This window comes from Varanus komodoensis, unplaced genomic scaffold (genome assembly GCF_004798865.1).
Source record: "Varanus komodoensis strain SLA01 unplaced genomic scaffold, ASM479886v1 scaffold5, whole genome shotgun sequence".
Lineage (NCBI taxonomy): Eukaryota > Metazoa > Chordata > Lepidosauria > Squamata > Varanidae > Varanus > Varanus komodoensis.
The window spans coordinates 20269835-20341923 of record NW_025336087.1 but is presented as its reverse complement, the minus strand read 5'-3'; the positions used below and the strand labels follow the sequence as shown (position 1 = coordinate 20341923).

Sequence of the window (72089 nt, the reverse complement as noted above, 5' to 3'; positions counted from 1 at the left end):
CAAGGAAGAGGAGCTTCCCAGGGCTGGATCCCCAACTGTGGAGCATTCCCTGCAGTGAGCCCATCCTGGAGCCAACATTGTCATCTCGGCAGTACCAGATCATACATTCCCTCTAGTCTCAAGCATTTGAGCACATCTGATTTTTTTAACATTATAGTTTGTGCTGAAGCGTTTGGTGTTTTGGTATGTTCTGGTATTTTTAATGGAAAATGCTTTTAGCCATTTTATACTTTGCATGCTTATATGCTGTTCTTCTAAGTCATCTTGAATCTCTTTAAGGCAACTAAGAAACTAATAATAACAACATTTATCTTTTCTACATAGTATTTTTAAATTCAGAAATCCTCCTCTCATGATTCAGTATTTAATCAGAAAGGCAACTCACTCTCCTTTCCCCAGATCACTAAATCCAGAGGGGGATTTAACATATGACACACTCCATGTATATCACATTTTGAACAGAGAATGGTGTGAAGATTCCCAGCACAGTTCTATATACAACAATGCCTGTAAACCCAATATTTGCCGCTCTCAAGAGGGGATGCAATAGTTCAATTGTAGAGCAGCTGTTTTGTAAGCAAATACTCCATATTCCACTCTTGCCATCTCCAAATAAAAGGATTTCAGCTACTAGGCCATTAAGAAAAGAGGGATTTGGTAAGTAAAAATATCCCTACTCCTCTGTGACTAGGAGCACTTGCTAAAATTCTCTGTTAGGGATGTTGGAGAAATCCAAATGGAACCACATGAGTTTGGATTTCTATGAATCTGACCAACATTCGGCAGTAGACTGGCTTTGAGCCGCAGATATAGGGAAAAGGCACAAATAATATGAACTATTTTAGACACATTCAGGCTGGAGTTAAACAAAAGTTCCAGTAATCTGGCTCCCAGAATGAATAGTTCTGTGACTGAATTTGAGACAGCTGATAAAGCATTATGGAGACGTGCTTCCAGTGGACAATTCAGGTGGTGCTCTTAGAACAAAAGGAACTGAAAGGGAACCTGGTAGTGTATTAATCTAACAGTCTGCCTGGAAATGAAGATGCTTCAGGACTGGAAGATAATTTCTGCCAGAGCTTAAAAATGGTCCATTTTAGGTGGCCGCATGACCTCCCTGCCTGAGTAAAGTCACCAATTAGGAAGGCATCTGCATTTATCATTGGGTTGGATTGTTCATGGTTGTCGCTGATCTTTTAGTTGTTTAATGGGGTGGTCATATTTTCAGGGAAATCATTTGAACTGTTATAAACTCCATACGCTCTGTATGTCACCTTGAGTGGAAGAGATGGAGCTTGCTTCTGAAGAAGCATCTGTAGGATGTGGTGCTGGCATCTCAGTTTCTAACTGGGTGGTGACTCCTGTGAAACCGGAGCTGTCCCACTGCCACCGTCCTTTGCACGGGCTATCTGTCTCTCGCTCTGTCATTTTTCTTCTTTCCCCCCTGCAGCTGGTAATAGTTTATGGAGCATGTTCCTGTGTTAATATCTTGTTAAGGCTGTTTCAGCTGCTGGGTCTTTAAGAGGTCAGTGTCAGGACTATTTTATTCTGAACCCTTGATGTGCAGGGTAAAACTGGGGACAGGTAGGACTTCACGGCAGGGAGTCTAGTGCTCCGGGCAGCCCCTCCCATAACGCAGTGCTGCTGGCAGCATAAGCAATAAAAAATAATATGTTTCTGGTCAAAAGTAATTAGGCCAACGTAAAGAAGCATTTATATTAATGGACTAGACATAACATCACCAGTATTGCTTGATATTTCTCAATTCAGTTTGGTAAGGCTGCAGGTGTTTAAGAGCTGTTGAATGTTATTGTCTGTACATTTTTGGCAGGTAGGGGGAAAAAGGGCCTGCAGCTTTTAAACCACAAGTAAAAATAGAAGCATGAATTCAAAAATATAAAAGTTTAATACTGGTGCACTTTGTGGTATTGAATCATTCGTGTCTGGGAGCTGGCATGCTGGAAAAAGCCAGCATCTGAGCGAGGAGAAAAACATGCATACGCTATCATGAAATGAAAAACATATTTTGTGGGGACAAATGAGTCTGAAATAGGTCTTAAATTTCAGTCATGGCCAATAAAGTCAGGAAAAGTGGCTATGAACACATTTCTCCGTCTTCTCTTATTTTGCTTAATTTCAACATGTAAGCTGAGTGGTCAGTTCTCGCACTCAGTTGGTTGTGAGGTTAATCATAGGCCAAGAGTGTTTATGTTTCTGTAATGTCGGCTTAACTTTCTGGCTGCCATCACATTTTTAAAAGGTCTGCTTTTATGCTAAATAACTTAACAAAATATCAACACTAATTAGACATTAATAGGGCATTCATATAATGAGAACCAAATGTTGCATTTGTCATGTCCAATATAAGCCTGTGTAGGAACCCAACCATTATCCAAAGTGAAGGAATAAAGTCATTGAAATCTTTTCTACCAAATGTGTTGTGAATTATGAAATAAATCAAGATTGCAGTGCCAGAACAATGTATGGCAAGTAGTGAAATGTGAGTTCTTGATTGTTTTTCTAATCTTTATTTATTTATATACCACCTGGGGTATTTTCTTTGATCCTTCAATCAAATATAAAAGAAAATACAAATGACTTGGATTCTTTAGAAGCTTCAGTTTAAGTTTCCATGTTCAACTTTACGGAAGTTGAGGGTGGGGGTATAAAGAGCTAGGTCACATGGCTTGATGTGATAGAAATCAGTTCTTTCAAGCATGTGTGGATCATCTGTTGTACTGGAACAAGCTCCTGAGTCCTGCCCAATAACTGCTAAGCACTGCCAGAATGAAGTACCTTGAGACATCTGTGGCATCAGTTCATTAGGTGCTTATCTATGATCCCGCAACAGATCCTGCGTCCTAAACTCCAGGGCTCAATCTTGAAATCTCATGTTCTGAAATAAAGACCTAGGACACTGAATTTCCTGGCATGGCATCTGCTTGGTCCCTGAGCCCTCTTTCTGAGCGCAACAGAAGAGTGCATGCAGATACTTGTGACTGGCAGGCAGCCTAAAGCCTGTGTACTCACCAGGCTTGGTATCCTTGCAGAGATCCTGAAGATCTTCCTCACTACCTGTAAGAGCAGTACCTTTTGCCCACTGCACTTCAGACAGCCATGTATTTCTGGGAACCTGACTTGGAGGAAGTCTCAGGTGTGAGCTGTAGAGCATCAGGGCCCCAGCCCCAGGAATGGCTATTTACACCGTCAAGCTAGTCCTACGGTAGCTACTTATGAATCACCAAAGAAGAGGACATAGATATGCAGAGCATATGCCCATGCTAATTTATATGCATAGATGCAAGTTTAGAAACAATGACTGTAATTTGAGCAGAAATGCTTTGCACCGTGGGGTGGAGGTTTGTGACCAGCAATCTATGCACCACCACCACCTGATAGACAGATGCTTAAAATTGCCAGGCAGATTCTTGCTTGATGCTCTCCTTTCTTAGGGCTTCTCAACATTAATCCTGATCTGGGCTCAGCAAATAGAGGACTGTCCTCTGTAAATTATGACACATGGTTATTTGAGTGGATTAAGAACATCAGAGAAATCTGCAACTGATTCAAAACAGTTTGGATTTCTAAAGGATCTGACCCATAAATTCCACAGCTGGCTGGCTTTCCCCAAGATTCTGCGGTCTTGTAAACTATTTTTAACATATGTAATTTTATGCAAATTTAGTTATAGGAAGATATGTAAAATAGATCAGAATGTGCATTTGCATCACAGGCTAAAACATACTCTTATTAGATTAATTTGTGTTTAGAATGTGTGATTTATTAATTCATAGGGCTGCTGGTAACAGAAGCTTATACTGGCTGGCCTAACAACAGTCCTAAGGACCTTGTATTCCAGTCCGAAAGGACTCAGACCAGAACTTCCTTTGCGCTGCTTCACAATCTCTAAAATAATAGCAGGACATCCTTTAGCATACCATCCATGTACCAATAGCAGAGAAGTGCACCTGGAAAATCTTCCTCCATGGTGATACCCACAACCACCCTACCTCACCCTTTGAGGGTCACTGGGGCCTTAGGGTCTTCAGAGGGCCAAAATTTTCCCATACGGGATTGTATTTCACAGCCAAGAACTAAGCCGTTTGTTATTACATATTCCAAAATAAACATCATATGCCCTGTTTTAAACAGGATCTCATTCTTAGTAATACATAGCTATACACAGAAATGGAAGAAGCTGCCTTATGCCAGGCCATGAACCATCTAGGACCAGTAGCTGGCACTGGCTCTTTAAGGCTCAGGCAGGAGTCTTTCCAGCCCCACTTTGAGATCCTGAAGTTGGAATCTGGGACACTCTGCATGCAGACGTAAGAACACTGGACTTCCCGTGAAGTCATCACTTTTCCTCTGTGTGTTAGCGGGGGGAGAGGGAAGTACCATGCTGTAGGTTATACCTCTTTCTACCTGCATTTTCAGGGAGGTGCTCCTACAAATAAAGCTGTTCATCTCCAGAATGCCATCCAACTCAGAATTCAAAGCTGCCAAGCCATGTGAGCACCAATTGTTATGCTCCTCACACCATGAGGTGGGCTTGAGACGTGCCCTGTCCCAAGCAATGGCCCCACTTCCTGTTCAAAACAGGAAGGGCTGTCTTTGCTTCCCCCATAACTTAGCTAAACTTGGGGGTAGGTGAGTAGGAAGAATCTGGGTTGCTTTCCTTACCAGAGACACTGTCTGTGCATATGTACATATATGGTAGAGTAGATATCCCTTTCAGCTTTGTCACCCTGGAGGATTGATGGATTTGAGTTGAACTTCATCTCTCTAGGGCACTTAAGGCAGCTTGCAATCCTCGCAATCCTGGTGATAAATTGGAGTGGGCAAGACTCAGACTGGAAGGCAGAGTGCCTTCAGCATCTGACAGGGTGTTGAAGCCCCACCTGCTGAACTTGTATGCAGACCAACTTACAGCAGGATGCCCTCCACCACTGAGAAAACATGGATGGAGCTCCTCCAAGGGGGTCATACCAAAAGAAAATTTTCAGAGTGAAGGTAAGTTGCTTCTGTTTAACTGACTGAATGTTGATATCTGTTAAAATACAAGGAGATGTTGTTTTTTCTCTGTTTAGCCTAATCTGAGCTGTACATCTGTGGTGAATTTAGTCAAAGCACTTAGTGAATTGGGGGAAAAATAACATATGGATTGTAGGCAGCAATCATTCCTGTCTTCAACCCAAAATCTGCTTCCCAAAATAACTGTTTTCGGCTGCTTCATGGTAAGGTTGGTCCTGGCCGTTTTAGCAATCCAGTAGGGCCCCCATTTCTGTGGGGGCTAGGTTCAAAGCCCCATAATGAATGCCAAGACTGTGGATAGTCATGAACACTAGGCAGTCAGCTACCCACATTCATGGAGATTAGGGACACAGGACCCCCGCCAAACTGGAAAAACTGCAAATATCTCTAGCCTCCTCCCCTAAACCTCAACTCTTAATACTGATGTACGAGTACTGGTAGTTGCATTACAATTACCTCTTTCAGATTGAATAAGCTTCAGCTTAAAACAAGAGCTGACATGCCAGAATATGAATATGATGTGCTACATACAGTTCTATGAAGATAGGTTATAGCTAATGCATGTTAACTAACGCATCATAAGGAGCTTTAAATTGCTCAGGGAAGCAAATTCCACTGAAGAAGGTGGGAAGGAAAACATTTTGGATCTACACCAAAGCTATTCTTCCTTTAAAGACTTTTGGGTTTCAGTTCAGAGGGGGAGAGAGAGAGAGAGAGAGAGAGAGAGAGAGAGAGAGAGAGGGAGGGAGGGAGGGAGGGAGGGAGGGAGGGAGGAGGCCTCTTCACATTTTACAGTTTGAACAAGTCAAAAAAGTAATGAAATGCTATCCTTCCATGTATGAGAGCACCATATTGGTCCTGGTCTTTGGTGCCAGACTGCCACAGTGCTGAATGGGCAGTACCAGGAAATGATGAAAGACAGTTACTCCGTGACATCAAAGATCACCCAGGCAGAACCAGCTGACTTTAAAGACACTCCTTAAAAGTCATGGGGATCTCACAAAGAATATGGAATCCCAACAGTTCTAGGTGGTAGACACTTTCGCTCATGTACACTTTGTACACATTCTGCATCAATCCAAATCAGGCCTGCATCACCTCAGGGAACATAAAAACAGCACACTTGACGTCCCACACAATGCATTGCATGCATGCACTTGATACTTGCTTGTTCTTTCAGCCTTGTTTTTAAAGTGGTACGATTTTGAGTTTATCGTATTTTAAGAACTGTCATGGGGAAATAGACCTCAGAAGTTCACTACTAGACTTGCTCTGACATCCAGCAAACTGTTTTTCATTGCATTTTAATGGAAGCTGTTAACACAATTAGAACAATTGTACCTCCTATTTTTAAAGGAACTTTGCTTTTTTGCTACAGCAAAAGAGATTCATGCTCAGAAAGACTGACTACAAGAAATCTATTTTTTTAACAAGCTTACTAGAAGTACAGTGACCATTGCATGTTCCTATTCTATGATACTGTACTTTCCTTCAGTTAAGGAAGCTAACTAGAAAATAAAGAGGCCTTTCCAGCTAAATAGTAAGAGCTCTCTCTGTCCTGCAGTGACACCTACTGTCAAAGATGGGGATATCGCATCAATGGCACTGCACATTTTAAACAATATTTTAAATGTTTCTACAATGTCAAAATTGCAATTTCTAAAAGCTGAGAGCCCATAATTCTATTGGTGATGCAGTCAGAGGAAATTAGAAAGATAGAGAGTTTTATAATCTTGGAGAAAAGGGCATTTCCATACATTAAAGCCTATGAAGAAGCTATTGAGAAGTAGTTCTAGCCACCTTACGGAAAGGAAGATAAAAGCCATCAGCAGAGTTATATGTTTCATGGCAATTCACGTGTTTGCTTCCCTTTCCAAGCAAGCGAATAGCATCTTAAGATGAAATTCTACACATGTTTAGACAGAAAAAGCCTAACAATTCTCAGCAGTCCCCAATCAGCCATGCTGGAGGTTGTAAGACTTACTTCCACCTAAACATGCATGGAATTCCACCCTTACACTTGGAAAGTTCTGTCTTTTCTACCATTTCAAATATGAACAAGCAAGCAATGAGAAAGGGCTTGCTATGGCCTCTGAGGGGGAGACAGTAGCAAATAGCAAAAGGTAGGGGACAGATATGCTGAGGGAGGGGAGGATGCACAGACCTGCCCCTCAAAAGAAATTGAAATGGGCACTAGCTAGGGAATGCAGCAGTGTGGCTTGGCATGCCATATTTCACCAGATTTCACCAGAAAGGCTGCATTCATATAAGAACTGAATCAAATCAATGCAAAGGTAGCAGGCTTCTGTGTGTGGAAACTTCTAAGATGGGGCATTGGTTTTGGTGATCATTTGGGAGAGCACACAGACACGGCAAAAGCGTCCACCCATTGTGCAGGGTCAGGGAACAGCAGCACATCTTTCTCTTGCCGAGACAATCCATGAGGCACCGTTCCCCACACTGCAGTGCTTGCCTTCACCATACAAATGAAGAGGGAGTATTACCGAGTTAGTAACTCAGGAATTTGGGAACATGTTCCCACCTTCCTCCGCAGAGAGGTCATGTTGGTTTGTTGACCCACCATGGTGTTATATACCTTGTCACATCCTTTACCATCTGGGCACACTTCAGATACATTGGACTGCAATTCCCATGTTGAATGGTGATGATTTCAGCCCAACACATCTGGAGAGCACCAGACTAGGGATTGCTGCCTCGTCATATCTGGCTAGCATGTTAAAGCATCATTTTGTTCTGCTTCTGATCTTCAACCGGTTGAGATCACACAAGGGAGAAGCAAATCGTGCAAAGCAGCAGCAGAGAGGTAAAACAAAGTGACTTTGAACAGTAAAGGAATAGACTTTGGAGAGGTTTTCTGAACCTGCACAAATGTTTATAGGCAAAAGTTCAGTTTATTTCCATTTATAGCAGCCAGAAAGCCAGAAGACACCTGTCAGTATGGAATCTTGAAATGAAATGATACACTTTTCAGGAGGGTGATTTTGTTCCTCAGATGTGACATGAAGTTATTTAAAAAATATGCTTCTGATTGCCAATTCTCCTGGTGCAGGAGGTGACTGCTACCAGGTTCTCCTGTGTAAAACAGGCATAGTTCATAAAGGCACTCTGTTCATTCAAACAAGCTGTAACCTTTGATGTCACAGAAGCTGCAGAGGGGCAGATGGAGCCACAGAGGGTCAGGAGGACTTGGCTTTGCCCCCACCTTTTTCTATTCATCAGAGATTCATCCAGGCCATGGGAACTTTATTTCAAATTTTCATTTTCAATGCATGGGCCTCAGAGCACCAAATGGCATGGGAAATTTAATAAAAACAGTATTCCTTTGCAGCAGCTATGGAAAGACTTAAGGAAAGGCTGTAGAAATTCTGCATGAAACTAATTCACTCTAATTTCTCTTCCAGAATTATTCAGTATAAAAATCTTTTTCATGTTCAAACTGATGTAATGCTGTTAAACCAAAAGAAACTTTTACAGCTACTGCAAAAGAAATCTGTGCAAATATTTTGTTCTAGCTTCCTCGTTTTCTCTTTTTTTAATGCCTAGGGGTTTTCCTGCATTTCTCTTCTAAAGCTCCTCATTAACTGGTATTGCGTGATGCACCAAAGCACATGAGACAGAGCTTGGCTTCTATAACCTTTACTATATTTTATGACATTAAAATACTCCTGAGCAATTTTTGTGAAGTTCACCTTGTGAAAATTCATGATGTCCTAAAAAAATTAGACACTTCTCTGTCAACACAGAGATTCTGTCAGCGTTTCATCATATTCCTTCTTATCACCAACCTTCACTGCAGAAGAATTCCTTGATAGTGCGTTTGCCAATGTCTCCTCCAAACCAGCACAATTCAAGCCCTCTGTCAAAATCCTTCTGATTGCGTACTTTTTACCTTTTAAAACAAAATGAAAGCTGTGTTAAGAACAGGTTTTACCCAACAAAAAGGCATATTTTCTCGAACTTACTGCTTATTGCTTATTACTGGTATTAGATCTTTCTCATTTAAGAGAAACTGACTTCTGGGTTTTATAAAAAAAAGCAACATGCGGTTGCAGGGACCTTGTCCACTTTTTATTTGTGGCAGTTCAGATGTTTGGAATACCTCACACTTTTGTGGCTACGCTTGCCACCAAAGATATTTTGCACCTAAGGACACAAACAAACTGCAAATGTCCCAGATTCTTATTAGCTGCAGATAGTGAAGCACAGTGGTGTTAAATCTGAATAGATATCATGCTAACCACCTGGGATTTGCCAGTTCTTAGGCTTACAGTTGATTGGGGTGGGAATTTGATATAAATGTAACCTTAGGATAAGTTAATATAAGATGGGTGGGTTGATATGGTTTTCATATTGATCTTGCCATTTCCGCATAATTAGGTTATCAAGTGAAAAAAAAAATGTCTCTTGGGTGGGGCAAAAGCTGTACCTGAATTAATCTGTCTTTGACACTAACTTCATTAGTTGTGCTTGGTTTCTGTCTGGTGCAAATTTTATTTCATAAGGGAGGGTACACCATTGCCCCTTTCCCTTTTACAAGTGTTTAATGCCACCTGATCAGTAATTTGTCTTGGCCAGAGAAAGGATTCTGTCCTACTTTCAGTTGCATTTGCACTTCTCAAGTAACTCACAGATTTCTATCTTTTTACCAGTAATCTCGGAAGGCACATTCTGCTAAAGAAAATGTGATTTCAGACATCACCATTGCTAATGCTACCTTTGCAAGATATGTGGACATTTGAAAAGAAATGAATTTGGGTCTTATGTAACAGTACTTTCATTTTAAAAATTTGGGAAAGAAGGAGGGAAAGTTGGCATATTTTGTCAGGTTGTCTGTAAAGTTACTGTACCATTAGCTCTCATATTAGCTTTTAAATCTAGGAGGTATATTAATTAGTTTTTTTCCCTTTTGGTTGCTCACTGCTGCGTATGCTACTCCTAAGCTCCAGTTAGGAATATCTCTAAGCAAGTAACATGGAACCAAAACTGTCTTAAACATACCTGCTAAGCATAATGTAGAGTTCCCCATTATTTTGCTTTAGCTAATGCTATAATTCGAAAGTTTTCCAGTAATGGTAACAACAGTATTGAACAAAACCACAGAAAGTAGGCATGTCTTTGAGATTAAGTACTAGAAGAATTAACTGGTAGCTGTGAATAACAACAAGGAAAGATGGCATGCAAGGAGTGGTAACAATAATCTACACCCACAATGCTGGCCAACTCTTGTATTTAGCCAGTGTCAGATGGGTGAAGCCAGCAATACAAGTCATACTGACCTACTCCCCAATCAAAACTCCAGTGTTTTCACTAAAGTTAAAACATTTTAAAATGGCTACAATTTTTATAGAAATGTCAAACCAATTTCTGATTTCAAAAAAGCTATCCAGGTTTTTAAAAAAACAGCAGCAAAGATCAGGAACATTTATCAGACAGGTTCATGATTCTGATAAATATTTAAGTGTGCAAGGCAGAACCATTGAGGACAGTAAATACTTTATAGCTGGCACTTTGTCAAAACTCTAAGTGGCTCTGCCTTAGAATTTTACATCATCATTGAATTTACAGTCATTTGATAAGTGGCACAAGGTAAGAATTACTTCTTTCTGAATCTAAACCAAGCCATAAATCTAACACAAGGGTTCCTCTCATTGTCCGTTATCATCCGATGACAATGCCTTTTACCTTCATTGTCTTGACAGAAATATGATATGTAAAACTGTAATGTCACATCACTCACAGTGATTTAACACTATCCAGCCCAAACCATTTTAATCAATCAAAATTGTCTCTTTTTAGTGTAATGATTTTGTGGTGGATTCTCTGTGTTTAATGTGATATATATGTCATATCAGTGACTTGATTTACTGTTTTATTCCAGAGTTTAACAGCTCAGAAGGCCGTTCTTGCCTCCTTCAGAAACCTTCAGAATTATAAAATGTATCACTTGAAGTATTTAATTTATTTTTACTAATTATAGCAAACTGTAATTGAAAGGGGAGACCCGATAGTAGGTTGCAAATAATAGGGAGAAAATAGCACAGATTAATGTCATTGAAGGAAGAAGGGATCCACCAGAAAGTTCTAACGGTACAGATGACAATAAGCTTAGTCTAAGCCCTCAGTCCTAGGTATATTCACTTGGAAGCAGGCTCCACTGAAATCAATAAGACATCTTTCAAAGTAAATGTGCACAGGATGAGCTTCAGATCTATTTCCCCAAGGCATGCACTGGAAACTAGATTGTGCTAGATTGTTACAAACACAGCAGGTTACACTAACTACAAACAACCTTGTATTTTGGGATGAAGTGAATCCCCTGATGTGGTCAGTTTGGGGTTCCCTTTGAAAGATGCAAGTGATGAAAGGCATTAGAATATCTGCAAAAGGGTATCTTCTGCTCCACATTCATCTACTGAGCTGCTGGTGTTTTACCCGCATTAAACAGATAACTTATTGGTTAAGGAAAACGTGAACATTGGTGTAAGTACTTATACATTTGCCATTCCATTTGCTTGTAAGTTAAATTTAAGGTGCTACCTCTGAGTTTTAAAATGCAAAACCTAACATTGATGTGGAGACTGTATAATCAAGCAGTGTAAAACATACTGTTTAATCATGCATACGATGGCAGGCATAATACTATTTTGAAATCTCTAATAATTACAGCAGCAGGAAAACCTCAAATCAAATCTGATGTATTGACTACCCATTAAAGCCTGCTATCATCCAGCCATAGATGAGGAAGGATCTATTGCTTTGAGGAAGAGGGTTACTGCCTTCTAATATGCTTTGCAAGCTTCTTAAAGGCATTGGTTTGGTGTGATCCAGCAAGGCTCTTCTTATGTTTGTGCTGCAACCTTTCCACAGATAAACTTATTCAAGTTACTTAAGTGATGTAAAAGCTGCCAGCTGGATTGCTTCAGTACAGTTGTCTGCCTCTCATCTTAAGTGGTTTGGCCATACTTAGTGATTATATCATTGGCATAGACGATTAATGTGAGATAATAAATTCATAAGTCTATTGAAGCATAAACTGGCCATCAAGTACCATGGAACTGAACAGCCAGCTAACTTGTATTTACAATTAGACCAGATCTAGAAGAGCTAGAATGAGAAAAATGTGGAACACTTGTCTAATGAATTGGGTGTAGCGGTTTAGATAGCTGATATCTGTTGAGGTCAAGATAAGAATCACAAAGACATCACCACCACCTTCAGTGGGATTGATCAGTCAGCATTTGCTAGCAAAATTGCTGAGCTTCAAACAAAATTGCACCTAACAGAAAAACAAATTGTCCATGTAAGGTAGTTGAGCTCACACAAATCAAGAAGCACAAAGAGGTTTTCATCTACTTAGTCAAGATCAGCTTGATAACCATGACAGTTTTATTGGGTTTCAATGCATCCTTCCTTGATAACATTGAACTGCTGGAGACAGTATAGAAAACTGTTTGCTTTACAAAGGATTACAAGTGTCCAAACTGGTTGCTGTGTTTATGTTTCTTACTCTTTACTGGTCTGCTGAAATAGAACCAGAAAGTCAAATTTTATGAGGCAAATTTCTTTCTTTTTCCTATTGAGCCTGTTAAAAGATTCCACGAGACTGGAAAAGAATGCTGGAGGTCTTCTGAGTCATCAAATGTTACTGGGTCAACTATGGACACATTTCAAATGGAAGATAAAAATTAAATGGCTCTTTGGCAGCATGTAGCTATTATAGCCACAGAGAGGTTAAATACCTCTCAATCATCTCTTGTCAAAAATATTTTCTCCCCTTTAGCACAAGCCATTGCTTTCTATTTCTAAAAAAAGCCATTGCTTTTTTATTGTATAATTTTGTTCTTGTTGTGAGCCACCCCAAGGCTTTGGTGCGATGGGGGTGGCATAAAAATGTTTTAAATAAATAAATATTTGCTATGAAGCAGTGCTAGCTGTGTTTTGTCCAATGAAAGCAACCATTATGAAACTATTTATATTACTCTGTTGCAGTTTCAAGTGCAAATGAACTGAAGAAAGTGTTTTGAAGTTAAAAATTCCATGTTGATTTCCTGGAAATTGTTAAGTTTGATTGGGATTTCTTCTCTTGGCAATGACAAGTCCTGAACTAACTAGCTGATTGAAATACGGTAACTTGTCACAGACAAAACTTATAAAACTAAAATAAAACCAAAGTATAAATGAATGGCTTGTTTAAGATGCTGAAAGGCACCGTAGCTGAAAAGAAAGGCACTGCAATTGTGGAAGTCATAATCAAGAAATGATTGCCAAATCTACGGAGATCTCAGCCTCTGTGAAAATGGATCCTCAGGGGCCTTTCAGGTACATTGGATGAAGGCTACAAATTAACTGTGTTGAACTAACTTTTAAAGATTGTCCTATAAGGCTGATTCAATAGCTAAGCCATAACTTTCTTCTAAAGTAGTCTTTCTGAAGGCAACACCCTATCTTGCCCATGCACCAGAGGGATGCACCACTAACAGAATGGGAAACTACCATTTCTTGAAGCAACTGAACGTGAGTGGAAATGCTCATTTCTGGAAAGGGACAGGTCAGCAGCACTCATAGAGAGAGCTCCATTGATTGGTTCCAAACGTACGAATGAGCATTTCTGATCATTTTCAGGCTTCTGCTGCTGCTGCTACATTGCTTTCCTATCTCACCCATTTTCTTCTTGCAAGAACATCTAGGTGGCTTACATAGTTCTGCACTTCATGTTTATATTCATAGTGACAAACCTGTGACATAGATGAGGGTGAGACTGAGTGACCAGCTGGCCCCAAGTCACTTGGGTGTCAGGGCCAAGTGAGGATGAGAACCTGGACCTCTCAGCTAGGGTTGTGATGATCCTCTCCAGAATCCAGCCATCTTCGGTCCATTGGACATTTTCTTGTGCTTGGCCCACACTCAGAAAGCAAACTGAACCAAAATGAAGTCCACAAACCTTTGCAAAAGTCAGGTTGGGCAACTAGCAACTTTCTTTCATGGGTTCAATTCCTCACGAGCACCTACACAAAGATTCAGCATGCTTACCAGGAAGTCAGACCAAGAGAAAGAGAGCCAGAGTCTGGGGAATCCCGTCCAGGGAATCTGAAGGATTTCCACTCCCACTCTCCAAAAGAGTTTTTCTTGAACATCCCTTCCCTCAGGTCCACAAGCCAACCCTCTGACCACCACAGCAGCTCTGGATCCCAGTGTGTTAGCCATGGATCCCACCAGCGTAATGGAATGAGAGGGAGGGTAAAATTAGCATCTACTGGTCACTGCCTCAATGGCCCCAATTCTGCACTTGGTTATACATACTATTGAAATCAATGGTTATTAAGTTTACTTAGGGCTTACAGCTTTTCTACATGAGGCATTTATTGTAAGTTCACAGTCCTGCACTCACAGAAATCTTTATACTCCAGGATCTCTACTGAGATTTCCAGCCATTTCCATGGCTTTTCAGACCAAGAATTTTTTTCCACTATGTTTTTGGATGCCACCATTATTTGCTACAGAAGCCAGATGCATTTTTGCAATTCCACTCTATACCACAGCTCCACCTTGTGTTGTGTAAAGGAACATATAGAAAGACAGTGAGGAAAACCTCCAGGAAAAATGTGGGGGTACCCTCTGGTGAAGGATGCTGTAATCCTCCTATAAGCAAAGAGGAAGAAGAAGGAGACTGAGTACAGTACCAGATTAAATGCCTCATGTAGTGAAGCCCTTGTATATTGCATTGTGGAGTAACATCAGTCAGCTAGCTGGGAGGGAAGTGAAACACCTGGAAGTCTGGAAAACCATGTCCTACATCCAAAGGATGACTGGGTCTCCTAAAGGAGAATCCAAAGCAGCTATGAGTCTATGCAATGAAAATAAATAGTGTACTGAAATATTGCACTCATCGCACATATTCCAACACTGACCTTAACATAATTAAGAATTGATGCTTTGAGCCTAATAGGGCTGTGCAATCACATTTAAACTTAATAACTTCTTAGAAAGAGGAAACTTGTACCAAAAGGTCAAAACACACTTTAATTGCATGACAGTCTATTTACTTTTTATTCCCAAAGTGAAAAAGTCTAATTTCTAAAAGACCAAACCAATAATTACATATTATGAAACGATTTTAATCAATACCTAATTTCTAGATATAGATTAGTATTTAGACATTTAAAAACATACCCTATAGCAACAATAATATATTTATCAGACTAGCCTTCTCTCCTTACTGACTCTTGTAAGCATTAGCAATATTGATCAGAAGCATGTGACCAAAAGGTCAAAATATTGGAATGATTATAATATAGAACTACAGTCACTTAGTTATTTCAACAATGGAGTTATTTCTACAAATGAATTCCTCCTTCAGGGTTGTTTGTCTTCATGAAGCACTACAAGAGGTAATATAAAAGAAACAGTTTATTAAAAAGAACTTGGTGTGTTCTGAAATGTTAAATTGGCACAGGCCACTACCAACCTCATGACTGGGCCATGGGCTATTATGGACGCCCTTTGTAATAACACAAAAGTCATTTTAAAAAGCCCACATACAGCATGTTAAGTGAGGCTTAAGGGAAATGGCTAGTATGTTGATAGACAGCAAATGGCTCTGCAGCACCTATAAAAGAGTTACTTCAGACCATCAAGTTAGACCACCTACAGAAGATGCTGACAAAAGGCCTTCCGTATTGTTTCAGGTACATGTTTCAGATCCACTCACATGAACTAAAACTAACAGTGTAAGATATTCCTATAGAAGTTCATTTCTGTATTTTTCGTACAAAGACATATCCCCCATGGGAAATCCATATTCCATGAACTCTTATAAGAATTGGAGCATAATTTATTTAATCATTAATATTTTGCCTATCCACTTCCTAAAGTAGCACTCAAAGCTGGGCAATATCCAATTTGCCACTAGTGCTAGTGGAAATTATTTTGCACTAATGTACTGTAAGTGGCGCAGTGGTTTGTGCTGCTGTACTGGTTGATCGAAAGGTCACCGGTTCAAATCGGCACAACGGGGTGAGTTCCCGTTGCTCCGTCCCAGCTCCGGCCAACCTTGCAGTTCAAAAGCATGCAAATGCAAGTAGATAAAAAGGTACCACTTTGGTGGGAAGGAAAACAGCGTTCCGTGCACTTCGGTGTTTAGTCATGCCGGCCACATGACCATGGAGACTATCTGGACAAACGCTGGCTCCCTCGGCTAGGAAACGGAGATGAGCACCGCCCCCTAGAGTCAGGCATGACTGGACTTAACATCAAGGGGAAACCTTTATCTTTACTGTAAGTGAGATCTAGTGCAATGCCAATAATATTTGTTGGTGTAACACATTCTTTAGAGAAAATTATTGGGCCGGCAATGCTATATTAGCATTGCACTAAAGCCAACTTGTACTAGTGTAATGTAATTTGCATGATCAAGTGTGCCAAACTGGATGCTGCCCAATAAAACCAACAATTAAAACTATTGAATGCCAATTAAACTGGCCTCTGCTTTGCTTTGCATACAGCATGCTAACTCTCTGTTGAGGCAATTTGTAACCCAGTGGACCAGAATCTATCTTGGAAATAAGCAGTGGAGTGGGAGTGTAGAGGCACCAAAAGAGACTTGAGAAAACAGACTTGTATTTAAGAATCTCATTTAAGAGAAATGGGATGCTAAAGCCCATGATTTAATATTTGTCTTAATGTTTCTTCTGAAAGGTCTGTGGAGGGGAGGTGGTCCCTGTTTCACAGCAATATGATCTGTAAAAAGTAACCAGTTCTTACTTTTTCTTTTAAAGATGGGGTTTATGAATGCGAAATAGATATCTGTATAAACCCTCAAAATTTATGTTGAGGCAAATAATAAGACTCATGTTGATAAAAATATTCCTTAAGGAGGTTTCATGCCTAAAGCTTAGAGGCTGCCCAATTCAAATGACTATTCTAAAGCACAGTAGTGACTCTATACCTGCCAATATTCTTTATTTGTTCTAATTTTATTGACTAGAAGCCTGTAGCCAAAGGAATCAGCTGGTTACCTAAGATTAGTATGTGAATGATTGTTCACCTCTTTGCATCTTGGCCTCATCGATCCAATATGGTGTCCAGGTCACAATTCTTTCAGGATAGCAAAAAAGCAGCTAGCAGAATTCCCTGGAACCTCAGCTGAACACCAGTGGTGGAAAATGAGTGTGGTTGACTGCAGGTGTGGTTGACTGCAGCCATTGGTTATGCTGGCTAGGAAGGAATTCATTTATTTATATAATATATTCTTATATTGCCCCAAACTAAAGCTTGACTTGTAGTCCCACAAGCTCTGGAAGGCCACACATTCCTCTTCTCGAAGTCTAGCCACTCTTTGTCTCTTTGACTCTCTTTCTTGCCCACCCACTTCCTTCTTTCCAACAAAGCAATCAAGTTCTTCCCTAACTCTGTATGTGCCATTCAACCTATTCTCACGTTCTCCCTGGTTGCTCCTTTCTTCAGCTCCATGTCTCCTCCACCTGTTGTTTCCCCAGAGTCCTGCTTATCAAGCTGCTTCCTACTCTGTTGAAATTACTTCTGTTTTAGCTACCCGCTCTCTCTCTCCTCCCATCCACAGCATTCAGCATTCACCTTACTAGCACTTGTCTTAAGTGCTAGTAAGGCTTTTCCTCCAGCCTCATTCTTCTCCTATCTTTCCTTCAGATTCTTCTGTTAGAGACCACTGGATACTGCCTATCCATTCTTCAGTGTCCTTGACTCTGCACACCATGTCTCTTAGTTTTTCTGTCTCTTGGAACCTCTTCCCAATCCTTAGCCTATGATTTTGTCCATGTAGGGGAGAGGGCAAATTCAGGATTGTGGTTCTTCACAATATGTATTCCCTCTGGTTTAAAGGTGTACATACTATTGCAAGTTCAGCCCAAGCTCCTTGGGATTTGCACTACCAGCCATGGGAGAGCTGGGTGCCCAGAGGACAGCCCTCAGTGTCGGTGACCTGACAGAGGCAGTTTTTTATGTGAAGCTGGCCTCTATTTGGTGGGCTGTCTGGTCCAAAGTCAAAGCACCATCAGGCCATCTGGCTACAGTCTTATCCACTATGATGAGATTATATCTCTATATAAATCATTATGGTTATTTTCCACCCATACATGCAAATTGTACCTGGACTGGGATCCTCTTTCATCCATCTAGTACTGCATTTTCACTTTTTAAAAGACATGTAAGTGACCACCAAGTGACCACCATATCTCTCTGCCCTTTTTGCTTTCCTGCAAACTGACCTTGCAAAAGTGGTGAAGGCCACTGTTAAAGTCAGAAGAGGTCTTTTAGGTTTTCGCTTCATTCGATTAGTCATGCCTGAGCAAGCTGGATTTTGTGGGATTTGTAGTTTTCTGTGCCTCCCTATTCATGCCCCTGCATTCTTAAAGCCAATCCATGATGTGTTCATAGTGAGCTTAATATTATCAGATTGCAGGTGGCTGCTGAAGTTCTTGTGGTAGTAATGTGTATGGGGGGGGGGGCATGGGAGGTGCTGCTGGTTTAAAATAAAAATAAAAAACAGGCTGTAACAAGCCAAAAGTTAGCTACTTTATTCATCATGTTATAAAAGAGTCTCAAGAACTTTCACTCAATACCAAGGGGATTTGCAGAATGTAGTAAAACCATATTGACATTAACTGTAAAGGTTAATGAAACATTTTTACAACAGCAACAAAGTTCAAACCAAGTACTTCCCTACTTTACGCAAACTTATACATAAATACCTGTCATACTATAAAACATGGTTGTCAAGTAAAACTCATAGGGAATATCAAACGGGTTTTATTGCAGAAGGGTGACAAGATTTTAAGGATTTCAGCTTTCCAACTACGTGGCTTGCAAAGGTAACTGGGATTATAAGACAAAGCACACAAGCTAATTCACTGACAATACACTGCTCAAAACAACTTAATAACCTAGTATTGGGTGGGTGGGGGTGTTTTTAGAGGGATGCTGCTTGCAGAGTAATGTTCTGCACTCAGTATACTGGGAAGTAAACATAGACAAGATGAAGAGGGTAGGAACACACCAACAAAAACATGTGTTAGCAGCTTTGTGTTTGCCCATAAAATGATTCAGAACCCACAAGCATCCCATTCAAATGCATGACCACCACCACCCCTTGTTTTCTGCATGTGTTCAAAGGAACACAAGAAGGGTCCAGTTGCAGTACCCACACATCCTCTTTTGCAAGGGGCCATCCTTTATTTGAAGGGCTTCCAGAGGACTGTCCTCTGTTTGGAAGGCATCCTCTGTTTGAAAGGTCCAGTCCAAGTCTGATTGAAAAATAAAGAATGACCAGAAGGACTGGCAGGGCTCCAACAGCACCTGGACAGAAGACTGAGGGAGGCACATGAGTCTCCTGGTCTTTCTATCACAATGTGGGAAGATATACATTACTGTGTTTCTGTCTAAATCAGCATTGTTAGTTCTAAATATGCATCTATATGTACATGTAGGCCAGATATAGGCACATGAATGCCCTCTTCCTGCCCTGTTTGTGGTGATCCACAAATAGACACCCTAGGTCCAAATCCCTCTTGGGCCTGCTAGCCCACCCTATCCCCAGAGGCAAAACTCACCTCAGGTGAGGATAGCAGGTATGGAGCCGGCTCCTTGAATATGGCTGAGCCAGTGTTCACTGCCATACCACATGGAAGAATTTGAGCAGGACTGCTCACATATTTGATTGTCCCTTGTCAGCCTGGGTAAAATGCAGAGTGGAACGTTCATCTGGTGCTTTGGTGAGACACCAGGCTTCAGAGCATTTGCGCTTCCCAGTCAGGGAGCCTTTTGCACAGCAAAGCCAAGCTGGTCAAGCCCTTTTCGCTCTTTCACTGCAGGAGTGAATGGAATTCAGTTGGTTCTGCTGAAGAAGGAGATGGACTGAGAGATGTCAATCCACGGGAGAATCACCCCACCCATGTGCTATGGAGGAGTAAAGGGGTCTCAACTGTCTCATAGTGGAGCTTCACAGTGAGCAGCAATGCTGGGAATGTCCAGTTTGCAATTGCACATCACCAGGGTGATTTGCCTTCCTGTTTCTCCTCTCCTGCCTCCATTAGGGGTAACGTTTGTGGAGGGAAGGAAATTGCAGTGGCAAGGACGTTGGGCCTGCAAAGATGGTGCAAATCTCTATGAACCAGATGTAGAGCCCTCAAGCCAGATTAGGCCTACAAGCCAAATGTTCTGTACCCCTGTTCTACCTAGTACTTCCTGACAGTTAGGACCCCAAGGGTATGGAATGGGCTTCCACGGGAGGTGGTTGAATCCCCATTGGTGAGGGTGTTCAAGGATAGGCTGGGCATGCACATGGTAGGCATGTCATGAGTGGAGCTGGCTGGAGCCAGGGATCAGGCTGGATGGCCCAAGAGGCCCCTTCTGACCCACTCTGTTTCTATGTTTCTAAACACGTTCCTTGTATTTGGAAAACTAGCATGGCAGAGAGAAGAGCCTTCTTTCTGATAGCCAGTTTTTGTTGTGGAATTATTTTTATGAATGGAATAGCCCACAGTGATGCAAGTCTTCCTGGCAATCTTGAAGTGGCGCAACTCAGACCCAGGCTTTGCTCTGTAGTGAAAACTAAACATTTGATGTGATGCAAGCCAACCCTTAGCTGTGTGTCACATGAGCCTCCCATCTCATCTAAATACATTTACCATGTTTTGGTGCTGACACCAGCAGTGTGGCAGCCCAAGAAGAACACTGGCATGCCAGTGCGACACACGTCTGGGGTGATGCGTGTGGTGAGGTCGTTTAAACTGGATGTGATTGCATTCCTTGTGGCACACTTCATGTTTAAGCCAGACCTGAGAGTTCCTTCCAACATTAAACCATTTTGTTTCTATACCTCCTTTATGTTATTCTATGTAGTATGAGCTGAAAGAGGGTTGGGGGAATGATGTAGCAACAGCCTCATCCTTAAGTCACTATGTTTTATTTACAAGAAAAGCCTTCTATTTATCTATGAACCAGTCTCCTTGAATGTGACCATTTTCAAAAGATTGACCTAATCCTGATTGTCTGAGTCTGAATAAATCATGACATGATCCTGGGAACTTGACAAGAACATCAATGATTTTATGTCTAGCATCATACACTGGCTGCATGTTGAGGGAATGAAAAGATTTTTTTAATTATTTCTTTACCTTGCCTCATTAGTCATTATGTGGCGGTTGCATGCATTATACCACATGCATCCAGTCTGCAGCTCCCAAGACAGAGAGAAATCCAGCAATGTCATAAAATCCATCCATTCCTTGCTGTGCTACTGATTAGCTTGTAGAAAACTAGTATGATGATAAGCTCTGCTGAAAAGTGCACCTATCATTCTGCATATTAATATTATATGTCTGTAGAACACTTTGAAAAACAATTAATAAAGGGGTAACCTTCATCTGTCACAGCCTCAATACCAGCTTGCAAATCACTGTGCAGAAGGAAATAATGGTTCCTTTGCCAGATTGGCGTCCACAGATGCTTTCCCATTAGCTGCCAGAAGAAGCAATCCTATGCTACAATGTCATGCCAATAAATCAGATAGGTTTGGAGAGTTCCTTTCTGGAACAGAACTGCTGTCTAATCAAAAGTTAACAAGCCCCAGTTTTACATCATGGCTGAAAAACAGGCAGAAACGCAAGTTCATTAAGGAGAAAAAGAAAGGAGCTGGAATCCCCATGAGAAGCCTACCCAGATTCTTATTAGCGATGGCACTTTTGCAAGTGCCGACCCTCGAAACAGTCAGAGTTATCCTGGAGTTACAGTTAATGGGTAGTACCCCATGATGACTGTGCACCAGGAGGATCTACCACGAGCAAAATGGGGAGCTAGCCGTCATTAAAACCACCTGAAATGAGCAAAAGCACTTCTTTGCAGAATGAGGCAGATGAGTGGAGCTTGTGGGAGGGAGCACCACTGGCCTCTCGTAATACAGAAATGAGTATTTCTGCTTGTTTCTGGGTCCTTCACGAGGATCCATTGAGCAGGTGGTGGGGCTCACTGATGCGACAGGAGAAGTGGGAGTGTGGCAGCCCTTCTAGGTACTGCCCAATGCCTAAATATATGTTCATATTTTTTGTATGATACTTCAGAGGAAACATGTTTTCTTAAGAAGTCATCTAATGTCATCTACTAAAAGGCTCTTTTCCCTGCCCCCTTTTCTTCTTTTCAAATTTGTGTTCAAGAAAAATAATCAAGTAAAGAGAATTCATCCACAGAGTGAAGGATGCATATATTCCTTAATGATCAGCATTGGACATCTGGTTATCCCTTATTTATTTATTTATTTATTTATTTATTTATTTATTTATTTATTTATTTAGTGGTTTAAAGAGACATGATCGAGACTTAACCTACGATTCACAAGGAATAAGCAAGAGGGAGGGAAGATCGATGCAATTAAGACAGTTCAAATGCCTCTTTTAAAGAAGCTGATGGTGATATTTTGTCTCCTCTTCAGTTCACAGGTAGTTGGTTGGAAATGCCTCTGGAGGGGAGGAGGGGTCTGGTCCCTGCTTGGTGAAGTGGCCTCAGGTGGGAAGGGGAGGGTGATAGTTCTGCTTCCAGCAGGAATCAGTATTTCCAGGTGCGTCTGCTGTGGTCACTTCTCTTCCTCCTCCTCCTCCTCCTCCTCCTGTCTGCCACCCTTTGACCTTCTTTGTTCAGTCATTTATCTCTGTCCAGCAGCATCTCCTTGTATATATGCATGGCATTTCAATTTCCTCCACAGATCAGCAGATGACTGGGCTGCTTTTAGGCTCTGAGCACTACAAATGAGAAGGCATCACACAGAAATCCAGTCTTTTTCTCCTTAATTGTTTTCTACTATAAGAACAAAGACAGAACCAGCCATGGGAAAACACAAGCAGAAGACAATTTGGTCTGGACCACTCCTAAAATGGAGTGAATCAGGCAGGCCGATGATACCATTAAAGCTTCATCTGGAAGCATGAAAAAGGAACAGAAGAGAATAATAGATGGGCTTAGGTACAGGGTTAGGGTCAGTTTAACTTTCTCCCACATTTGATTTTTCTAGCTTATTTATTATATTTATATTCTGACATTATTACTACAAGACAGCTTCTGCCTCCTCTCAATAGTATCCTCACAACAACCTTGTGAGGTAGGAAGTCACCCAGTGAGCTTCATGGCCAACTGGGGACTATAGCCCATTTCTCCCACATTGCAGTCCATTATGCTACACTGGCTTTATCCCACTGATGAGGACTTTTGTAAATGTTGATACAGTCATATCAAAAAATAAATGAAACTAAATTCTCACCTGTCTATATGACAGGTTTTAATAGGCGCAGGTAATCCATGTTATATCTGCTTGCCTTGTGGTTGTTAAAGGTAAGGAGACTTTCAGAGGAAAAGACTCTAATTCAGCACTAAAAAGAGAGTTGCATCCAGACTTTCAAGAGCTATGAACTAAAGCCCTCTGGGTCTTTTGTCCATATGTCTGAATGGACAAGCCTGTTGATTTCATATTGTCCCGCTGTTCCCTTTCAATTTGTTTTAATCTGAAGTTCCTTCAGTTCTGTTTATGTGGAACTCTGGAAAGCTGAGTGAGCTCTTTTTTTTTTAAGTGTTCGCAGCACAATTCTCACTCACATCCAGAAGGACAGCATGGAGTTAAATACTTTAAGTGAAGACCATTTTTATTCCCTTTAACTGGACAGACAAGCAATATATATTTCAATACCTGGGCAAAAATGAAAAATGGGAGACTCCGCTGCTTGGCTCTGTTACGTGACTGAAAGATGATAGTTTAGGACAGCCACACGGCCGATTTCGGCTGGCTCAATGCACATTGAGCTGGTTCACATGGCACAACAATGAAGCACCAGTGATGCGTGAATTCAGGGGTGGCTTATTTTTCAGCACAGGCCACCCTGAGACAAAAGGGTCTACTGTTGGGGTTCAGAGTGGCTTGTTTTCAGGATGGCTTGTTGTGATTTCTGAACCCAGCTCAGCAACTTCATCATGGGCTGTTGGGAACAGCTAGAGAGCTACCCAGCAGGACCAGTGAAACCCCCGGCACACCTCCCTCATCCCTTCCCAAGGCCTCCTGCCCTATGTCTCTAAAAATCAGGAAGACATTGGAGAGTGTCCCAAATGTGGCTGCAACTTTTTCAATAATGCATTTTGGGCTTGCACAAGTGTGCCATGCTCAAAAGTCCACAGCTGTGAAATCTGTGCAACTTCCTTGTCTGCTTTGTTGCACTGTCACAACATTTGCATGCCTTTTCCAACACTCCTCATCTGACTGCCTTGAAACTTGCATATCTCTGTGGATCCCTCTCACTCCTTGCTCTGTCCTGAAATGGGCATATCTCAACTGGCCCTGCTCATGGCTCTGTAACCCAGATGTCTACCTGACCATTAACAATGGTGACCAAAGCAGACAAGCCACAGAGACAGAGGGTGGGAGAGGAGCCAAAAGCAGCTATCAGCTGTAGAAGAGGAGAAGCAGCTTCCTGAAGGGTATAATCAGTAGGATGTAAAGTGCTCTTTTTTAAGTGTTCTCTAGCAAGGTAAGTTCTGACGTGGAGTATGAAATTGACAAGAGGGGAGATCTCAATATGCCTGACTAAATAGCTGACAGACAGTCTTGCAGAAGACCGCAAAAGAAAGAAGGTGCAAATGCACGACTGGGATCATAAGCAACACAACATGTACCCCACTTAGTGATTGTGTGTGTGTGCAGGAAGAAGGGGATGGTAATTTCCTTGCCAGCTGAAAACCCCAGCTGATCAATTGCAAGAAAAGGTGCTGACATGGGGACCAAGGAAATGAGGAGTTCTTTGGCAAAGGTGCCAAGCATGCAGGCCAGGAGCCAGTGGAAGGACAACCTGAGGGGAAATCTAGCCACAGAAAGTCATAATGTATTAGGTCATCTGCTGGGTTAATGACAATACAATCAACCCATGATGGCTTATTCTCAGGGTGACTTAGTAAGAGATGAAAACCGATCCCTTTCCAATTCCAAATCCTGAAAAGTACTTGTTTTTAAGGGGGAAATGCCAGGGATCTTCACACAGAGAATTCTTACCATTCTGTAAAACTATTGCAGAATACAGGGGAAGAATGCAAAAGATTCACAACAAAGCAATATTAAACTGATATAAATTTGTAGTATAATAGGGCCTTAAAACCAACCATTTTGCCCTGGTATCTTTCAAATTACTTTCCAGACAGCTGTTAAATTGCACTTTAAATGACAGGAAGCTTGTTTTATAATTACAGTATACAAATGGTCTTGTATTCTGACTTGTTTTATGAAAGACCCCTTCAAATACTTTCTCTAGTTGTACTCGGAATTCTTAGATTGTTTTCCTTTAACCATCCAGAAGGAATGTGGCCGTGTCTTGTGGCTTCAGTCTGTGTATCCAAAGATATTTCCAGTATCTTCACAGCAGGTGTTTCTCATTCATCTGTGGCTAAAGTACTTTCTTCCTGCTCCCCTATAAGATTATCTCCTACAAGTGGGGACAGACCTTGAATCTCTCTTCCTCAGACTGAAGTCTGTGAGAGGATTCGTTTTGGAATGTTGTTGACTTCTTACTTCCCAATCTCTGTTCTGAAAACAGAAAGAAGTGGGGCAAGGAAGGATTCCCCCCATTGCCAAGGATTGTTGAGCCATAATCTCAACAACTGATTGAAACTCATTGAGTGGCTCGTGCGTGCGCGCGCGCACACACACACACAGAATATCAAAATCTAGAAGCCTGAGTATTTTGCAGAGAATGAGAGCTAACCCCTACTGGTATCAACCTATATTTTTTCCAAAGAAATATCTCTCCTAAAACTTTAGGATAGAAAGGTGTGTTTCTAATCTGGTGGATCCCACACAGGTCAATTCTGAATGATAAGGCAATGCCTGATAGTGCCAACAGATTAGCCCCCATTCAGATTAGCAGGAGAATGGATAACATTTCTAAAACAACAAACCACCTTAAGCTAGTTCCTTCCTGCAGTACAAGACCCATATCCACCAGCTCTCACGAGAGGTCCAGCTCCATCTTGAGTCTTCCAGTCCTTAGACAGGGCTGGCTCTATCATTAGGCAGAGTGAGCCAGTCACCTCAGGCAGCAGATACCAGAAAGCAAGCAATGCCGGCAAGTGGTTACAAGAGAGATTGGTTCCCCTCAGCTAGCCTTCTTCTCTCAGGTACAGTGGAAGATGCTGTCCATTTGCTTGTATTGAAGGACCAGTGAGTTGCCAGTCAAGTCAGCCTCTGCATTTGAGATGGGGGGAAGCACACCATTGTTGCCCTTCACCATGGTGGCTTTTGGGTTGATGAGCCTCTTTGATTGGATCAGGAGACAAGTGTTGAGTTCTTTTCCCAGTAATGCAAGTCTGAAAATATGGCAATTATCGTAGGTACTGTGTATAGCCACAATTACCTAAACAACAGCTCCCCACTGCTTCACAATTAGAAGAGCAGCCTTCAGTCTGTTCACATTCAGGACCCTTCTTTATCCCCAAGCTGAAACAACAAGGGCCCAGTTCGTTCGTTCTCTCTCTCTCTCATTCTCTCTCTCTCTCATTCTCTCATTCTCTCTCTCTCTCTCTCTCTCTCTTATTTTTTCCTTTCCTCTTTAAGTATGTATTTATACATCTGCACTTTTCTTTGGACAAATCTGCACTGCAGACCACAGTAACAGCAATACCTTCTCTCTAAGGAAACATGGAAATTATATGGCAAATGGTGAATGGGGGCAGGGGTGGGGGCAGGGGGAGGGTTCTTAAAGATTTCTAACAGAATTTTCTCTCTCTTTTACTTTAATGTATTTATACCCTGACTTACTGCTCACAGTTGAATTAAGAGACTTCTTACTCCCTGTTCCATCGTTTTGACTTCTCTGAAATTAAACTTGGTAGTGCCACTAGACTGATGAAGCTTAATTCAGGCTGCGACCCTCTAAAGCAGTCATCCCCCTTTTTTCACTTGCCTACCCCTTGGTAGCCCATTTCCATAAATTGCACCCTTCGTATTGGCAAAATGTTTGTAATTATTATACTTGCTGTTATCTCAAATCTATATGTTGTAACTGTGAATAAATAGCCCAGTGATAGGATTAAAAGGCAATGGAATAATAGGGTGAACGGACAGATCATATATATTTACATTCAAAACTCAAAAGAGTTCTCCACCATTATTCATTGTTTTTCCGTGTACCTCTTAATGTCCTGATTCATATCCCGGGGGGTACACATAACCCAGGTTGGGAATCACTGCTGTAGAGGAAGACCAAAGGATCAGATCAGGAAATCAGGAAGGGATCACAACAACAACTACTTTGGTGCCCTCTTATTCAGTAGCAACTTCACAGAACAGCTTGCACAATCCAGCTTTTGTGCAAATGCATTTTTGTGCAATCTTGTGCATTTGTGGCTTTGATAACTCTGCCCAACATTTTCAATCAAAACCCGCCTGAGGTGATTTCGCTATCATGAAAGTGAATGGTGCATACAAACGTTGTATGCCAGAGAACTTGAAATAGCATAGAAAAATATTTTCAGATGGCCTGTAAAGTAAGAAAAAGAGAAGAAACCTTGTTAAATACTGCGAGGCTTATAAAGACTCACATGCTTTCACTGAAATGATTATAAAGAAACCATTAGGAAGGTGTTGTGTAGGAACATATTAACACTTCTTGAGTCTAAACAGTCCATGCCGTAAAATCGCTCTTCGGACAGTTAATTAAAATCCACCCTTTTCAAAACTCAGAGGAATTTTAGTACTTCTCAGTCTCTTGGGAAATATTAAGTAGGAAAAAATGGAGGAAAATCACAGAACGCCACAATACTTAACATTCAGAAAATGAGCCATTCTGAAATAGTTTGCATGGACGATGGATAAATATTCCAAGGTACTTGAAACCCTTTGGGGGAAAAGTAACAGGGCTTAGCCATGGTGTGAAATTGCTATTGGAGTGGTGAATACCAATTATTTGTGATTTACTGTAATTTACTTGCAAACCCAAGGGCTTACCCTAAAGCAGTTGATATATGTATTAAATGAAGCATCAAGGGGTGGAGATGTGCAATACACTGGAAGATAGCACCATCAGAGAGTCAAACAATTTTCTCATTTATCCAGCTGTTATATGAAATCTAGCATTAACTATTTATTACTAAATGACTAGGGTGGAAAAATAAGTTGGAGAGTGGATGTGTATAGAATTTTTCTTTTATCCAAGAGACTTTACTTTGGCAAGTGTAGTACCAAATGTAAATTATCTCAAAGAACTGAAGGGAAAATGATGCTATATCCTGACCAAAGCAGGAAAGGAAAAAATTACCCAACTGCTGTCTGTCTAGGACCAAACTAGGTATGACAAAAGAGATCTCTGAACAAAATCTCACTTTTCTTTTCAAAATGTTCAAAGTAGTTGTTGGGTGGGAGTTGGATTGGGACTGCTTCTCTGGAATGCTCCAGCTTTTTCCTCTGCATTATTTTCCCAACTGAAATCACTTTCCAACTACTATTTACCTTGTGAGGCAGAGTTTCAGGTGGGTTATTTCAACTCAAAAGCTATACAAGAGGAAAGCGTTATTCCAAGTGATCCCAGAATTGTGGCTCCAATCTAAATCAGCCTCTCCAAAACCGCTATCCACATTTTAAAAATTCACAAGAGAGCCTGTGCACAGTTCTCCCATGACACATCTAGTTTAGCCCTGGATGAGTAAGAAAATTATTTGCTTGTTGAAGGCTGCAAACCTGGGCAAATTTACTAGGAAAACATGCACTTCTGTGTAAATAACAGTATACCTGACAATAGCCACAGTCCAACACGGCGAAGCATGCCTGAGCTCACGGATTTAAATGGATTTCAATGTACTTATTTATTTAAAACATATCTACACCATGCCTATGGCTGGTTAGCTCTCTGAATAGTTTGTAACATTTAAAATATAAAACAAAACTGAACATCACAATAGGATAAAACCAAAACCAAATTACAATGATCCATTAAAAACAAAATATATAACCAATAACTGTAACGAACAGAATATAAAACCAGTAACAATAAGCAATAACTAAAATAATTAATCTACAGTGTCCCCAAAATAAAATATAATATAAATTTCAACAATTAAAGTACTGAGAAAATGGCAGGTTTAGCCTGGCACTGAAAGATGTAGAGTATCAGTGCCAAGTGCACCCCCCGAGCATGGATGATGGCCTTAAGGTCCAGGCAGACTTGTCTGGGAGGAGACATTCCATCAGATATCCAGGTCCTAAGCCATTCAGGGCTTTCTATGTCAGTGGAAGCACCTCAAAGACTGGTGTAACATGCTCATGCCTCACAGTTCGCATTTGAAGGTGAGCTGCCCTATTTTGAACCAGTTGCAAATTCCAGACCTACTCAAAGAGTCAGTAGTAATGCCTTTATTAAAGAAATCCTCACTTAGCCCAGGAGAACTGTCTAAGTATAGGCCAGTCTCAAAGGCCCACTCTTGGTAAGGAGACCAGAAGGTAGTACTGGGGAATTACTGTTTGATTCAACAGACATTGGCCTATGGTCTTTCACAGGGATCCATCTTGTCCTACATGCTATTTAATATTTCCACTGGAGTAAGCTGCCAGCAATACGTTGATGACACCCAGTTCTATCGCTCTTTCCCACTTAAAACCAAAGAAGCAGTCAAAAACACTGAATGTTGCCTGGGTTCAGTAATGGGCTGGATGAAGCTGAGGCTAAACCTAGATCAAATGAATGCATGTCAGCAGAAAGCCTGACACAGAGACCAGGATTTGTCCTGTCCTGGAAAGGGTTGTGCTTCCTCTAAAGGAGCAGGTCTGAGAGGTTTTTGAGTCTACACCATCCCTGGATCTTCAAGTGTCAGCAGTGACAAGGAGTAGGTTTGTGCAATCACACTTGGTGCATCAGCTGCAGCTGTTCCTGAATCGGTCTGACTAGGCTACACTTACCCATGATTGTTTGCACCATGCCAGGAAGCTTCAGTTGGTGCAAAATTCAGCAGCTAGGCTGCGAACTGCGGAACAGTGCTGGGACCTTATCACCTGCCCTGAAATACCTGCACAGCAAGTTGCCATGTGCTTATCAGGCTCAATTCAAGATGTTGGATTTAACCTTTAAAACCTTAAATCAGTGAGGGTGCCAATTGTCTTATTATAAATCTGTCTCATCATAAACCTGCTGCGGTTACCTACAGGAGGGGCCTGCTTGAGAGATGCTTTAACCACAGAGGTGTATTTGTTCAGCATGCACGGAAGGGCTTTCTCCTGTGTTGTTCCCAGACTGTTCTGTCAAGAACTATGCTTGGCCCCCACCCACTTGGCTTTTGGAAAGGGAATGAAGTCACATCTTTTTAATTTATCCTTTTAGGTGATGTAGTTGTTTGCTTAGTGTGTTTAAAGTCTCATCCGATGAGGCTGCCCATAAATCTCTGAATCTGAACGATTGCAGGCATCCTACAAGGGGTGGAATAAGCATGGAAGCAAAGGTTACCTGTGTGCTTCTCCCAACCAGAAAACACATATATATCTATTTAGTACAGCTATGTACAGTATACTGTAGGAGCTTTGTTTTCTTTCACGTCCGGCCATCCTAGGCAGACATAAGCACCATGGTCCTCCTGAGCAGCGAGGCATATAAATGAAGGGTAGAGTGTGGGTTGCATAGGTTAGTCACAAAATAGCAGAGGCTTTGCACACTAATACAGGCACTAATAAAGAATCCAACAATTAACAACACAATCCATTTGTTTGGGTACATATTTTCATATGTGGAGGGACTGTAAATATATAATTTTGGAAAGAGGTTTTTAAAAAGTGCAGTAAAATATTAAGTCTAAATATAGATATATTCTCTGAAACAACATTACTTTCCATATTTGATAAGAAACAATGGAGCAGAAATAATACAGAATTAATAACAAATTTAACGACTGCAGCGAGATTAATAAAAGCTAAGAATTGGAAAGTAAAATATGATTATCAATTTGTGATTGGTATACAGAAGTTTGGAATATAGCTATTAACAACAAATTAACATGTGATATTAAAAGTGAGAAAAGGGCATAAAAAGAAAAACATGTTTAATGATATTTTTCATTAAACATATTGGGGTGTATTTACTGAATATGCTTTTTTAAAAAGGGAAAGGATTCAAGCTGTCAAAAGAATCATTACAGTTTGGGAAGCAGGGGGAATGTGTTGAAATTTTTGACTGAGTTTTTCTTAATTGAGACATGTATCCTTGCTCCTGGTTGTAGTGGGGCACCATATTGTAAAACCTATTTTAATTGTATGTTTAATTTTATATGTTTGTTTTGAATGCAGTGTCGTTTTGGTTGCATTTTAGATTTAAAAATAATTAAATTAAAATAAATCCCTGTCTGTCTGTCTGGGCAGTTTTTATGAAAATGGCACACATCATAGAATTGTCCTCAAACTAGAAACCTGCAATGTTTTAGACAGATAGGTGCAGCAATTTATGTGGGAGGTGCATTTTCAAGTTTGGAATTGGTGAGAGAGTCATTTTCCCTTCCATCCATTTGTCTTTTTGCAGTTTTATAAAAATGGCACATATATCCCCAAACAAGAAACCTGCAATGTTTCTGAATGACGAGTATGGTGGTTAGGGAGTTACGAGGCTTAAAAACCAGCTGAAGGTGTTTTCCCATAGTGAGGCTCAGAGGTATTAGAAAAATGGCCATCCCACAGTGCCATCCTTGCCCTACCCCATATACCTCATATATACTGGCCATCTGCCTTCCTTTCCCAAAGCACTGTGATTGGAGAACGCCTGGTAAACATGCCCTAGGATTAAAAGATGAGCCTGTCAGTCAGTTATCCCTATTTGCTCGCTCTCCTCCTCACCAGCATTTTAAAGAAACAACATCAGAAGATGCTGTTCTTCGAGACATAGTATCTGCATCTCAGAGGCACTGCAAGGTTTTGGTTCTGTTTGCTATGGAGGAAATGCTCCAAGGCTCTCCTCGGGGAAACACCAGCGGTGTTAATATGGTGCCTAAAATGGTTTGCACTTTGTCCAAATTTGATGCGCATCTATGCATAGAGCGACAGCCACATGTCGAACAGAGAAGACATAAGAGAGAAATAAAAACAGTTGAGTTCAGAGGACTTCTGTGCCATTGACACAAGAACAGGTACTGTGACTGTTTGCACAGGACAAAAAAGTTGCCCATGAGAACTGAAGCCACCATCGGCACGGAGTGTTACAACTTCCGTTATCAGGATGGTGCCACACATTTTTGCCACTTTGGATCAGCTGCACAGGCTGCTAATATATTAATAAAATACGAGGTGATATTCATTTACTTACTGCATTTATATGCCACCATTTTGCCCATGCACTCAAAGCAGTACAGTTTAAAATACAAAGGGAAAAAGCAGAATTTTCTTAAGGCACTGGTAATAACTTCAGAAGCTGCTACTAACCTCCTGGGCTGCATTTATGACCATTAAGGACCTAAAAGTTCATGACTGCACAGGATAACCTCCCACATGCATGCAGACATGTGCGTACACACCCCTTAAAGATCAAGGGGGAGGCATATAATTAGGTAGTTCAAATTGTGATGGCTTACTGAGAAGGGCCCTCTCTGCTGTGGTAGGAAATCTCTGGAATTTCAGAGGTATTCTCATCATTGCTTTTATTTATGAACCTAAGAGCCAAACTGGATAAGAACAAGGATCCACAGATTCCAGCACTGATGCCCAACTAGATGCCCGTGGAAAACCCACAACTGGGTCCCATGCATCACCCTCCTACTCATGTTTTCTAGCAATTGGTACAGAGGCATAATCCCTCTGATCTAGAGATGATATTTAGCCATCCAAACATATGACCATTCATAGCCTTATCCTCCATGAATTCATAGCCTTATCCTCCGTCCAAACTGGCAGCAATCTTGCACCATTTACGTGAAGACACCTGATCAAGGCAGTACTTTCCCCAGCTTGTTGTCTGCAACTTTCAATATGTGGGTTTAAGGGCATGATCCAGTAGTCCATGCCCTTGCAGCATATAAGGATTCTAGACCAGAGGCTTATATGCATCCTATGCATAGAATAACACACAGCAGGGGGGATCTCTCACACCATTGCACCTTGCACCATGAATTTTATCTGGGCTGCCATTTTCAACCATCCAAATAAAGCACCAGAGAGTGGGAAGGAAGGAGGATGGAGCACTGAGAGGAATTAGTGTAAGGTCTCAGCCCCGTCTTGAAGTGAAAAGGCCACAGGAATGTACCCTGAGTTTTGAGCTGGTACTCCTTTAAAAAATAAAATTATTAGTGTCAGGTTTTTTTACTTGCTGTAAGTTGCCTTACAGGTACTTGATGCCACAAAGAATCAGACATATCTACCATAGCACACTAATCTTTGTTGGCAGGGCTTCCAGTGCTCCAGGTCATGTTTGCACATGTAGCTAGGACATCCAGTCACATAACAATTTCAGAATGATGCAATTCCTGGAATGCTAGCATATTGCAGCTACAACATGGACAAGTCTCCAGATGAAAACCTGTACCATCACTAACAGCTGATCAGCCTTGTGTCCTCCAGATGTTTTGGACAACAGCTCTCAGGATTGCTGACTATTCGTTGTGTGGCTGCAGCTTTTGCAAACTGAAATTGGATATACGGATTCCCCAGTTATGTAGACCCAGGGATATCCAGGCTGACATTCATAAAAGATGCATCAGAAAAATGTGGACCTCAAAAACACCATTTTTAAAATAGGATGCTTTCAGTTTTACTTCCAAAATGGGCATTAAAAATTGTACTTAACTGTCATTTTGCAAAACCTTTAAACTGGCACTTTTAGATATGATGAACTGCACCTCCCATCATCCCCACCCATGGAATGATAGGAGTTCCAGTCCAACACATCTGAAGGGCAGCAAGTTGGAGAAGACAGCTTCGACAAAGGGTTGTGTAATCTTTCAAATAATTTTGATTCTTACCTATGTAAAAGAAGAGAAAGTTACATTTATAGATTGTTAGCTCAGTTTTAGTTTTTTGGGTCAAAACTTTCAATAATGTTAAAACATTTTTGAATAATGAAATGGATGAATAGAGATGAGTAGGATGCAAATTCACAGTCATGACTTTCTCAAGGGGGTCAGTGCTTTATCAGCAAGTGATTACAGCAAATAATCTCTGATTAGCTCTTCCTTTCTTTTTCCACACAAAGCCATGGTCACTAGATTCAGAAAAACAAGAGAGCAGGAAAAATTGTGCATTGTGTTTAGCTCAATACAATCTATGATATTTGAATACCTACTGAAATCTAAAATAGCACAATTGGACAAAGGGATTTAGGAGAACATGAGTTGTTTTCGTAGCATTTATTGATGTGTTTCTTCCATTTTAGTGTGTTAAACAGTACTTTGAATCTGACTGGCTTAATAGACAACTTATCTGAATTTAACCACTGGGTGGTGCTCAATACCAGTTAATAAAGTAGTTCAAATGAGGTATTTTTCATAAAGTAGGCAGCTCCAGGAAGAAAACAGTGATCTTAGGAAGAGTGAGCAGGGAAAGCAAGAACTAAACTTTGTATTCGCCTGATTCCCCACCCTGCTGCCAAAGCCCACCACATCACAGAAGAAGCTGTTTGGAAGCTGCTGGAAGACAACTGCAGTAAAGAGGAGTGACAATTTGATACATCTCTGCAATAAATATTAAGAGGTAAAAACATCTTGCTAGCAAACTAGAACATCCACTAGAATGTTATATCTTGCCGATAATGGCTGTTATACATGCTTTCCTTGTGGAGGATTACCACACCCTTTATACGAGGTTCTTTTTTCTGAGGTTTTCCCATCTGAGTTTCAATATGTTCCATTACCCAATGGCAGCCCAGATGCTTTGCATGACTAACGACACGATCCTGATCCATCTATGCGTACTTGGAGTTTACTTAGACTTGCTTTCAGGTAAGAGTGCAGAGCATTAGTGAAGAAACCATGGCCTTCCCTCATGGCCCACCCCATTAATTAGGCTATGAAGAGGGGAAAATCTTCCTTTGACTCCAGTAGAAGGCTTTCCCTCTGTCTAATTACAGCTAGAGAGGAAGGGAAGTGACTGGTTCCTTCCAGAACCTTGGGTACCAAGAGGCAGGTATCTCCTGGCAGCAATGTAGCAGGTCAGCAAGAGATCTACAAAACAGCCCTCTACCTTGCTTACCCTCAAGCCATCTGTGATTTGGAAGCAATCCCAAGGAATCCTACAAAAGCCTCAAAAGCCACACCCTCTGTTCTTTCCCCCACCCCTTGACAAGCAAAACCATCAGCAAAACCATTATTACCTTTATGAAGGTGGAGGTAGAACTACTACTAGAGGAGCAAAGTAACCAAGTTCACCTGCCTGCCCAAATTCCTGAGCTTGGAATTACAGGCAGGTGCAAGTTCAGAAATTGGGTCCTGGATACCTGAAGGAGCACCTTCTTCCCTCTGTGCCCTCCTGCCCTTTGAGATCTGAGGCAGAGGCCTGCTCCAGGAGCCCTCCTTGAATGCCTTGTCTATGGAATACTCTCCTCAGAGAGGTTCACCTGGCACCGACACTTTATTCTTTTTGGCATCAGGCAAAAACCTTTTAATTTTCTCACTATTTTAATGTTTAGTTGATTTTAACTGGGTTTTTTTTTTTTTTTTGTGACTGCTGGATGCAGTGTTTATTTTAATTGTTCCTTATTGTAAGCCATCCCAAGACGTTAGTGGTGGACAGGGTAGGAACATTTTAAATAAATAAATAAATAAATTCCTGGAGGATCACCAAAGGCAAGGGGGCTTTGCTTGCTAGGGAGGAGCAGAATTGTGGGGGGTGACGAGCAGCAGGCACAGGGGGTAACCCTGTTTTAGCCATGTTCAGAAACATATGGCTGTAACCCAGCTTTGAATGGGCTGCCCCTTTTTGAAATAGGTTAGGCCTACCACCCACAGCCTGCGAGGGGAAGCAGCACTGTGGAGAAAGGGCTGGAGATAATTTCTGATGCATCAGAGTGCTTTTGGCTGTGGCTCTGTCACTTTCTCTTCTGGCTCTGCCCTTTCATAGATGATTTCTGGCCACCAGCCTTCACAGCGCAATAAGTTTGGGAACTTCATCATCATTAGTAATATAGGGTTCTTCAAAACAGTGTGCCATTTATGTTTTTTAGATTTGCCGTGGAGACATAACAGCTGGACACTGCATATAGCCATAAGAAACTCTGCAGAGCAAAAGTCCTCATTCCCTCAATTACGGACAAGCACAACACCCAGTACAACTTCAGTGTTATTCATTCAGATTCTGTAGGCCTGCTCCTGATGATCTGACACTATTTTTTGCCCTTTGCCCACCACGATTAAATGGAGAAAGTGCTGCAGATAGCAGCTATTCAAACTGCTTGACCACAATATGTCATAAGGTCCTGAGAAGTACAAACACAGACATTTTTTCACACTGAATATCTATCAGCCCATCCTACTAAAGTCTTCCTGGACTGTTTGTGTTTGCTTAGCAAACAGCAAGGGCAGTGTTGGAATGCTCAGGCAGTCTCCAAGTCGAAAGAAAGAAAGAAAGAAAGAAAGAAAGAAAGAAAGAAAGAAAGAAAGAGCGAGCGAGCGAGCGAGCGAGCGAGCGAGCGAGCTATGATGTTTTTGCTAATACAGCAAATGTTAAGATTACATCAGCTCTATATAGTAGCAGAAAACTCAGCAGTAGCAGGGAATCTTCAGTAGAAAATGGCATGACTAAGATTTTTGACTCTTATGTAAACTCAGATACTAGAAGTGGTGTGTGAGAACAGTATCTGTATTATTTTGCTATGCCAACATCTCACAGTGTTTAATGTCACATATTATTGAAAACAGCAAAATGGGATGTGTGCTGTTGTACTGTTCACAGACATAGACACAAACACATGCACACACACACACACACACACCTACAGTGACAAACACAACAGTGTGAGCCAGTGTCATGTAGTGGTTAAGAGCGCATCTGGGTTCTAGTTCCTGCCCAACCATGGAGCCATCTGGGTGACTTTGGGCCAGTCACTGACTCTCAGCCCAACCTACTTTACAGGGTGGTTGCTGTGGGGATAAGAGTGAGAGTAGGAGGAAGAGAAATATGTCAGCCACTCACTCTGAATTCTTCAATGAAGAAAAAAGCTGGGATATAAATCTAATAAATAACAACAGAAATATCAATAACTAAAGCCTTAAAGCAAACTGCTTCAGTTTCCACTTTCTGCAGTTGCTCTGATGGCATTCAGACGGTACCACACTGATGGCTGGTGCCTGTTGGGACTAGTTTTGTGGAAGGCAGCTGAAGGTAGCTGGAGCAAAGGCATTGCAGTGGACACAGCCAACTACATCAGCTACTGTGCCTGAAATTCAATCCTATGGTACACCACTCCCTGCCTATATTGCCTGCCTCTTCTGCATTGGAGACTAGATGGCTGGAGCAGTGCTGGAATGCGACCTAAAGGATTGTGTCCTTCTAGCATTTATGTACTTCCTCTCATGCTCAGCCCAGTCTGAGAGAAAGGCTGTGAACACATGTGGAACAAAGGATGCTCACCTGGCAGCCTTCATCCACATCAGGTGCAGCAGCAGCAGAAACAAAGGCTGGTGCAGAAAAGGGATGCTGCTTGAGCAACATGTGGGGCTCGATTCCTGGTGGCACTCCATGAATGATGGACACACTAACCAGGAACTCAGACTAAAGGCCAAGACAAAGCAGCCTGGAGTCTGGAGAGTCAAGCCCAAGGAAACGGATGGATTCCTACCACCAAAATTGATCACTCAAAACACCCTGTGCCACCCTTTACAAAGGACTCTGTGGCAGTTGTTCACCAGGACCCTGAAAACTGCAATCTGGAGTTCAGGCAACACATCAAGCCATGGATGGCATGGTGAACCCACAGAACAAACTTTTGTTTCTTAAAATTGTTTCTAAAGACCAAACTGACCATGGTGCAATACCACTGGGTTCAGACCACACAACAGACTACAATTGTTTTAAACATCACCCTGAAAACAGTGTCTGAACTCAACCAGTGTAAGCCCACCTCTGTGCACATCTTTCTCTGTACCACAGCAATAACTCACTGCTGAGGAAGAGGATACCAAGGAAACATATCATTAAAGACAGAAAGGATTGTGTGAATAGAGATCCATAGCTTTTGCATTTGTAGCAGCACTCCTTTGACTGAGGCATGCAGCGGGTTCCATAGTGTAGCGGTTATCACATCTGCTTTACACGCAGAAGGTCCTGGGTTCGAGCCCCAGTGGAACCAAACATTCTGTTTTAGGTTGGAAGGGCAACAAGGATGGCGGATGGTTTGCAGGGAAGACCATATGAAAAGACACTGAGGGAGCTGGGTCTTTTTAGCCTTGAGAGGAGGGCACTCAGAGGGGCCCTGTTGGAGACATACAGGTTTGTGAGGGGGTGTCACGCAGAGGTGAGTCGTGACTTTTTTTCCATTGAGGTGAAGGGCAGGATGCATTCCAGTGGAGCAAAGCTCAGGGAATCCAGATTAAAGGTGGATGCCAGGAAGTACTTCCTGACAGTTAGGACCCCTAGGGGATGGAATGGACTTCCATGTGAGGGTGTTGAAGCCCCACTGGCAAGCTGGGTGGAGCCAGGGGTCAGACTAGATGGCTCGGGAGACCCTTTCTGACTTGCTCTGTTTCTCCGTTTTTATGTTTCTATGTTAACTTAACCCCTTATATAGCAAACACTTGGAAAGAGCATTCAGGGGTATTTTAAAGCAGTAACTGAGAAAACCAGAAATTGTGAAGAAAAAATAAGGTCAAAACCATACTCCAAGTCAGTTTTTTTAAAAAAGGAAAATCCTGCTCAAAAGCTTGTCTTCTAAAGGAAAACTCGTACTAGCCGTCTCCAACCTGATGACCCGCAGATGTGTTGGACGATGACTCCCCTCGAGCCTAGCCAGCGTGGCCAACTAAAGCTGTTCCATTTCAAGCACTATCTGATGTATTTTGTTCCATCATCTGCTTACTGAAGGAACCGGAGCTTTAAAAAACATACTTTTATTCCACTTGCACTAATATGCATGAGTACAACACTATTCTGTATTGGCACAAGTCTCCACAAAGTGGAAACCTCTCCTTCAAGTCTGTAGAATCTATGCCACTCAGAAAAAGCCAGTTCCCTGCAGAATCTGCAGATCAGATTCATGGAGATCGAAATTCATTTGAAGCTGTTGTCAATTTCTTCAACCTTTCTATGGCCAAAACATCTGGGGGTGGGGGCCAGACTGGGGAAGATTTATTAGGATTCCCTCCCAAATTTTCCTTTTGGGCATAACAGCAGATGGTGCTATAACCAAGTAATGAACTCTTCATGCATCTTCATTGAGTAACATGATATTCCTTATCAATTTTATTTGGATGATGAGTTAAAGCGTAAAAAGGGTCATCCACAGTATTTTTATATATTATCTTCTAATGCAATTATTATTCCTCGAAAGAGTATACAGTCAAATGGTGTATGGTGCGAGTTGAAAGAAAAGCATCAATTTCAGGTGTTTACCACCAGGTGGCAGGGCAACTTTACAATTGTTCAATGAGGTGGGCTAAAGATACCTAAAGGATCCAAAAGGTGACATCAAGATATGACCTGTTTTGGATAAGTGATCAACAGACAGGTTTTAAACAACTGGCATTAATTTGATAACTTATTTTAGCCTCTTCTCACTGAAGCAGTGGATTCAGGGATGCTGAACCTCTTTCAGTCGAACAGCCAAATTCTGTTTCAGAGAAGCTGACCCAGAGAAGGGGTTCCATTAGTGGCTGTGGCTGAAGGCAAAGGAGCAGGGGCAAGCTTCAATGCCCAGCTCTCCCTTCCCTCTCATTATCGTTAAACTGGCCTTCAACTAGGCAGCCCTTCACAGAAAGGACTTTCCTCTGCAAAGGAGAAAGCTGGCTGCCCTACAAGACCACCTACCTATAGATGAATACTACTCCCATGATCCTCATTAACTCCCAGGTGAGTGAAGAAGAGGCTTCAGGCAAAGAAATAGCTTCAGTGACAGAGCCAAACAGGGGGATTTCTGCCTCCAAAACTTAGCAAGGACAGCAACTGAACAGGCAATGCTTACCAGGATATTCCTCGGTCTATCCAACACACTTTGTTGCTTTATACTAAGGAGAATGGGGGGAAAGAAAGCAGGTGAGTGCAGAGGGAGGTGATTACATAGGGAGGGTTGGCACCAAGCACCTGTTCCTTCCACACTGCACTGGGTTTAAGAAGTTCAAGATGCAGGCATTCCAGCAGTAGCCCTAGATTTCTACTGGTCTGCTCCCTCTAAAACTGGTGTGGATGTAGAACTCCCACAGGATATAAACAAGGCAAGCACAGGGGCCCATAAACCTGGAATCTCTGACAAATGCCGATCTTTTTCTTTTGGCATTTCTGCATGGAATTCCCAACTGAAATGCCACAGAACATTTCTGTCATTCATAAAATAGGTTGGAAGAATAACCTTTGACCTAAACCAAATCCAAGACCCAAGGGTACTAAATCCCGAATTTGGCAACCATGGCTTCTTCTTCCTGGAATGTTCATATAGTGGGCACTATTCAGATGGTAGTCTTTAATTGGAACTTTAATTTTCTGGAAGCTGAGTAAGCCATCAGTACATTGATGGTTTAAGATAGACCCAAGAAATTGATTCAAACTGGAGTAAGCAAGATAAAAATTCTGACTACCCAGATAACTTTGTCTGAGCAAAGATCCTGTGCTGAGTGCCTATATATACCAGCTGATGGGAAACTTGGGATCTACAGGACTGTATGATACTGGAATTTCAATTTCGTATTTTGGAATGATCCCACACACTGAGTTGGCTCTTTTTACAGCAGGCACATACTGATTTGATATTTTCACTGAACTATGCACCACACCCAAGATCCTTTTCCTGGTCAGCCACTGCAAGCTCAGATCTCAAACTTGCAAGGGAAGTGTGAGAATTTTGTTTGGAAGGTTTTGAAGTTTCAGGACATCTTTCCATTCCATCCCTGTGAACTTGTTCATGCCCAGACACAAAGGCATCAAAGCACACTTTTATGTGGATTCTGCTAATGTTTTTAAACTGTGGTGATTTATGCACATTTTGACGGTGTGTGTGTGGGGGGGGAGTCTTTAAATCTGTGGTGTCACAATGTTGTGTGTGCACATGTGTATGTATGGTGATCTTGCACACAAATCCACTTGTCTGCTTTGTAGCCTCACAGATCCATATTTCTCTTTTGTAAGTATCCTTGTCCATTTCATCCTGGTACACACTGCGTGGTGCAGCCCACCAGAGCCATACTGGGAACTTTCAAAGATCGTGTCAATTTTCACACCTCTGCACTTCCAAAACACAGATGGATCTAAATACAGTTTTGAGCTATTGCATATATCCTGCTTTTTTTCCTTTAATGATCCCAGTGGAAATCCTACCACTGCCCAATGTCAGTAGGCAATTGAAAACAAACACCACAGAACTGCTCTTGAGCTGCCAACCCCAACCAGGTGCCCCCGGGGTATTTCAAACTTTAACATGGTCCAATGGCCAGGAACGCTGAAAACTGTAGCTCATGATATGCTTTCACATTACACCCAAGTAACATTTCTTCGGACAACAGTTTCTTGTCTGTCTGCCACCTCGTTCTCCTTGGTAACGAGCATATGCTAATTTACATATTTTATAAACACTGCATTTATACCCTGCTTTTTTTCCTCTTGTGAGGAGCCCAAGGTGGCTTAGGTTGCTCCATTGTATCCTAACAACAACAGCGAGTGAGGTCAAATTAATAAAGCAGCCTCAGTCAGAATACCCTGGACCCCTCTGGTCACTCAGCCTCAAAAGGAATATTGTACAGCTGAAAACCTACAGGAAAGGGCAACCAAAATAATCAAGAAGCTGGACTAATTCATTGATAGGGAAAAGGTCTGGGGCTTTTTTGACTGGGAAAAATGCTACTGGGCAGACATGATGGGGTATGTAAAATTGTGTATGATCTAGAAAAGGTGGGTAGGGATATGTTTCCCTCTCTCTCTTGCACGTTGCTAGAATCATGAAGCTGTACTGTGAAATATTCAGGACACACATAAAAGCAAAATACTTCATTTGGAGCATAATTAAAAGAGGGCATTTACTATCACAAGGCTATCCACCACTTGTGCCACAAGGTGGCACAGAAACACAAAAAGTACTACATTGGAGTACCAGAATTTCCACCAGGTGTCAACTATGAGAAAATAGGAATTACCTTTCTTAACCAAATCTATGCACCTATAGCTAAATCTTATTTTATTTATTTTATTATTTTATTATAGCATTTTTATGCTGCCCCCGTTGCAGAAATCTTACACACATTTATTCAAAAATAGTCCCACTGACATCAAAGAAGTTACTTGCTGGTATACATGCACAGAATTTCAGTTGTGCAGTACGGTTCTCTGCAAGTTTAGACAAAGGCTGAGCTCACATAGGGATTCGTGAGCAAATCTCACTGAGCTCAGCAGGGCTTCTTTTGAGAGAACACCAAGGAAAAAATAGTGGAATCAGGGTCAAAGCACTATTTGAGGGAGTCCAGTACAAAGTTACAACTTGGGCCCTTCCCACACACACACACACCTACAATCTCATCCCATGTACACAAATATTTGTAGTTTTTATCATTAATTTTAGCTCTGAATTATTAGTCATTTTCTTTGTCAAATTAGGCCATATCAGTTAATTTTTCCCTAAATGTACCCAATTTGCATCTTCCAGAACTAAATGCAGACATGAATGCAATCTTTTATTGAAACCTGTACATGTCCAAACAAACAAAACAAAATAAGGATCGGAAACCAAAAAAAAAAAAAAAACCCCGAATATGCAAGAAAAATACAACATTGGGGGAAATCTGTACAAAAACACCTTTATGAATGACAGAAAATGCATTCATGTGAAAATGCTCATAACTGGTATGTACATTTGAAAAAAATCATAAAACACAAGAAAACACACACAAATAATGTTTTTAAAAGCTTGCAATCTCACATAGACACAAGTCAGAATAAGTTTCAAAGTGGAATTTGGAGATCTCTGACAAGATAAGTGTGCAGATGTCCATGACCCTAGATGGAGCATCTTCCACCGTCCCTAGTATCAGCGTCCCCAGTATTACAATGATTTGTCCTTCTGACCAGCTCTCTTTCTCTCCTGCTGCACATAAGGGATTCTGAGACTGGTAAATCATGGTAGATTTAGTCCACATTAATCTTGTTTATGAGTGATATTATGTCTATTGAATCAGAACTGAATTAACATGTGTAGATTTTCCCCTTTTTTAAAAATCTGCCCGACATTCTTTCTTTAAAATAAAAAGTACATGAGGCAGACTGAGACTTCTCTTTGAAAGTGTAGCAGTTAACATGTGGATTGACACAGGGCTGAAAATGCTCCTGGGAGGAACAATAAGGGATGCTGAATGCTAGAAAGCCTCCCCATGTAGTGTGGAAGGCAGCCTTGTCTTTTTCTTCAAGATGTCCTTGTGAGGGATGGTATTTCATTATGTAGCATCCCTCCCACAGACACTTGAGGACCCATTTCAGCCCACATGGCAGCTGCTTGCTTTCTAGCAGCTCTAAACTGCTAGGGGGGAAATCAAAAAAGAAAATTGAAAAAAATTGAAAGATAGCCCTTCAACCAACTAATAGCATTCAGAAGAACAGTGGATTACAGAGCAAGCCACTTTCCCATATGCAGATCAACTAAATTCACCCCAGACCCCATCACCGCCGCTACAATTCCACAAGCATCCAACTGTTCAGAATACAGTTGCCTATAAATGGCCTCTGAGAATCCTCCACCCTGTCAGTGGGCAAAGTAATTGGGAGAACCATTTCACCAAATTTCTCCCACGAGAAGAGCAATTATCTGTTTCTCAGAGGTGCTCACCATTAGCGGTGGTTATAATACAGATTCTTTTTTTAATGGGTTTCGTTTTTCGCACCATCAGCACAACAGCCCCAGATGCATTGACAGTCTGACTACCAAGCCCCATGGCGGAGAAAGTTCTGCAAAGCAGCCTTCTATTTCTTGGGGGCAGGGGTGCGGGAAAAGGCAAAACCTCAGAACTTTTGTCAAGATTGTCTTTGGAGAAATTTGGCCTGGGTCTAGTTGTGATTCTTCAGGGTTTGGCAGCTTTCTCCAAATCTCCCAAATACGTTTCTGGGGGCTAGTACTAGATATTTCTTGCCCATATTTCTAATGCCTCTCCTTCCCTGGAAGCTGTGTGGGGATTGTGAATGGGGGGAACTGTGTTGTGTCCACCTGTAGGGAAGGGGTGGGCCTACTGCTGTATCAAAAACTTTCATCCAATTTCTTAAAGGTTTTCATCCCCTCATGGAAGAGGGTGCCATTTTTCAGCCTCATTCTCAGAATGTCTTCAGAATTTCTTTGGAGGTGTCTTGGGCCTGTCTTGTCATTGCAAACTGGCCCAGGGTACTGTTTGTGTTTTATTCCTTCTTCTACACATCTCACTGTAACTCTGCAGTCTCCTTGGTAGGTCACATTTCCTGATCTTGAAAAGCCCAATGTGGAAAGGCATTATCTCATATTGTGCTCCTTGGGCTTCAAGTGAAATGCAGGAAGTGGCAGGCTAATGGAGAAATTATTGTACTTTGAAGACGATCAGGATCCATGTGCCTGGGCCTCCTCAAAGGGTAAGCACAAGCTCCCCAAGGCCCAAGCATGAGAATTCCTCTGAATTTTTCTTCTTCTTTGGACTTTTAAAAAGACAGTTTCTCTTCTATCAAAATGGAGGACAATGGTCAAAAAATCTAAAGGAATCCATATATGCCCTCCCACCCCTTGAGATCAGCTACAGATGCCCTTCTCCGGGAACCCTCTGTGAATATTAGGAGGGTGAGTACCCGGAGGAGGGCTTTCTCTGCGGTGGCGCCCCATCTATGGAATGCGCTCCCCAGAGAAGTCCACCTGGTGCCGTCGTTATTTGTTTTTCGGCACCAGGCTAAAACCTTTTTATTTAAAACTCATTTTAATTGTTAATTTATTTGTATTTATAGGATTTTAAATCTTTTAAGCTGAGATGCACTGGGTTTTAATATTTTTACTGTTTAATTGTTATATTTATGTATTTTGTTTTTGTTGTGAGCCGCCCCGAGGCCTTGTTGTGATGGGGGCGTCATAAAAATGTTTTAAATAAATAAATAAATAAAATGTGGATGAAATTTTCAGCAGTTCAGAACGTGTTTGTTCCACACAAACACAAATTTTCATAGCATTCTAAAATTTGTTTGCCAATTTAGGGTACAATCCTTTGCATTTTATTTATTTATTTATTTGGACAACTTAGTATGCCGTCCCATACGCATCACAGAAAAAGGCCGACCACTTCTAGCATGCCCCAGCCAATGTAAGAGTTGTAGCCAGGGCTGAAATAACCAGGCTGGCTAACTTTATGAGCTCACAAGCTCAACCATCTCGAGCAGGTAAAGGTGGTGCAGCATCCTTACCTCCCTCTCCAAAGAGCTTCAGCAGGATGGCCAGACACAGCTAGCTAGCAAAAATGCAGAATGGGAGGTGTGGTGAAGCAGAGCTTCCTCCTGCAAGCTCCGAGGCTTACAGGCATCCAGACTGGACTGCCCCGTTAGCCTCTTTTTCTTCACTGACATGGTTTTTCAGCAAGGAATAGACCCTGGTAAAGTGAACCTTCCCCTATCTTTTCATGCTTGGCCCCTCTATGGAAAAATAAAACAATAGTTTTTTGTTAATATCAGTTCTTAAGCTCAGAATAAACTTAGTTTTTATAAACTCATGAAGTGCTGAGTTCATCCAGCTCAGAGAAAGACAATGGAAAACAAATAATTTGAGGACAAAAAACAAACAATTTGAGGACAAAATAGTCAGTGAAGGGCAGTACATTTTGGAGGACATGCATTCATTGGGTCACCGTAAGTTGGAGACAACTGAACAGCACATAAGAACAGTGATTACCCAGAAAACCTCAATAATTAGAAAGAATTCTTTGTGCCTGTTGACTAAAAAAGCTTGTTTGCACAATATTGTTTGATGCCAATATAGAACTGTGTACTAATGCAAGAGAAGCAATGTTCTCTTACTCCTTTAATGTTTTTAGGCTGCCATTCTATACACCTGCATTGGATTAGATAACACCTGAGATCCCTTCCAACTCTTATGATGCTAACTCACTTTTGGCTGGGTATATGCAGGATTGCACTGTAAAGAAACAAACTGCAGTGAGCTGCTTCTTGTCCTTATGAAGCACACATTTTTAATATGTTTATTATATCCACTAAGATTTTTCAAACAGTGTAGGACAGATCAAAGAGCAGAGGGTGAGCAGAGTGAGGCCTGCCACCAAAGCCTTCCAGCAAGAGCCTACATTCTTCCTCCTTACAGCCCAAACCATCACCATCAACAACTAACAACTGAAGTGTCTTTCACCCTCTTGGCTGCCTGACAGCAGAAGACTGTTGCTTGGCAGGTTGTGTCTGCTGCTACACACACCCCTCTTCCCTCCTGCCTACATGCATGCTCCAACCCTCCCCCATTTTTCCAGACAAGGCAGCAAGGCTGAAGGTGCTGCTTCAGTCCGCCCAGTTTCCCTTGGACTAGTTTTCCTGAGCTAATCAAGCTGAAACTGGAGGAATGAGGCAGAACATTCCTCTGGGATGCTCTGCCCTGATTCAAAGCCACTGCAGTGGCCGGGGGGGGGGGGGGGCAGGCACAGTTCATGCATGCACTGCCTGCTTGTCGTGCACTAATGATGACAACCAAGTTCCAAGACAATGCAGGCCAGGGAAAGAAAGAGCTGCAGTGCCAAGAGATCAGAGAGCACAGCAGAGCAGCAGTGCACAGCCTTGCTTTCCTCACCAGGTTTTGCTGTTGTTGAGTTGGGGTGGCAAATCAGAAGGGCTGAGTACCTCCATAGGCATGGTGGAAAAGCCTAATAAAAAATGGAGGGGGAAACATGATGTGGGACAGGAAACCCAACCCCCACACTATTTTTAAACCAAACCTTAAGTTTCCTTCTGTGAGAATACATTGTTGCAGCATCAGACAAATCTGGGCTTGAACAAGTCTGTCTAGTTGTATGGATTTCTCCCTTCTCAACACACACACACCTTTGCAGCCATAATCTTCATTCTTGTATTGGCCTCACTTTACCTTGCATGTGCAGTGGCTTGCTTCTAAGGCAGAAAAATACAGCTTGAAGGAGTACTTTTGGGTTGTTGCATGGACCAAACCAGACCCCTCTGCTTTCTACTGATGACATTTAAATTACTCGCCTCTCGAAGCTTCGGCCGACCATTGGCTCTTCCTACTATGACACCTGGCTCCCTCTGCTAATGACTCTGCCTACCCTCACTGCTATTGTGACCTCTCCTGGTTCCAACTACCATTGGCTCTCTCTATTGTGATACCTGGCTCCACCTCCACTGGCTTCTCCTGAGCTGCCCAGCTGTCATCAGCCCCAAGAAGAGAAATCATAAGAGGAGTGGGCATCTTTAATAGCCCTAGTCTGAAAATGAAAGCGGCTTCTTGGACCTGGAAGAACATTCTCCCATATAGCAGACCTGCTAACCTTTGCAGGTGGGGTTGGAAGTGCATGTACCAGCAGCATTCTTCTATCCCTTGGCAGAATTATCGCCACCTGGGCCAGGCTTCCTCTCTGCACCTACTTGGCTTGTCCTCTGCAAACTGCTGTGCAACTGGGAAACTCCCAGCCTCTGGTAGATTGGCATAATTGCAGAGACTATAGAAATCTCTTCGCTACTTCCCCATTAACTTTACTGCTTGTTCACGGAAGCATTATTTCACACACACACATAGTACCGCTTGCATTTTGTGTTATCCTGGAGCAGCCTTTAAAAGACACTTGCCCTGCCTGCCTCCTTTAAACTCTTCATTCCAGCACTGCACCGTAGGCGATGCATTGAGGCTTCTGTGATCAGCTGTTTGGTTCTGGGAGCCCGTCTTGCTTTCTCAATGCAACAGGCAGCGCGTCTTTTCCGCAGCCGATTGCCAGCTGCCAGCCCAAACCCCGTGAAACGTCTTCCTCGAGGTCAGGGTAGTCTTCAACCCAGACGAGGGGTGGAAAGAAGAGCTTGCATTGCTCTGCCTCTATTACACCTACTGTACGGGGGAGGGGGGGGAGAAAGAGGAGGATGCACCACTGCCACGCATGCGCACGGGGCTTGTTTTTCACAAAGCTGCTCTTAAATGAGCTGGCAGCAGCCGACTGCTCGTCTTTGTAAGGAGACCACAGAGCTGGAAAGCAGCTGTGAGCAGCATCTGGCGTTGCTACTTTTTAAGCAATCCCGATGAAGTGCTCGTGGAGAAGCCGCTGATCCCTGCCTGCAACCTTTTTTTTTTTTGCAGGACACAGGAATTGATCAGTGTCAAGTGAAGATCACATTTTTATATGAGATCTTGACTTTTCTTCCCCTCTTTTTTCTTACAGTATATTTTTATAGACTTTGTTATTAAGAAAAAAAATTCAACATGGTGCTGGGTAAAGTGAAGAGTTTGACAATAAGCTTTGACTGTCTTAATGACAGCAATGTCCCCGTCTATTCTAGCGGGGATACAGTCTCAGGAAGGGTGAATTTAGAAGTGACTGGGGAAATTAGAGTCAAATCGCTTAAAATCCATGCAAGAGGACATGCAAAAGTACGCTGGACTGAATCGAGAAATGCTGGATCCAACACTGCCTACACACAGAACTACACTGAAGAAGTAGAATATTTCAACCACAAGGATATCCTAATTGGGCACGAAAGAGGTAAGTCTGGAATTTAATGAAGAATTCTAACATGATGCAGTGTCAAAGGGCAGATTTTCTCTCCCAATGACTGCAAACTGCTGTGCGAGCCTAAGCATGGTTGCTCAGAAGTCAGTTCCACTGAGTGCAATGGAACTTACTCCCCATAAGTTACTTCAGCATTGCAAGCTTAGCATGTATGACCATTTAAATCTATTGAGCATATATGGAAGGGAAGGGACTGAACCAGCAACGAATCTTGGTGCGTCTGCATGTCTTCCAGGCAAGACCTTTTCTCTGCCTGAATGGGCTCTTTTAAACAAGACCCGTTCATAGGCACGTCCCGTTTAAAAGGTGTTGGGTGTTTTAAGGCTATTACTCTTATGGGAATATTTTATTGCATCTGCCTACCAAAACCAAAATACCCCCCTAAAATACTAAAGAACTGGCTTACAGGGTTCGAGCTAATCAGTAATGTCTTCAGGATGAAGAAAGACAGAGAAAGGGTTCCCTGCGGTTTATTTTGACACTTGCTTTCAGCACCCCACGTGTAGGTCCGCATCTCTTTTACTAAAGCTGGGAAAAGTTGGCAAATGAGCCCTCTTATTCTAGAATGTTTCTTGTTAGCGAGGCGAATGTAAAGCTGTGCTCTGGATGACTCGGGTGGGGGGGACCCCACTTAGATGAATCCATTTTCGAATTAAAGCGTCCGTGCTAAGTTGGGGAGTTCTGCAGTCAATGAAATCGCCTATGTCAAGGCAAGGAATACTGAGAATGGAGAGTAATTTTAGTTAGGAAAACTGGGATAAACCTTGTCAGGGGCCAAATGGGGCTTCAGATTGTTAATCTATTGTTTGAAATGGTACCAATGTGGAAGTATAGGAGAGTCTAAGGTTGTTTTTCTGAAGTTTCCACCCTTTGTTAGAAGCGGTTCAATCCTGTTTGGGACCAGTACTGAAGAGAAGGGAGGGGGTGCTCCTTCTCCTCACAGCAGATTGGTTACACGCGTCAGGTGGTGGCGATGACTTAATTCCTAGCACAAGAAAATGTTAAAGCTGGTTATGTAATTTTGGCTTGCTCTTTTAAGCAGAGATAAATGTATATGCAGTAGACCTACTGCAGATACAGGAAAAAAAATTGTAGGAGTGATCACCCTCTTGATTTTTATTTTTAATCCACAAATTAGTTGCGCAGTATATTCTATCGCTTCCCAAGTATCTATATTTATTGCAAAAGGGGAAAAAGTGTAAAGATGGTCGTCGGAAAGGTGGAAGACCAGAAAACTTGCATTATGAAGCTGCTTGAGATTATGAAGCAGCTGATTTTTTATTTTTATTTTTTTTACGTGTAAACTCATCCTCCTATTTTTAGGCTTAAAGCTGTTCCCGAGAAACTGAAACGAGCAAACGGGGGGAAAGGAAGCCACCCCATCGAGCGTTTGAGAAAGTGGTAGGACGCAAGCAAAAGAATCCAATCAGTGCCTTTTCAGAAGGCAAAACGGGGCTTGCACCTGTTCCTGTTGCACCCAGTCCCCTTCCTGTGTGCCTGTATTTGGCAGGAACAAAAGACAAGGGATGACTTGCCGCTTTGACTAAGCCCCTGCTATGAGACCTTGGCGAAGCTCACTTCTGTGAACTGGCTGGACTCATTCATCCAGCTTCCGTGCCACTACAGTCAGCGACTGGCTCGCTTGACTGTAACATTTCGCTCTCCCTACCACCCCCCTCCCCGGTCAAGCAGGCAGAGGAGTTTCAATGACTTAGCTGGGCGGGCGGGCAGCAAGCCCTCAGCCTAACAGGCTCGCCGAAGCCCCGCCCAGCACTCCCGCGGTCATTGGCCCGGCGGGTTTGTTAGCCTGTTGCTAAGGCAATGCCAGGCCTTGATTGGGAGGTGGCCGGGCCGAGAGGGAGGGGGGAGACGAAAAGGCAGGGTTCTCGGTCCTAGAGAGCCTGCCAGAGCTCGGCGAGGCGCTCTCCGAGCTTGCTTGCTACGTGTACCCCGGAGCGGCTGCCCCTTTGTCCCTGGCTAAGGGCCGTGGTGTAGGGCTGGTCTGGACGCGTGGAATCGCATGTGCGCGACGCGACGGCCATACGACGACTGCAGTTTCTTGGCAGCAAAAGCTGAATCCCGCATCTCCCGGTGCTTCTGGCAGGCACGCTTCAGGGATCTGCGTTAATCTTCCCAAGAACACCGCGAAACAAGTTATAACCTCTTAGTACGGGTGGACTGGTTGAGATCCATTAAACATCCCCCCCCCCATCTGCTCGATCTTCTTAGCCCCTATGAATAAGTGTACGTAGGATTGCAGGCGATAAATCTGATGAGCCGCTTACTGGCACTTAAGCAGTTATGGCTGCTTGCAAAAGGCGTCGATTTCACATGTGGATTCCATCTGCGGGGGATGGAGTGAGAGATGTGCATGTGCACACTGTCACGTACAAATAACAGCATAGGCCGGATCCTGCCACGTATCCATTGCATCTTAACGAAAGGAGCAGGATAGTGCACTCCCCTATAGCAAAAGCTGGACGTCATCGTAAGATAAAGCATAGCCCCCCTACCGTGCCTGCCAAAAAAGCTTTGGCGCTGGCTTCTGAATATGTCCTTCGGAGCTTAGCTTCGTATTTCCGAACCTATACACGCGGCTGATTCTCGCAAAAAAATGCGATGGTGCCCGTTACTTGCCACGGGTTGTCTATTCCTAGGACCAGCCTACCCCTGAGCAGGTGTCCAGACTCACTTCCGTGTTCCCTTCCAGACGTAAAATGGGAGATTTTTTTCCCCCCTATATAGACCTCTAACCCCACCACACTTAGTGCAGAACTTCGCCCCGCATCACGATGCAGCCATCCCCCTTCTTTTCCAGCAAGGAGATTTGCGGGGTGGGAGCCTGGAAACCACATCTTGCCTAAACGGCTGTCTCCCCCGGCTTCAGCAGAGCATTCCCCCTCTTTAGCAATGCGCCAGGATACTGTAGCTTTGCAAAGGGGAACCCCGCTCCTTTCCTGACGATTGCCCCGCCTCACCCCTTTCTCTTAATTAGTCCATTAGCATTATTTTAAATTACACACACGTCGCGGCGAAGGGCCAGTGCCTTTTGTCACGTTTGCACGGCGCAGCTGAAGGGAACCACCGCGAGCTGGCATGCCAGCCTCGGAGACCGGAAGCTGAAGCTCAGAGAAGCGCGGCTGGTCGACTCTCGCTGCCTCCTCCCCTCAGCTCCCCATTACGCCCACGACTAGCAAGTTCGGTTGAGAGGCGGAGCCCACTGAGCAAATACGCTGGCTGTGGCGTGCAATGTATACTGTATGCATATGAGCGGCTGGCTGGGGCTCTGCTCGCACCGGTTTAGGCCGGTCCTCTCCTGCTCGAGTCTAGTCTGTGATTGACAGCTCAGCAGTTGTTTACCACAGCTTGGAGGCGGCGGCGCTTCTTTTCTTGCTGGGGTTGAGAGAAAACTGCTGAGCTGGCAGAAAGAAAGGGAAGGAGATGAGGACAAGACGGGGACGGTTTAAAAAAATAACATGGCACAAAATAACACGGGGATTTAGAAAACCCACACACGTTTTTAATGAACGTTCGTTTTCTATTTAAAAAAGGAGTTAAGCCGCCCCCACAGTGATGGCCACATTCTGGGACGCCTTATGAAGGGAGCCACCTCGCAGGCAGCCGTACATCGTTTTGGATGCGGCTCGCTTGACGCGCGGCGCCTGTTTTTTCGCCGGTGTCCTGCGAGAAGGGAGGCAAGCGGGCGGCCCTCGGCCGCGGCCGGTGCCCGCTTTGCCCGGCTCATTCAAGGGCACGCGCAAGGAGTCGCCGCGCGGCGCCCCAGAGCGCCTCGCCGCAGCGGCCGAGCTGCATTGCGCCCCGCGCTTCCGCCCCGCGCTTTGAGGAGCGCGTCCCAGCCCAGCGGGATTTGCCCCACGCCTTCCCGGGCGCCGGTTGCCGCCGCTGCTGGGGCAGCAAGCGGGGCAGCCGAGCCGTGGCTAGGGAGCCCGGACTCCCGGTAGGTGGAGTCCGCGGCAGGCATGGCCAGCAGGCCCAGTAGGCAGAGCGACTTCAGTAGACGAGTAGCGTCAAGATCAAGAGTGCAAGAGGAGGGTGAGTGCCTGGCCCATCCTCCCGACCCAAAAGTACTCTTGGATCCGCAGTTTTCTGCTCCAGGAGCAACCCACTCTTCAGAAAAGATAACAAGAGGCCAGCAAATATACCAAGATCAGGAGGACATGGCCCTCTTCTGTTGGATATTTAATGCAACAAAGGAATCAATAGGACAAGGAATGTCATCCCTTAAAATATATGTTGGATCCTCCTTTTCTTGTACCTCAGTTAGTATATTAAAAAAAAAAACTTGGTAGCTATACTTATTATATAGAATGTAGCAACTGATCACAGTGTAAATTGCCCAGTACTTTCATAGGGTCCTGAACAGGACAAACATTTTCTATTTTAAACTGTGGCCTTTTTAACACCTATCCTGAATACTTTATGTGAAGGTAGATATATTAGTTTCAATGGGACCCATGCTATCTAAATAGGGTACTAAGTACTGGAATGGTATCATTTTTGAAGACTGCTGCTAAACAAACATTAAGAAACCTGTTTGGGTTTTTTTTCATAAATTTATTGCAAGAGGTACATGCATATTAGATCATTTGAGATTATTCCTCAAGATATGTTTGAAAGCAACCTCAGTGAAAAAATACAACCTTGCCCCTGTGTACCTTAATGTTTTAATTTAGACAGCAGAATAGGTAACAGGAGAAGGAAATAAGGAGAAAAGGGAGTGAATATGAACTGCCAGTGAGTTAAATTGGATGCAGAATTTTAAAAAGAATTATTAGTGTGACTCAAGCAAACATTCTTGAGAATTAATCATAGACCAGTTATGGAACTTAAAGGACATTACTGCCAATTGGGTGACCCAAATGAGGATGTGGTGTGTAATTTTGTTCCTCTTTAGTGTACCTCTGTTAATTCCATTCAGTGCAAGTCATCCTGTATAATGTGTGTGTACAATGTTTACAGGTGGAATAGCATATTGGGTTTTTCCCTCCTAGATGATGATAATTCTGAAGAAGGCCTCCATATCATTCATTCAGGACGGCATGAATATGCATTCAGCTTTGAGCTTCCACAGACGTAAGTAGAAGTAAAGCTTGGGCTGTAGAATGAGACTCAACGAGCATACAGAGAACAGATCTGTAGACAGATAGCTCATATGTGGAGATAGGGTAGAGGAGAGAAGAAACCCTTTTCAATGGTCACAAGGATTGCACTAGAATATGCTACAAGGACTCTGTCCTAATAATCTCTTTAGAGGTTGCTTTGATCTAAAGTGGCAAATTCATGAAAAATCAGGCTCAGCTATTAACTGCTTATCAATAATTCCCCTTTAAAACCTGTTGCACATTCATATTTAATTTGTTCTTCCCATGCCCTGTTTTCCTTATTCAAAATAGGACTGATCATTAGACTTTTAGAGCTGCTGTCATGACTTCCTGTGGAATTAAGCTTGTACAGAATTGGATAGCTGGTCGCCTCAACTGAACATGTTGAAACAGAACTTCCAGGAAGGCATAAATCAGACCCACATGGGATACATTGAGTACAAGGGACTTGCTAAGTGCCAGCAGTGGCTTCCCATTTGTGAGTGATTCCATGAATAAAGCCAGAATAAGGCAGATGGATGGGACGTGAAGAGACTTCAGTCAAAAGATGGGGGAAACATTTCATGTTTTAAAATGTCATAACATTGACATATTCTTTAAAAACGACCCAGTAAGGCAGCTCTGAATATATGTTGATTCATATACTGGAAGAAAGTAAAAAAAGTATACTGGGAGTGACAGATAACCACAGGGAGAGTTTAAACATGGGATCAATTGATAAATATATGAAGAATATATAATAAGGGATTGGAAGAGATTGAAGGAAATGGAAGCACAGAAGTAAAAGACAAGGAAACTTTCATAAAGAAACTTGTACATAATCACCAAGATAAGAAAAATTGCAGCAATATGAAGCAGATGCTGCTGTAGTATTGCACATTTAAAGCAGATGCAAAGCTTTATTCTGAGTATCTGCAATTTTCAATGTTTGCATTGTTTGTACCATGCAGGATTGCTTCTCAAAGAGGCAGCATGATGGCATTTACACTTACTCTATCCAGAATATCAGTATTTTTGAAAATTCTTCAATGGAGTTTGATTTTCAAAGAAAGAGTCATATTAACTTACTAAACTTACAAGTAAAAAGCATCCAGAGGAAAATTCTCACCAACAGCTACTTATGTAGTTCAACCTGTAGAACTGTGTTCTTCAGACTAGGTAGGAAAAAAAACCATAAGACCAGGTTGGATAATCTTGTTGGTTTCAAAACTGGCATGGGATAATGCCCAACCATCCAAACCTTTAGTTCAACCCCGTTTTTAATGAATGTGTTTCATAGGAATTTAAGCTGTCAGGAGAAAGCAATTGTTCTGTTACAATGCATGGAAGTAGTATATCCTTACTATTTTAATTCTGATGTTCTAGGTGCATTTATGATACCAAGGAATACAAAGACTTCATTCTGGGATAAGCAGAACTCTTGTTTGCCTTTATTCAAATACAAGAGAATATAAAGGCTGTTGTTTTCTTTAATGGTCTTGTACATCAGCTTTACTTAAAATATAGAAGAATGAAGGGAATAAACTACTTTTGTATACTTAAACTTATTTTCCATGTCTATGAACATGAAAATACCCCTGTAATTACAAAACAGTAAGCACTGCAAGAATTGAAAGAACATCTACAGACATTGACTCTGCCTGTGAAGTATTTGTGAGCATATTTATGAAGCCTGAGTTGTCTTAGGATCTGGGCCCTTTTAAAAGTCAGCTGCTTCAAAGCAGTATAATTGTTTTAATATTTTGTGTTTTACCTATTCCTTCGAAAAAGTGACCTCTTGCAGAAGTAAATAATCTCTTGGCCTGATCCTGAATGTGGTTGAGCTGGTTAACTTGAATTTAAGCCTATTTAGTTCCCATTCAGTTCAGTGAGACTAAATGCTGCAAATCCAAGTTCCTTAGTTTAACTGTGTTGTGGGTTAGGTCAGGGTATCCTTGTGGCATATTATAGTGCAATTCCAATACAAGTAATGGTCATATTCTGTAGAACTATTGAGCAATTAACTACAGAGATATTTCTCCCAAACTAAACATGAAAATCCTACAAAATTATCCTTAATTTACATACTATGATGCATTAACAGTACAGTACAACTTAATAATTATTACCTGGATTAAGTATATACTTAAGTTAAACAACAAAAGAGATAAAGACTTATTCAGCTTTGACCTTTGTGTCCTGAACAGACCACTTGCTACCTCATTTGAAGGCAGACATGGCAGTGTGCGCTATTGGGTGAAAGCAGAATTGCACAGGCCTTGGCTTCTACCAGTAAAATTAAAGAAGGAATTTACAGTCTTTGAACATATAGATATCAACACTCCTTCATTACTGGTAAGAATTGACAGAATTACTCATTCTTTGTTTCTGGCATTAAAAAAACAGCGATACATTGTCTCTGAAATATCAAAATATGTAACGATAACTAAGTAAAGTAAAATACTTAAAGTAACAGATATAATGACCCACCAACCAATAAGTGGTAGCATATTGTATAATTTAATCAAGTACTTTTTAAGCTGCTTGTTTTTTAAGTAATGTACTTTAACTGTTCTAATAAAGATTAACTGGCTTCTATGTGGAACAGTTTTATTTCTCTAAGAACAGCTTGAGAATTTTGCAGCTTGACAAAGCAATGTAAAACAATTGTACTGCAGTGCATTATTCATTATTATACTACTGATAACTTGCATATCAAGTGGGGAGAAATGATCATACTTCTGTATGTTATCATAAAATTTTATTTTGACAATGTATTAAAGACCTTATAAGATTATTTGAATTTGACCTCAAACTATTTATTTATTCTCATTTTTAATTACAATAAATATGTAAAAATGGAACGCACAAAAGTCCATTGAAACAGGGTTCTTTTGCTTATTGTATGGAAGATATAGAACCTTGTCTAAAACACACCAAAATCAAGAGGAATATTTCTATAGATTTTTGTGAGTTTGGGACAAGGCTCTTAATTTGCAATTGCTGTAGAATAAACAACAGTGTAGTGTAGTGGTTAGACTTGGGATTTGGGAGATTCGGATTCTAGTGCCCACTCAGCCATGAAGTGCAGTGGGTGACTTTGGGCCAGTCACCCACACTCAGCCTAGCCTACCTTACAGGATTGTTGAGAAATAAAAAATGGAGTAGAGGAAGACTATGTAAGCCGCCTTGGGTTCCTTGTGAGAGGAAAAAAGGCGGGATACAAATGCAATGAAATAATAACGAGCATTGTTATATTTGGAAACAATCCTAACCCAAAGTGAACAACCTCATTTTATAGGAAGCAGGAAAAGTGTTCAAGAATAAAGGGCAGGTGGAACATCCCTTCACACAATAAACGTTCAGTGAAGCCACACAGATAAATGTGCTGAAGCTTTGAGGCTAAGGCTAGAATTCTCAGCATGTCTATTTAGACATAATTTCCATTGAAATTTAATTAAACTTTAAGAAACATATTTGAAACTTGCTTAAAATCTTAAACCTGGACTTCATTTTAATGCAGTAAAAGCTTTGTACAGTGAGTATAAAGCTATGATATTAAGCATACTTGCTTAGAATATAAATCAAAGAGATATACTGCAATAGCAATCTGCCTTTTACTTAGTCATACCATTGAGCCAGCTATCACAGTATTGTTAACACTGATTGGCAGTGGCTCTCCAGGGGTTCAGCCAGGATCCCTTCCTGGGGATGCCAAGGACTGAATCTGTGACCCTTTACATATAAAACATGTTGTCTGCCACCAAGTTATGGCCCTGCCCATTAAACTTACACCACGGAACAGCATGATCCAAAATGTAACTGGAAAGCAACTTCCATTTATCACAATTTGCTTATTCCCAAACACTGGCAAGTATTGCAATTATGCATCACATGCATGTTTACCCAGAAAGACTTGCTGAGTTTTGTGAGACTTAACACCTAGGTGCATATTGCATTACACTCTGAGGGTAAACCTGAGCAACATAGCGGAACTTATCTCTGAGTCAGCACACATAGAATCAAGTACTATGTTTGCTTGGGGCCATATGTGGGGACTTAAAACCAAGAACTTCAGCCTAACTGAATTGTAGACCTTGGCTGTAAGTTGTAATCTGTTGCTTTTTCTTAGTAACACTGTAATCCTACATTTACCTATTGGGAGGCTAACCTCATTCTATGAGATTTATGTCTAAGTAAACATGGTTAGAATCATAGTGGGGTAGATTTGAACTGTTACCCTGTCAGTAGGACTACCATAGGAAAGCTGAGTCAGACCAGTGATCCATCTAGCTCAGTATCATGTGTACAGAGTGGCAGCAGCTCTCCAGAATTTCAAGCAGGAATCTTCCCCAGCCCCACCTGGAGATGCCAGACATTGAACCTGGACCTTTCCATATGGAAAGAATGTGCTCTGTTACCAAGCTTTGGCCCATCCCAGTGACACTTAAGTCTTTGAGCATGAGGACACTAAAGAAATCTGATAATTTGTTATGTATAATAGTTTCCTCTTTTGCATTACTTTTGAAATAGGTAATAGAAAGCTTTCCTGCTACTCATGCAAGTAGTTTGCTTTCACTGGCATGTTGACATAAAGGCCAGATGGATGTCAGTTGCACTGATCACTGCTAGTGTATTTATACTAGAAGAACTGGCATGGGGAAGAACAGCAACCAAAGGTCTTAACAACCTTGATCACAGAGACTGCTTTTATAAGGCAATTTTTATATTATGGAAGGATTTCTAGTTACCTTCACTGAAAAGTTAGTTTCTAGAAGCAACCCTACAAAATCTGTAGAGCCATATAATTTTCACTGATCTAAAAATGTAATTGAGTGTGTATGTTTTATTTTTCTTTCAGTCACCCCAAGCAGGCACAAAAGAAAAGACTCTCTGTTGCTGGTTTTGTACCTCAGGCCCAATATCCTTAAGTGCCAAAATTGAAAGGAAGGGCTACACCCCAGGTATGTAATATGAAGTTTGCTGGAAGTGGGCTATTTCTTTGCTTTTGTTTCAGTATCAATTTAAGAGAGTCATGTGCATGTGCTGGATTAAGTAAAGAAATGTTCCAGCCATCCCTCGATATATAAGCTAACCTAAGGCTATGCATACAGTGCAGTATGTTGCAAACAATGTTAGTTTTCTCATCAGTTTGAAAAGATGAAGCTTGCACCTAGTTCCATAGTCTTGTTGCTAAAAGGGATCTTGTTCTCACTGGAATTTATCCTTACCACTGCCCAAACTAGTAAGAAAAATATTACTGACTGTAGTAATGTCTGAATTGTTTCTCCTATTTCTATCTAATGTTCATGTTCTGTGTTTTATTCAAGGTGAATCCATCCAGATCTTTGCAGAGGTTGAGAACTGCTCTTCCAGGATGGTGGTGCCAAAGGCGGCCATTTATCAAACACAGGCATTCTATGCCAAAGGGAAAATGAAGGAAGTAAAGCAGCTTGTTGCCAACTTGCGTGGGGAGTCCCTGTCATCAGGGAAGACAGAAACCTGGAATGGCAAACAATTAAAAATTCCACCCGTCTCCCCTTCCATCCTTGATTGTAGTATAATCCGTGTGGAATATTCTCTAATGGTAGGAACCTAGTTTAACTTTTTGACATTTAACACCCCAGTCCTAATTTTCTTTGGTATGTTTATGGGGATGTTGATTTAGTTTCTAATGATTTGCAATAATTTGGTTATCTTCCAGGTATATGTGGATATTCCAGGTGCAATGGACTTATTTCTTAACTTGCCACTTGTCATCGGTACTATTCCTTTACACCCATTTGGCAGCAGAACTTCAAGTGTGAGCAGTCAATGTAGCATGAATATGAACTGGCTTGGTCTGTCCCTGCCTGAAAGACCAGAAGGTAATTTGAATGAACAGATTCCATCTAGCCTAGTGATTTCCCTGTAGATCCATTATTCTGTTAGTATCTCATCAATACAAATCTGTATAATTATGTTGCACAAACAGTAGGGATCTCCACAAAATCATTCCAGTGAAGAGAAGTACAGCCCTGTTCTTCCCTGGAAAAGGGATGAAATAGGATGGAGATACACCTAAATCTGTGGAATTGTGCAGATATAGAATAGGTTTACAAGCAGTCCACATTGAAGTCATTTTCACTGGCTTCCTTCAACAAAGCTTCCATACATTGTGTTATTCCCTTACTCCTGGGTATTCCTCATGTTAGCACTGGAGAAGTCTAGTTAGCGTCATCCCCAGAGACCTCCAAAAAGGATATAGATATGTGAGTGGATGAACCATAACCGAATGTGGTGGTAAATCTGTTCTTAAGCCCAGTCATTTTAATGTTTTAATTAAGTCAAGTTGCCAAACTATCCAGTACTTAGAAAGTTAAGCCTTTCTTATATCTACCTTGTGCAAATAAACATAACTAGAGTTTAATATATTTGTCATATTATATATCTTGACATGCATAAGAACATTGTTCGAACTGCGTGTACTTTTACCTTCAGCACCTCCTAGCTATGCAGAAGTGGTCACTGAGGAGCAAAGGCAGTCCAGCCTAGCACCTGTAGCTGCTTGCGATGACTTTGAGAGAGCACTTCAAGGACCATTATTCGCCTACATCCAAGAGTTCCGATTCCTACCACCTCCACTTTATTCTGAGGTAACATTAAAACATGTAAACTTATGCATTCTATTTTAAAACTTGCTGTTTTTCCTGAGATACATTTCAGAACATACATGACTGATGCATCTATATCTCATCCTAGCTGATCTTGCTCTACCTTGTAGGGTCCTGTCATTATTAAAAAGTGCAGGGTTGTTTTGTGCACCTGCAAACCACTTAGCACTATTTAGCCAGTTCCTTCAGTTTTGGTTAACCATGTTTTGAATGTCACTTACTGCAGTGCATCCTTATTTTTGGGTGATACTTTATATTTGGAAGGACATTCATTATAGCTCATAATTCAACAGTTAATTAGCTTGGGCAGTAACCCTAATTGTACTCATATGAACATTGAATAGGAATTACTTCCCAAGTAAGCATGGGTAAGATTGAGCTGTTTTTGGTTTTACTTAGTGGAAGTCTCTCTGTCACAGTAGTACTAGCAAATTCATTAGGGTGAAATCATACTTGATGGCCAGCCAGGCCATGCTGGTAGATGTAGGCCTTTATTCCATCTAAATATGATTAGGAATGCTCCTTTAATGTTTTAAGTACTTAATGTATACTGGGGGTATTCTTTTTACTTGTTAAATGCCCAACCTACTTTTTATTTACTGTAGGTTGCCTTAATTGGCTATAAGATGAATCTGGGGACAAGAGGTCCATGTATTTTGTTGTGATTTTCGAATAGCTATTTAGCTGGTATCCCAGTCTTAGACATGAGTGACTGCAGCATGCAGAGGCTGATTGTGAAATCTCATGTAACATTCTGTTGCTCATGTTTTTCTATATTGGGACATATGATGATTGCCAATAAGACACCTGACTTGCAGAATTAGGCTCTGGAGCTGAGAGTTTTTCTCATTTGCTTTTTCAGCAGCTTTTCCAGCTGTTCCATACCTATAAGCTAGCAGGACCTCTTAACTGGGAACACTATAACATGTTCATATAATGCAAATTAATAAAATAAATATGCAAAAACAGTGGAGAACTTTTGAATATTTTCAAGTAAATCTACAGTTTAAATCATTCATCTTACTGTTGTTTTAAAAAGGGTATCGCTTTTCTAAATGAAAGCATTAATCCCTTTGGGTTTTCTTTCTCTTTCACTTAGATTGATCCAAACCCAGATCAGCCCTCAGATGACAGGCCAACCTGTCCCTCTCGCTGAAGGAATGCATCCTAAGCCAAGTTGACTGGGGTCTGACTTGTATTTCCGCCACAGTGAGAATAAAGGCGTTCCATGGAAGTTGCTGCCTAAAAGAAAAGGTGAAACAATGAAACAACCTGTGATTATGCTTTTGAAGCCTACAGCAAACATCATAGGACTGCTCTTCATGCTTGAAGACCTGAGCTTTCCCTCCCTGTTGTATTCTGGCACATTCTAAGAGCAGCCTTAATAGCCTACACTCGTGTGTCAAAACACTCACCGTGTTGCAAGAGGGATGACTTCCTCTTTTGATTTGAAAATTTGCACATGCGCAATGCTTTCGTTGTGCGGTTCTGTGTCACTACAGCTTTTTCTCATTTATGTTGGACTGTTGTTAACCCCTTTAACTTGTTTGTGGTCCGCACAACAAGGAGCGAAGAAAGCTTTGAAAACTTTATGATGACAAATGCACTGACTTTTTTATTGTTAGAAAAACAAACTATATAGTCTGGACTTTTCCTGCATATGCACATGCTCAGAATTGTCCCAGTAAGACTGATCCGTGTATCACCTCTTCAGCTTGGATCCTGTTGTGGATTTATTACAAACATCAAATGCCTTCAAGCCAATCTTTGCGGTATGTTTTGCAGCCTACTGTAGTAGACAAGCAACAGATATGTGAGGTGAAAAATAAGAGAAGGAAACTAATAGGAGTCTTCGTCAAGATTGTATACCTTCTCGATTCCTTTTTAAGAATTTGTTGCCTTTCTACTATTACCGCAAAGAAGAATTTTGTTACAGACTGCCTAAAATCACTTAATCTCAGGTGAACTCATCACTTGCCAAAATGTTGAAATGCTATTTGTGTTTATGTTGCACTGCTGAGTTTTTTCGCTTTCTGTTTTTGTTACTTTGTTTTTTGTTTTTGTTTTTAATTTGGAAAGGGTGATTTGGAAAAGGGACATGCGCAAATGAACACATCCTCACTTCTTATTATCTTTATGAAACATAAAAGTCCTTAGTCAAATTCAGATGTTTTCAGAAGAGCCACAAGAGGTAGCACCCAATGTATATCAAGCAAGAGTTAAAGTCATGTATGATTCCTACAGTGATTTGCATTGGGGTTTCTCAGCCACGGGGGTGGGTAGGAAAGTGAATATATTTTTATACATTCTTATTCATGATTACTAATGTGGAAAAGATTTATAATGAACTTTTAGTTTGGGACAGAGGAAGTCTTCTCCCAAAGGGATAGTATACCTTAGTAAGAAGGGGATCACTTCTTAGAAAATATGTCCCAGTTAGTGCTGCCACTCAAATTACATTCTTTCCAGGTATGAAGAATTAACAGTGACTCAGAATAGTAAAACTGATAGCTGTAACTAACTGGTAGGGATTTGCTGTGGATTGCAAAATTCAGAGTGGGGGTCCAGCACAGATGATAGAGTGTAAGCTGGTATACATTATTGGGGTTTCTTGACACAACTGCTAGCACTTCAGCATTAAAGATAATTCACGCACAACTGTCTTACTAAACTCATAACTATTTTTAAATCCAAATGTTCAGGGTGACAACAGGATGGCTCTTGTGCTAACCGCACGCTTTACAACAATCAAACAAGTTTAAAGGTTGCTTTCTCTGGGGTAAAGCTCCACTGATTCGAATCTGTCTTGCTCTGAGGCTTCATAACAAACAGGATAGGCTTTTCAATAAGTGGCCTTTAATAAAACATGGACAACAATTCATGTTTGAACAATAACAGGGTGAAAAATAAACAGTATAGAATGAGTCACGTTTTAAGTGATTCACTTAACAAAGTTTGGCCTTCAGCAAGCAAGCAAATTTCCTATACTGGATAATAAGGAAATGGAGTGATGGAATTTTAAGAAGAAGAAGAAGAAGAAGAAAAAAACCTTTCTAAGTGATATGAATGTCCCTTTTCCACAGAAGGTTAAACAATATTTTAATGGGATAGTGGCATAAAAGGGCATTTGGTGGTTTTCTTTTTTTTTTCCTTTGCTGTTTTTGTTTCAACTAACTAGGGAACAATTGCTGTTATGCATAGCATTACATTTTTCACAGTATGATGAAAGTTTCCATATGATGCAGGATTGACCAATATTGTAATAATTGGCATTGCATCACATCAATTTTGTGATCAAGTTTAAAGTTGTAAACACTATAAAAATAAAATTGTTTTTTACAAAAAAAAAAAAAGTTACCCTTTCTGTGGCATTACTGTTATTTCTGATTTCATAAAATATTGGTCAATTTCTGGACACTGTAAAATATGAGGTTCAGAAATGTAACCCAGTATTCAAAATAATCTAATTAAAAACATGGGGGGATAAGTAAAACCCAAAATGTTAGAGAAACAAAGTGCAATATTTAATGTTTGCTTTATAGATTATATTCAATGGCTGTTTGTATTATATTTTCTTTTTTCTTTTTTAGTTTGGTGCTGAATATGTCCTTGTAGACTCTGTTTCAAGAAAACAATACGTGGAAAACAATTTAATTTTTCCTATTGCTCTTCCTTGTGGATAATAAACTCTTTTTTTACAAAATTATTTTTATTGGAGTTGCTTTATAAGAAACAACACAACTGATTTCTTAAAATTATATGGGTTTGATCAGACATAGCTTTCACAAGCAGAGGGCTAACCATAGGATGTAATAAAACCCTACTACTTGTCCACCAACCCCACCCAGATCATCACAGATTGGTTCATGCATGAGTTTTTTCACAGATATGTATCATACGCTTGTCATTTGCTACTCAGGGTTGTTTACATGCTCTTTACTGTCAGGAGTCTCCAGTTTTGCTTCTGTGTCTAACAAGCACTTTCATTAAGGGTATTTTTCTTTTTTTCTCTTCATTTTTAAGAGCAGGGAAAATGTAGCATTTCATTCTGAAAGCCATACTATGTATCTGCAATATTCTCCTATAGCACAGAATCTCCTAGAGTTTATACAGTGGGAAAGCAGGCGAGTAAACACTCCTTGTGTAGTGCTTGGGTCTCAGTTCTGCCACAAAACCAAAACTAGATACAGGGGATTAGAAAACTGGATACAGGGGATTATGTAGAAAATTTCATAGGTGCAGCACCAGGCAGTTGTGGGGAACAGCAACTTTATCTTTACGCACTGTTTGGTCACTATTTAAGCATGTGTTGGCTGACTGGGTAGGAGAACAGGCTAGATGGGTATATGGCAGGTGCATAAAAGCCGTCTCTTTCCCATAACGGTCTAATGTGCCTGCGTATACATAAGTGGTGGAAGTAGACAGAAATAAAAGAATTGCTTTGTTAGGCTTCCAGTGCCTTTCCTTCCACATCCAGATGCTGCACTCCCAGATGACTGAACTGAGCCTATAGACTAAATGAGTCATGATGGGATGGGAAATAAGACAATTGGAGCAACTCAACATGGAAGGTTATATTAGAACTACATTTTCAGAATGAGAGAGTAGTTAAATGAATCATATCAAAGCTTGAAAAAAGAGGGAGCACACAGAAACCTGAATTTAAAAAATACCAATTGTAAACCCAGTTCTCCAAGTAATTTTTTAAGTGTAACCAGTTCAGGCACATCCGTACACAAAAGGGGAGGTTGTGAAAACAAAGTTTGCAGAAGTACAAATGATCTTTAGGAAAAAAACTGGAGAACTCCACAATGAGCACTGAGCATGGACATCTCATTGGTTGCTTGGGGGAGCACGTAAAAAGCAAGAAGGCAGATGATGGAATGCAGTACTCTGGAAGAAGGCATGCCTAGCTGGCTGGGAAACCTGGATGATTGTATTTTGAATGTCAATGTTTTGTTGATGATTTATAATCTCTGTAAAAGTTCTTACCTGCAAAGTTGAAAGATGTTGCTAGCATTGTGCAACTGTAGGCACAATTTCCCTAGATGATAGGTAGATAGGTAGACAGTTGGTGGGGGTGTGGGCGGGGCGGGGGGGGGGAGAAAATATGGCAGTTGCCAAAGCAATACTCAGAAATTGTTCTAACTCTTGTGAGGCTGGGGTTAGAATCTCCCCTATCGATGTTGAGAAACTTAGAGAATACTAGGCAGTTGGATCATGGGGGCCATCATCTGAGTGATTCAACTCAAACTTTAAAACTTAAAAACTCTCAACAATAAAAATGTTTGCTGAAACATTAACCAGGCTTGGATATTACACAAAAGGTCATAGTAAGACTAGACCTATCGAAATCAATAGAAGTTAGTGACTGACATAAGTGCAGATGATTCCAGTAAGTCTGCTTCAACTATGAGTAACCCTGGATCCAACTCAAGTTCCACTATTTATCTCTTTTAGAGCCCATCACAGCAATTTGCAGGAAAAAAATAAACAAAAATCTGCACAAGTTATTTCCTCTGCAAAGGGAGAATTACTTCTTCATTTAACTCTGCCAAGTAAATGGCTTGGATGTAAGGCGTCTTTGAACTCTCATGCCTAATAATTCAGCTTGCATCCATATCATACTTACTTCCATTTTGTAGCCTGATCATATGGTGTTCTGATGCAAGAGGGAGTAGTCAAAACCAAACACAAGTGCAATTGCACCTATGGTATGATCCTCAACATTGCATTCATGTAGTGAAACACAGGGGTTTGGTCCTCAGGGAATTATTCCATGATGAAGGACTTTGTGCTGACAGAACAACTAAGGACGGTATAATTACATTAGTTTAAGGTGCAATCCTCTGCCAGATTAGACATAAAAAGGGGCCTACAACTCCCAGCTCTAGAATACTGGGAGCGTAGGCATTTTTTCTGTCCAAACATGCATAAGCCTACGCTCTAAATTGCATCATGACGTACCTTATGCATGGTGGGCCTGAGATGAACATCAGCAGCAGCGCCACGGGTATCCTTTCCTTTCTGCATCCATTGAACAAAACCCAAGGAATCCCCATGGCAAATTCAAATAAATTTTATGATGTTACATAAAATCTGTTCTGTGTATCAACTATGTGCCAACTTGATCTGGCATTGCCATTGGCCCTATTCAATTGCTACTTGACAATGGAATTGAATTTTTTTCTATGCGGGAGGTTAGTCAGAGAAACTTATCAGATGAGAAACTGTTTTGTTTTGAAATCAACATACTTGCCTATGTTAGTAAACTATGTTTCACGGCAAAAGAAGGTTGATCAGTACCTTTTCTCCCAATGCAGCTTGAATCTTTGCCTTCCTTTTATGTTATCTGAACATCAGTCATGACTAGGTGCTGACAGGAAAAACACAAATGGGTACTGAGAGGGAAATAGATGGTTCATTCCTATATTTAGTGTGACATCTTATGGACTCTGGGCTTTTGTTTTTCCCTGAACATAAAAGTGTAGCCCTTAGTGTTCCAGGAAACCTGCTTAGGGCCAAAGCAAACATAAATTTAAAGTCTGTTTCAAGTAGATCTGTTTCCTTCAGCTACCCAGAAGCTGTGGATTTCCTCCTGAGTACTGACATCCTCTCTGTGGGTTTCATGGCATCATGAAGGTGACCATATTTTTCATGAACCCATGTATGAAACCCTGTTTCCTGCCTTTTCTCTTTTGGTACCTTTCTTGTCCATGTGTGCAGTACCCTCACCTATATTTTATGGGAAGTGATGTTGACTTTGACAACTCAGGAAACAGAACTTAAGGTCATGGTGGAAAAGTCAGTGGCAGTGCAGTGCTGGGTATATTTAGCCAGAAGTAACTCCCACTGAGCTCACTGTGGCTTCCTTCTTGTAATAGTGTTTAGGACTATAGCCTGGAAAAATTAGCTCAGTGAGCTGCAATAGTGAATACATTAAATTATGATTCCCAACAGTAAATCCAGTGTTAGGGATAATAAGGAAAGGAGCTAAAAATAAAACATTGACGATCAAGAAGCTATTACATAAATCTGCAGTACACCCACATCTAAAATATTGTGTGTCGTTCTCTCCATCTCAAAAGGGATTACATAGAGCTGGAAATGCTAAAGAAGTGGGCAACCAGAAGGACTCATGTTAAGACAAGGAAAAAGGCCTACAACTGGCAGCATTTCTCAGCTAGCCATGGGTAGGATTGCACCTATTAAAGACATCTTAAGCCCATCCAACTTATGAGTTGTAGTCAACGAACTGATTAGAGGCCCAATCCTACACATGTTTAGACCACAAAGGGTCTACAACTCCTAGCATGCTACAGCCAGGAATGCTGGCTGGTGCACAGTGGGAGTTGCAGGCTCTTTGGCAGTGTAAACATGCATAGGATTTTAGCTTGAGAACATCTTCCAAATGTGCAAATGCTGAAGAAGTTGGGACTTTTTAGAATGCAACTAAGAGAAAGGATTGGAAGCTTTTAAAATTAGGAGTAGTGTGGAGAAACTAACATACAAGCCAATACGTAAGTTATGGAATTCACTGACACAGGATTGATGCTGGCCCCAGAAGCTTCAAACAACTTCAAAGATTAGGCAAATTTAGGGAGGATGATTATGTCAATGGCTAATACTGACAGCTATAGAAATTTTAGTTTCACGAAGAGTATGCTGCATTCCAAGACAGTACAATTTTGATTTTAATGCAAGTTGGGGTTATGAGCAGGGAATGGCCATTTCCCTCACACTCTGATCCAGAGACATTTGGCTACCCACTGTTGGAGACTGAAACCTGGAACAGACTAATCTTTGTCCTGAAAAAGCAAGGCAACTTTTACATCATCTGTTTTAATTAAAAAGGAGAATGGGCATATTTGCCTTCTGTGAAATGACTGAGAGGTACATACACACAGTGATTACATTCACTTCTTTTGTTATGGAGGCTGAAGTCCTAAATGAGGTCCATGGGCCAGGAGTGAGATCCATTTTTATAAGCCTCCTAATTGTGGGCATGGAAACATCTGCCAGTTTTTCTATCAGAAGTAATATCAAATACAGAAATTTCGAGGGGCATGCTAGAGAAGGCTTTCAGTACAGCTAATCAAAAGCTCTCCTGTTCTGCCAGCATTCCTATCCTGGGGTTGGGGGGCGGCAAGAGCATGCCAGCCTTGCAGGTGGTGTACTTATTTTCCCTTCAAATATATCCACATATTCCACCACCACCTTCTGATTTGTGTTGAGAGCCCAGAGGAGCTTTGAATTTGGTGGCACATGTGTCATGGATTCTCCCCACCACCACCATCCCCCTTATTGAATTAGTCAGTGAAGCAGATTTAAATGCCACCTTAGCACTGTAGTCACAATGCTCTGTAGGCCAACAACAAAAAACCAATTTGGTTGCATCCAAAAGAAAAGAAGCTGCTTTGAGTGGGTGCAAGTATCCTGCTCGAAGAAAGTGCCTAGTGCCTACACTTCAGTTATTAGTTAATCACCCTCTCCCCTCGCCGCAGTGTATTCCATTTGGCAAGTTCACCCAAACTTCTGACTGGCTTCAGACAGCACAATAACCCACATTCAAAGGTTGAATATGGGTTGAGTGTTGAGTTGTCATTGAATCATGGATTATTGTTAAAATGTGGTTTGCCTTGCTGTTGGAAGCCTGCTAAGATAACAAACCATGGTGAACAATCCACAGTTTATAATCCAACAACAAGCCATGGGTTCTCTTCATGGGTTGTTCATGGTTAGCTATGGCTTGTTAGTGCAGCTGTATTCAGAAAGCTCACTAACCTATATTTCAGCAATTTACACTCTACCTTCAGGTGTAGGTTATCATGTCATCTCAACTCAATTTCCATGTAACATCTGGCAAGAAGTGGGCATGGAAATTTGTTTTAGCCAGCCAAGTTACACAAATCTACGTTTGCATCCAGCCCATTCATGAAAAAGTTAATAAAAGAAATGCAACTGAAATGGTTGAATCCAGCCTCCCATCTGTAGGGGGTTTCTATCCCCATGGAGGAATCCTACTGGTGGAATGCAGGAGGCAGTGATCAGTGATTCTCCCTTCTGCCCCTTCAGTCCTCCAGAAGCTTGTGGCACACCCTCCAAAACAGTGGGTCAGGTGGAGGCTGCAGAAAGAGAGATCAACTAAGATAACTCCCCTTGTGCAACCTTTGCTATCAACAGTTTCTGCTAGCAGGTGCATCTTGGGCAGAATTCTACTCACAGGATGCCCCCACTGGTAGAAAAGAAGCTGAATTCAGTCCTCTGATATATGCAAATTAACTTCCACAGGGCCCGATTAAATTAGCCCATCATGAAGTATTGTTTTTTGAAATACACTGTTTCCTATTGATCAGAAATCAAGTTTTCATGTTTCAAGGCAATGTTTTTTATTATCTCTCCAAGGCTGCTGCCACGGTCGACATAGCTGGACACCTGCTGAGGGCTCACACCCCAGGAGGAACACAAGGACAAGATGTCCCAGCTTTGCTTCTCCTCTTCCCCATTGCACCTGCCTGTTCACCTGTCTCTCACACTGGCCCAGATGAGTGGAGGTAAAAGAGGAGTAGGAGATGCTGCTGCCTGCCTGGTCACTGGCTCTTTGGCTCTCAGGTAAGCAAGTGCCAACAGGAAGAATGCAACAGCAACTGGTGACAATGGCAGTGAACAGCTGCACTGAAAGAGGGGCTCCACTGAACTTGCCCCAGGACCTTCACAAACCTGGAGCCTGCACTGTGCATCTCACTTCCTAAATAAGAAAACTTGAAATCACAAGATACCAACATAGCGTTGGCAGAGGCAGTTGACAGAGCTAGTTCCCGTGTAGGGAAGCAACAGTGTATGTCCCAAGTAAGTAGGTCCAGGTACAGATTTAACAAAGGCCACTATATGTACAGTGGGGGAGGGGGGAAGCTTCTATCTAGCTGTTTAATAGATACGGGCATAGATATGTAAATACTGCAATCTATTTGGGCAAAGTAAGAAGATCGTGTTAGCCAGTGTACTGCAGAGCTTGGGTTTCAAACCCTTCCTAGTGGGACTTGTTTGCATGAAGCGTGCTTCCGTCTGCTGAGCTTAGAGCAGCCAACTTCTTCTTTCTTGTCTTTTTCTTCTTCCGTATTTTTTAATGTTTTGCTAACATAGCTCTTTTAATAGCTATGTGAGAATGAAAAAAATCAGTAGGTGAAACTTTTCCCCAGCATCCCTGTACTTATTGAAAAAGCTATAAAAGACATAAAACCATTCCAAGAAAAAGAAGTCGGCAACCCAAAGCTCGGTAGAGGAAGGAAGCACCCAGGTAAGGAATTTAAGAAAGGCCCTGTTATATCAGAACAAAGGCCTGCCTGCACCAGCATCAGGGTTCCCACATTGGCGATCCAGATGCCCATGGAAAGCCCACAAACCACACACAGGAGCAATAGCTCTTTCCCATTGTCATCTTTCAACAACTGCATCCTGGGGACTGGATCCAAATATAAATTGGACTGGAAGTGGTCTTCCAGGCCCCTCCTCATGGGAGCCCCTCCATGCCCTTGAAAATGTTGCACAGATTGTATTTGTCCCTCAAATACAATGAGCTGTGTGTGTTCATGGCAGGGGGGAGAAGATCCCTGAAAATCAGTTGGTGGGACCTTCCACAAGTGGAGCCCTTTATCATGCAGGAAACAGATTCTGGTTTTAGTCCTAGATATAGTGGACAGCGATCACAAGTAGTAGATACTGATAGCTTTAACATCCATGGATTTATCTAGTGCAAGCTGAGACTTTTCTATATGAGGCATTTATCATGTGTTCATCATTCCTGCTCACACCTGTTTATGGTTTCTGCACACAATGTTGTGCCTCTCCAGTCTCAGTTCTGTATCTGACCAGCATTTTCAACATTTTTAAAGTGCAGGCAGGAAAAATACAGCATTTAATTGTGAAAGCAACACAAAGTTTGGTTTCCTATTGTGTACTTATGTTTTTCTACAACACCACACTACCACCTAAAGATTATTTAGTGGAAATGCAGGAATGGAAATGCTCCTAGTTTACTGCCTGGATGTTAATTCGAAAGACAGACAGACAGACAGACAGACAGACAGACAGACATCTGCTTATTTCTAAAACGTTTAAACAGCCTTTCCTCTATAAGGGGTCCTATAGTGGTATACACAGCATTAAAAACAAACAAATAAATCCAGCATAGGAGTCATACAATTGACATAAAGTAAATGGCAACTTGCCATTTGCAAACCAAGCAAAAAAACTAAAATCAACTTAGTTTTTAGTCATTGTTTCTACCTACAGACAAAATTAAAAATACAAAAGGGTACAATTTCAAAGGTTAACACGCTTGGGCAAAAAGAAATGTGTCTCCATTGGGAGAACATCCCCTGAGCCAGGGCACCAGCAGAGAAGACTGTCTTATTGTAAAAACCTA

General features: G+C 41.6%; 1 protein-coding gene and 1 non-coding gene across 4 annotated transcripts; both read left to right on the top strand.

Annotated features, from left to right (window-relative positions):
- Positions 1-38272: 38272 nt before the first annotated feature.
- On the top strand, positions 38273-38345 carry TRNAV-UAC. The gene has a single exon. It is a non-coding gene; the product is annotated as a tRNA-Val (tRNA).
- Positions 38346-48342: 9997 nt separating this feature from the next.
- Positions 48343-64370, top strand: ARRDC3 (arrestin domain containing 3). 3 transcript variants are annotated; one of them, XR_006416269.1, is made up of 8 exons: positions 48343-48882; positions 53922-54003; positions 56219-56366; positions 58873-58975; positions 59342-59598; positions 59716-59878; positions 60457-60646; positions 61764-64370. XR_006416269.1 is itself a non-coding variant. In XM_044446157.1 (8 exons), the coding sequence occupies exons 1-8, from the start codon at positions 48603-48605 to the stop codon at positions 61818-61820; spliced, it is 1245 nt and encodes a 414-aa protein (XP_044302092.1). In that variant the 5' UTR covers positions 48343-48602; the 3' UTR covers positions 61821-64370. The 3 variants fall into 3 exon arrangements, 2 of the variants coding, with proteins under 2 accessions (XP_044302092.1, XP_044302094.1); XM_044446157.1 differs by having other exon boundaries at positions 60492-60646; XM_044446159.1 differs by lacking the exon at positions 56219-56366 and having other exon boundaries at positions 48864-48882; positions 60492-60646.
- The last annotated feature ends 7719 nt before the right edge of the window (positions 64371-72089 follow it).

Excerpts from the sequence above, each read along its gene's own strand:
- ARRDC3 (XM_044446157.1), top strand. The coding sequence starts at position 48,603 with ATGGTGCTGGGTAAAGTGAAGAGTTTGACAATAAGCTTTGACTGTCTT. Across the intron at positions 59,599-59,715 it reads GTGTGGAATATTCTCTAATG|GTATATGTGGATATTCCAGG; the intron begins GTAGGAACCTAG and ends GTTATCTTCCAG. Across the intron at positions 59,879-60,491 it reads CCTGCCTGAAAGACCAGAAG|CACCTCCTAGCTATGCAGAA; the intron begins GTAATTTGAATG and ends TTTTACCTTCAG.